The sequence below is a fragment of the Saccoglossus kowalevskii genome, chromosome 8 (genome assembly GCF_978046115.1).
Source record: "Saccoglossus kowalevskii chromosome 8, keSacKowa6.1, whole genome shotgun sequence".
Lineage (NCBI taxonomy): Eukaryota > Metazoa > Hemichordata > Enteropneusta > Harrimaniidae > Saccoglossus > Saccoglossus kowalevskii.
The window spans coordinates 7,795,404-7,860,749 of record NC_140648.1 but is presented as its reverse complement, the minus strand read 5'-3'; the positions used below and the strand labels follow the sequence as shown (position 1 = coordinate 7,860,749).

At 35.8% G+C, this 65,346-nt stretch overlaps 2 protein-coding genes and 2 long non-coding RNA genes across 4 annotated transcripts; all 4 read right to left on the bottom strand.

Annotated features, from left to right (window-relative positions):
* Positions 1 to 4,046: 4,046 nt before the first annotated feature.
* On the bottom strand, positions 4,047 to 10,659 carry LOC100367177 (sulfotransferase 1C4-like). Its single transcript, XM_002739054.4, has 6 exons — positions 10,446 to 10,659; positions 7,317 to 7,573; positions 6,139 to 6,295; positions 5,232 to 5,326; positions 4,896 to 5,085; positions 4,047 to 4,364 (listed from the first exon to the last, which is right to left on the bottom strand). The coding sequence occupies exons 1-6, from the start codon at positions 10,555 to 10,557 to the stop codon at positions 4,249 to 4,251; spliced, it is 927 nt and encodes a 308-aa protein (XP_002739100.1). The 5' UTR covers positions 10,558 to 10,659; the 3' UTR covers positions 4,047 to 4,248.
* On the bottom strand, positions 8,334 to 9,140 carry LOC146739254 (uncharacterized). The gene is made up of 2 exons (XR_014930069.1): positions 9,000 to 9,140; positions 8,334 to 8,506 (listed from the first exon to the last, which is right to left on the bottom strand). It is a non-coding gene; the product is annotated as an uncharacterized LOC146739254 (long non-coding RNA).
* A 4,347-nt stretch (positions 10,660 to 15,006) lies between the features above and the next one.
* Positions 15,007 to 44,218, bottom strand: LOC144360020 (prokineticin receptor 2-like). The gene is made up of 2 exons (XM_085502667.1): positions 43,806 to 44,218; positions 15,007 to 15,607 (listed from the first exon to the last, which is right to left on the bottom strand). The coding sequence occupies exons 1-2, from the start codon at positions 44,216 to 44,218 to the stop codon at positions 15,007 to 15,009; spliced, it is 1,014 nt and encodes a 337-aa protein (XP_085358793.1).
* Positions 40,186 to 41,018, bottom strand: LOC146739253 (uncharacterized). Its single transcript, XR_014930068.1, has 2 exons — positions 40,461 to 41,018; positions 40,186 to 40,352 (listed from the first exon to the last, which is right to left on the bottom strand). It is a non-coding gene; the product is annotated as an uncharacterized LOC146739253 (long non-coding RNA).
* Positions 44,219 to 65,346: the final 21,128 nt, after the last annotated feature.

The following is a 65,346-nucleotide window of genomic DNA, read 5'->3' as shown; positions in this document are numbered from 1 at the left end:
AGACTGCTTCTTAATACAAATAGTAAACCAGCATGTTTTGATAGACCAGGTGACGACATCGTAAATATACGTCTCCATTAAATTAACATAAATTATTATGACAAAAGACGAACCTGAAAGACGGCATATTCTGCTTACCAGTCTAGAGTATAATTGGTGAACTAAACAGCATTTTTGTGTTCTGTTGCCATCGGTCATGAATGTTCGTACCAATGGATGGTTAATATTTTACAGAAGTGATAAAGTGATACAATCCACTGATATACTAGACATGTTGTTTTCTATGCTTTTTTTAATTCGATACACTAGTTTTCTATTTCAGTCCACTCGGCTTAGTTAAGTCCCTGACAAGTTTGATGAGGTCTCAAACACATACATTGACTCATGATGGCGCTTTATAGCAGTACATCTGATATTCGCACGTTACTGTTTCCAGTAAAACTTGGCAGTTCTCTCAGTGTAAAAGAGAAAAAGATTTGAGAGCAAAATGCACTCTATACATTAAAGAAAAAGTCAATATTGAAAAATAATAATAAGTTCATTTCATCAGAAACGGCATATATTATGGTATTTGTGGGTTTCGGGCACAGAGCTGCCGTCAGTTTGTTTCGCCGCCAGCTCATAACCGCGACAGTATGGCTGCCTTAGTTCAACTCAGACGATCAAGTTACTAGTATTTAACGTCATTTATATACAAATTGGTTGTACATGACATAAACAGATTTTTACAGTGCTGTATAAAACTATGATACTAAAATGAAAACGTTGGAGAATTATATCCCCTATATTAAATCAGTGTACACATGCTCCTGATGGAGTCAACATGTACATTTGAAAATGGAAGAAAGAATTCACATGATTGTGACCAGTGTTCATACAACACATTAGTTATATTTTTCAAATGTCCCTTATAAATTATTTCTGATGTGACAAGGGCTACAGAACCTTGCTATCTATTTGAAATTATTGAACTTAACAAAAACAAATGTTTTACCGAGTTCACCTGTGATGGCGCTTTTCACAACATCTGAGTTCCTCTGTGATGACCTTTAACCCCAACCTGCCATCTTTTGTGTGTTTCTAGGAGAGTGATTTTATCAAAATAGTAATCCTTTACATCCCACTTGTTGAACTACTTGTATGAGTTGATAATGTGTTTCTCTTTGTTGACATGTAATTTTTGGAAGTTTATGATCATTCTTTTGTACCTTTTGAGATCGATAAACATTGTTGATGATCTTCCCATTGCTATGTATGGGCTGCCATGTTGCCAAATACTTTTTCTTGTTTTGATATGAATGATATGTATTAGAAACCCCACCTGCCATATTTTGTGTGTTTCTAGGGGTAGCTTCAGCGACGTAGAATTGGTTCATCGACCCACAATTGCAATCTCTGGCGGGTTATTGCATTTTCATGTATGAACACCCAAAATTATATACAACGCAAATCTCGCATGTCCGACTGACCGTCGAGAAGCCCTTCCACAAATGGTGACCCCGACTTGATTGTGGAATTACTGATGATTCAACGATGTTTTTGGTAATAGTTCTCAATGTTGACTGTTGCTGTTTCATATATGTTTGATGTCCAGTTTATGAAGTGCTAAAAACAAGAAAAGGGAAACTTATTTAAGAATCTTCGTTGTGTGCTTGCATTCCCTGGTATTGCCATGACGCAGTGACGCATAACTGAACCCTCGAATATGATTTACTGTGTACAGGAGCGTGGCATGGGTTGAGCATGAGGGGCAGCATGTGATGTGATGATGAATGGAATTAGAGCACGATGCTTATTTGTTACAGAATCTCAGATAACCACTTTTCCAAAAGTTGGACCCTCTTGTTGTCCTCATGTGATAGAGATGTCAATAATTTTGGCGCCACTAACAGTTAATTGACTAATATCATAAAGGATGGTGTTTGTTAATTAGTGATAGCTAGTATCATTTTTGTTTATAATAAATAATGCAAGTTCAAAGTGCAAAGTTATCAATTATATTAATTGTAAGTAGGATAGTAAGATTACATATGTACCATACCAGTAAAAATATTAATATACCATACCATTATTTTTATGAAAATGGGAATAAACCCAAAGTATCCCGTACATATGTTTAATGGGATAAATGTTTGTCTCTGCTAAAGTGTAGCTAAAATGTCAATTTGGTTTGTGTTTGATGTGGTATAGGTGTGCCAATTGTATTGTCCCACAACTACCAGTGTTCTTGATCGTGTTTCTAATAGATTTAATAATAAAGTCTGTACATTATTGAATAAATATATTGTTTGCACTCGTACTCTTTCTGTGTGTGTAATATATGAGTGCATGTACAAATATTATCAACAATTTATCTGCACCACCTATTCCCAGTGCATGCTCTGTACATACACTATGACCCTGTATACACATATATTATGCAAATTATTATTATGCAAATTTAGTTGGAATTTGACTTATTTTTTACAAAAATGTTTCACAACGCCAGTGCACTGTTTTGATCATTGGGTAGATAATTAACGCTCACACGGCTGTGAACGACTTGACGATTATGAAATGTTTCCCCGATAAAGATCTCCCTCTGGAATTTATGTCTTTCGTTTTCATCATTACTTTATCACTTCACAGGATACCAGGAACTATTTTGGTTCAGGCGGTTATGTTTAAAATTGCGTGGCTTATTTTTCTGAAATATTGAATTGTATTTATTAAGTCAATAATGATAAAGGTAAATCAACCTTGACTGAATTCGTAATCTCAGCTCTTAAGTAAGTAAGACAGTATTGTGGGTATGTATTTTTAAAAACAATTAAAACAACAATTTGGCATTTGCTCTTCACACTTTTATGTATATTCCTATGAAAAAACAATTAATTATTTTCTGCTCTTATGACATGTGCACAAGTTTTTGTTTACCCATGGTACAATGTATCATTTCTATTCATGGTTATTAGACATGACTATAACAAGCTGCTCAAGTAGGTGTGACGGACGATTAGCTCTTATTTTTGTCAATTGTAAATACCTGAAGATAAAATGTAAACAAATAAGAAGATTCTCCTAAAATTGGACTGAAATAACGGAAATTCGTATCTTCCATTTATGGCAATGTTTCAAATTATTTTGTTATTACTAACAAGAGATAATCTTATCGAAAGCACAGACTCACAATTGTACTGGTTTCTCCATTTTCGATTTGTTACAACAGTTTCTTAAAGTTTTCTAAATTCAAAATAGAGACTTGGTGAGTAACACTACGGTGTCACCGCTTGTTTTTCTGCTCGTCAAGAATATACGAACTTTAAAGTCGTGTTTTGTTTTTGTAAATTGTGAGAACAAGTTTTAAAATTATTCCCATGATGGAAACAATAACAAGAAAAAAAACACATAATTATACTTCATGGCGCGCTTTGTTTATAATGGCGTATTTTTGACAGATAGAGTAACAGTAGATATGCTATTAGCAAAAACTATAAATTAAAAAGTATTTCTCGGAAATGTCAGATCAAATTGTTTACAGCCATTCATTTTTTTTTTTTAGAAAAATGAGTGTCATATTACCTTAAAATTTAAGTAAAAGATGATATTCATCTAAATATTCCAACAACAAAAAAATACTCCGCACTTAAAAGTGATTTAAAGTGAAGTATAATATGTGATTTGAAGTGAAAAATGGATTGCATATGTTCTTTGTAGTAATATAGATAACAAAAAATCTCCAATTTTGTTATGTTCGATAAATGACTTATACAAATATATTTTTCAAGGCGCTCGCTCCCGGAAGTAGTAATTATTAGTAATTATTGGGGACATCAAACCATCAATTAAGTTGCGATGGGCGACGATGGTGTCATTGACTTAAATCTAAAGTCACATACATGTTGTCCAACTCAAACGCCTACAAAGAAGACGAATATAAAAACTAACATACAGATAAAAGTATCGTTCAATCTACAGTTGCCCAGATCTGCACGTCGCCGTGTTTTCACTTAATAAACCTTCACACATACAGCTGAGGTAATTAAATTCAAAAAAAGAAAAAAAAATATCAAGAAAGCCAATGTTAATAACATGATTTATTGTAATATATTAAATGTGTCTCAGAACTTGTGTCATTTTCATGATATTCAACTATTCAATTAATTATATGTGTACATTCACAGAACAGAAATTGAAATATATCTAAATAAATGTCGGTTAATGCATTATAGTCCTATTATACAGTATATGGTTATAAATGTCGTATAATCAGGACAGTTCAAACTGAAGGTCAATGTCACAATCCTTGGTCCATTCTTTATACAGTTCATTGAAATGCTCGTTGTCGGCGACAGTGAAGTACTCCTTCCATCCTCCAACCTTACCTGTGAATTGATATGTTGTACGTAAAGGAAATAGTTTTTAAAAACATGTCACTGCTAGTAAACGGCGTATGCTCCACTGCATGCTAACAATTTGTATTCAGGAGTTAGCCAGGCAAGCGTACACTGAGTGGCCTGTCAGTTTACACCGCTATAAAAACAGCAAATGTCAACATAGTAAAAATAATGACTGACATTAAATTAGCTATTCTGCTATTTTCGATTGATAACAATCTTTCCCATCATTTCTCGATCGAGTAATACAAACCCGAAATGTGTATTGGCGCCTTTCTCTATACCGCTGTCTCAAAATGTCCTCATTTCTATTTATGTATGTATGTATCTAATTCTATTTTGACTCTCAACAGCGGCGTTCGGTCTAGCAGTGTGGATAACAACTCGATGAATTCTGGCCGAGCGCCACTGTTAAAACTAAATAAAACACGTGGTCACTATGATGATCGATGTATTTGCTAAATGAAATCCAATTCGGAGACGGTAAGAACGTACATTAGTAAAATCGGCATAACCTACCTTTCCTAACGAATGGTGATGATTTTCCGGGGTCAACTTTCAACACATTGGAACAGTATTTGCTTTTAAGGGCCATCGGATTATTCTTCATGCTTTCAAAACAACAATGATGGGCGATTCTATCAACGGCATCGTCATCCAGCTTCGCTTCAAGAAAGCTTGCAATTTTACGAACGTTCCCCGCTAGGTCCTGGTGAAAGAAATTGAAACACAGACTTAAAGGTAGTTCTTTTCTAAGATACTCATTCTTGATCGTAACTACAGAGATTGTTGATTTCCTAACTACAAATCAGTATTAGTCGTGTTTTCGTTTGAAAAAAAATAAAACTTGTTTACCCGCTTCATGTTTTCATAAGTCAAGAATAATACATTACTCTCATGTCTTCGATTCCACCAGTGTAAAACATGATCTTTCCATAGTGTACCGTCATCTGGAGGATATACATAAAGAGTTAAAGCGCGGTAGTCGTCACGCTGCGCATGTGTGAGATATATGGGTCTCATATAAACAAAGAAGGCGACTTTGAATGTTGCGCAGATCAACGAGTACGAAATGAAACGTTTACAAGCTTTAATTAAGCAATTTTCATGTTATTGAAAGGTATCGAAGTCACCGGCGGTAATCAGTGCAAGTCGCGCCCAGGTCAAACCTCATACCTGTGATTTCCATTTGAAGAGCGCATTGGATTGTGGGAAAATCAATGTTTATCAACACAAATGTCGCACATGCGCAGCGCGACGACTACCGCGCTTTAATAATTACATGTAAAGCATATGATAGTTACAGGCTCATAACTCTATAATATTTTATTAAATTGCTGGCTGGGGTATAACATTTTGAATGATAGTTGTATTTTATCTCCCTGCTTAATTTTTGCCGCCTGAGATTGAAGGATGAAATTATCAGTATTTTAATACCATTTCATTCCTTTATTATTATTTTTAAATTCACTTGCGTGAACATCGATAGCACGCACCATACGTGCACTCGAACGCTTTGCGTGCAACTCAGCGAGTTCAGCCTATTTTCTTTTTATAAGTAATGTATATAGATTGCGTGCATAGATTATGCAATACATGATTATATTACTGCATACATACGTGAATGTAATGTAGACTGAACACAATTACAATATGCGGTTATTTTTGATTTTTTACATAAATTCCGTAATATGTATACAAGAAAATGGGCGTCGTGGTGAAAAGTAGGGTTTAACTTTAAGTTAGTAGATGGTGTACTTACAGAGTACAGTTTGTGTACCATTCTTAGCTTTGACGAAATCAGTTAGGAATGTGCTGAAACTTTCGTATGGTTTCTCGTTTACGACAGGCAATTCCTTCTGAACAAAATGAAAGCAAGAAACGGCAACATCTTTCGGATTTCTGGTTACGTAGATAACCTGCAATATATAGTAAAACACAAATTAAGGACTGTTACAGATAGTTTCAGTAATAAATGGCGCCCTCATTCATAAATATAGTGAGTGGTTGGTCAAAATGATGAGTCGCGAGCAGCTATTGGCTAAGCTTGTTGTACATACATTCGAATGTTATAGGAACCATTGGAGCTAAAGGGATATTGGGAGGGTGTAGAAACTAATGTTTGCAATGTCTGCTTGTAAGATGCTCCTTTGTTGTCTTCAGAATGCAGCCTGATGTTTGTTGCTTTCATGGTTGTTCAATAATGGATACAATTTTTGTGGTGGGTGGAAGATGTGATGATTGGTTGAACAGATACGGTTCTAATCAAATTTCGAAATAATGGCTTTGTATTGTTACTGTGGTGGCGGAACAGGGAGGCAGAGGGCGCAGTCGCCCCCTCGAACAATATGCTGGGGCGTCGCCCCTCCAAAATCAAGCTGAAACCCTTTGTGTCATCAAAATTTGCCTGCCAAAATACAGGAAATAGCTTTTCAGAGAGTCTAGATTTCAATTTTTAAGGAGGAGCATGCTCCCGGACCCTCTAGTAAGGTCGCGGCTTGGGCACAAGGTTGGCGAGCAGATCTCGCCCCTTCATACAAAATTTGGTGCCGCCGCCTCTGTGTTATGCTTTTAAAATAAATTGAAATATAAGGATATGGATTGTAAAATATGATGGTGGAATAGTGTATAACAAAGCTGGTTTTCGATATAAATATCAAATAATTTGTATATAGTATAAATCAGGTATAATTGACCTTTTAATGTAATAGCTAGGGCATTTGAGATGGTGTATTTGTATGTGTTTTGTGATAATTTACCAATGAAAGTGTTTTGGCTTATGTGACTGTCAAATCTGCCATGTCATCCCTCTTTCTACTATTGTAACTGGCCTACGTTTTACTTGATGCAACTATGCACATTGGTGACTTTCATTAATTACATCTGTAATTGAATGGTTTAAATTACTATTAGGTAATACACATCATTTAATAAAAATACCTTTGGTTTCTTTTCTTCAATCTGTTTTGGTAAATACTTCGCATGTAGATGACTAGCCATAACTCTGGGTGACTCTGTGGTGTTCAAATCGAAACCTTCTGGTAGACCAAACCCGACAACGAGGCGTTGGAGTTCCGGGTCACTTGACAGGACAAAATCTAAGTATGGTACTCTGACGTCAGATGGCGTGCCTTTAATGATTTCTGTGTCTCCGCCGTTTAACACCAGCGGTACGATTTCTTTCATCCATGTTGTGCCTTTGATGAAATAAAATAATAAAAAATTATTCCGGGATAAGGCAGCTGCAAAACATATATATATATATATGTGATGTAGATTCGTGTACCCAGTACATACCGTGCACCTTTCCCAAACCATGTATTAAAGTCAATACACTGAACGCAAGGGCATGTTATCATTATGTGAGGCCGACACGCAAGTATACGATATCAGTATACGGAATGTTGTCAGCAGCTTCTTTCTCAGTTACCTCTTACAGTTGCCATGACAACACGAGAAACTGATTATCTCTGGTATAGAAGCAATTCAATTATCTACACATGCTACGTTTTCTACATCCTCTCGTCATGCGCCTAATTATCTGCATTCGTGGCAATTACCTAAATGGAGGCAACACGCATGGCTCTGTGCTTTCATTGCCAATACAAAATCAGCTACAACATACTATTGTCGTCAATCTGATTAAAATCTGATGTAGTGTACGGGCTTTAATTATTTTGGCTATAAACTTATTTTAATTTTATTTTTTATTATTTTTGTTATTAATGCCATTTTATTTCATTATTTTACTTTGATTTTGATTTTGTGATTTTTTTTAATTCTGCCCTACTTACATCTGATCCGACGCCTATGTAAGTCCCGTTCAAATCTCGCGTAAGTAACAGCGAATCACAGCCCCCCTTTTATACAGGCTATCGGTTGCTTACTTTTCAGTGTATACGGGCAATCTTTCTGTACATTATATTTTGCCCACTTGAATAAACCATTAATAGAAAATTGCTAGTATATTTTTATTTGCAAAAGAAATTCCACAGCATTTTACAATTTTTGTCATTACATTGAATATTTGTTCACTTCCAACAAATGTGTACACTTCCAGATACATCTTCGCCAGCCAAGGTTCGTTCATTCAGTCATCGCTTCAATTTTACATCACTGAGCATAAGTATCTAGAATGGAAGCAAAAAATAAGTAAATCGTAATGATTAGAACACTGTAAACAGCTATAGTAAACAATGCAAACTGATTTTAAATTGTATAACGGTCACCGGCCCAGGCCACGGCATCGACGCAGAAAATTGGAGCAAACAAATATTTCCTGATCAATTGCGATGTGTTCCAAATAAAAAATATTTTATTCCAGTCCAAATCAGCTCAATTAATTTAATAAAGAGTTATTGTATAATGTACAAAATGTTGATACAATTTGATGAATTTTTACAGCTTCAATACCGTAGACGATTTTGGCCCGATCGTCAACAAAACATCACCCGTCTCCAGGGCAGGCGACTGGAAAAAGACACTGGTGTTCGGTCGAACCGGTGGAAACAAAATCGTCACTCCCAGAATAACTATGCGAAATAGCGATCTAAAGTCGAACCATTCGAGCCACAATATTAACATAAAAATGACTTTCGTTGCATTTGACAATGATAAACTTACCGAAAAGCCGTGTTATTCACGGTCGCTAACGTCGGTATAATCCGCCATTTTATTTGAGTGTGTTTGCCACCTGACTCTGCCCGGTGACGTCATCATGTGCGCTATAGAAGGAGGTCTGTGATTCGTTGACTAAAATCGTCGATAGTGGGTCTCGTTGAAATCTCGTTACATAGGCATCGGCTCAGATGTAGGTAGGGCGGAATTAAAAAAATCATCAAAATCAAAGTAAAATAATTAAATAAAAGGGCATTAATAACAAATATAATGAAAAATAAAATTAAAATAAGTTTATAGCCAAAATAATTAAAGCCCGTACACTACATCAGAATTTAATCAGATTGTATTGTCGTAAAAATACTGTCAATTTTATGAAAATATCACACAGGCCTTATATTCATAGCTGAAAACGCAATAACTCCGTAAATTACTCGTAATTTGTTTGATGTCGTACGAATTAACAAGAACAACTTCGAGGATAATATGAGGTTATTACGAAGATACCTCGAAGTATGCACGAAGACAGCGGTACAGCGGGGGTATCGATCGACGCGCAGCAGTAACAAATGCAAAACATAGAGCAGCGTTAACAAAATTGAGAGTTAGCGCCCATAATTTAGAAATAGAGAAAGGACGATACAAAAAAATCCTTGCAGTGCATTGACCAAAATGAGATTGGAGACGAAATGCACTTTTTACTGGAATGCAAGCTGTATGAAAATGAGAAGACTAAAATGTTGAAGGAAATAAATTTAATACATTGCAACAACACAAATACCAATAAATTGATTACAATGCTAACAAGCAATAACAGCCAAAAAATAACTAAACTAGCGAGCTACATCTATAATTGTTTCAGTGCCAGGGAAAATCATTTCAAAAACCTACATGCTGCAACTAAATAAATTATTTCTTTTTTTTGTTTTCTGTTTTAGCGCTTCCATTTTGCTACTTCCTCTGTTTTTCGTCTTTATTGTCATTTTCTTTTTCTGAGTCAATATCCAAATAAAATACGATTATGCAATAAAGATAAATATGTGCCATGGAGTTGACCACAGTATGCGGACGTGACACTTAAAAACACCTTTGATCGACACGATCAAAACTACGTAAACACTGAATATAAGTGTTCGAATCGGCAATGCATTCATTGTATGGCTCCATAGGACCGCTACATAAATGTATAACATCATAAAATTCTACACACGTTTCGAACGCTCTCTCTGCGTACAATGCGTCTATATTGGCAATATATTATGGTTTCAATATCGCTAACATGCCCGGACAAAGTCATGGTCTAAGAAACACTAGTATATGCCTTAACAGTTCAGACCCTATGTGTGTTAGAAGCGTGAGCCGAGTTCTGAACATCTGTAATAGATATACAATACATATACATGTACGCCATTTACATACATACAGTGACAGTGAAATGTACTATGCACCCACCAGACTTTGGATACGTTACGACAAAAATGTCATCCGTTCGTACTTGAAAGTTCCTAATCTTCTCGACCTGTAGGTCTGTCTTCGAATTGGCGATAGTTTCAGCATCGACCATCGCGAAAACCTGTGCTCTGAACGTGTGATGACTGTCGTCGCTTATCTAGGTCAGCCACGGATTCAAAACGTCTAGTGTGTGGTAACTTGCCTCTGAGTTGATGTGTCTACACCAATTACAGTGACGTAGCTTGTATCGCGAGAAGCACTAAGCAAGGGGTCATTTCGAGAGGTCAACCAGGGATTACTTCCACTATCTTGCTTTTGTTTATTCACAACGAATGGCTCCCATTGTTTGTCCGCCCTATTGAACTGTGACCGAAATGACCTTAGTACGGCGTGACAGTCAGCATGACACCTACCTATAATGACCTTTACAGAAATTATTATAAATATATTTGTATTTTTTTAAAACAGTAAATAGTACAATCGCAGTACTCATACAGATGAGTGATTAACAGAATAATCAGATTAATACACATAGGAACAGAGTCCTAAAGTAAGGGGAGTTATTTTACTAATCCTGCTAAAGTGCCATTGTAAGAGAAAGCGTAATTCATTCTAGGTTCATCGGATCATGGCCACACTGGATTGTTCAGAAACATCCATTATATCAGCATCGATGTATCGACGCAGAAAATGTGTCTAGATGGAAGCAGCTAGGAGCCATTGTTTTGATTCCGAGATCGATATAACGCTTATAACAACGGCATGTTAACGACTTTAGTATGTAGCTAACATATATGAACGCCATGCATGAGGTATAGCAAGATACCGATCAACATTTGTAGTCACTTGATGCTTGTTTAAGCCGTTTGCATACACCCAGTCTACTTTTTGAATGTATATAACGGAGATGGACCGTTAGACAATGGCGTAACGGTCTAACAGAGTAATCGCGGTGATGTCGAGGTTACAGATCTATACAATGTGGTTATTTTTCTTTTACTAATATCTGATTTGTAACCCTTTTCATCCCCTCCGGGGGATGTTGTGTGTTAATAAATAAATAAATAAATTAAATAAATACAAACAGACGTTTAAAAACTAAATATTAAACGACTCCGCCATGGGCTTTGAATCATAGACATATAGTTATTTCTTTTGAAACGATCAGTCAAAATAAAAAAAACGGATTGACAGTACATGCTACATGCATATGTCAAGTGTCACAAACAAGCAGAACATTATAAAACGTCCTAAGATTACCCCCCCCCTCCATTGTACGAGTTTGCTATTATATTACTCGTATACTTTAGTCTGAGAGGCAAATAACCGCATGATATAGTTCATTTATATTCTACACAGCACACTTACTTAACCACTCAATTGAAGGAAAGAATGGATATTAAATCGGTTTCAATATAGCATCCGCTCAAACCACGCTAGAATAGCGTAAACAATGCAGTTCATGAACGCACTCTATTATATTCAATTATCCTAGATCATTGAAATAAATAGCATGTTTTTTTTATTGATCGTTGATTGAGGATTTTAACACCTTCATATCATGTTACGACACGCATGCTTTTACTAAATATACAAATACATTCAACATTCTTATAAATTAAGTTAGCTTAAGTATATTGTTAAATGTATTCCACCTCATGTGTTCAGCCAAGCCTTAATTAACATTAATGAGCAATGACAGCTCGTTTACTAGCTACGACTACAAATACAATCTTGCGCAAAATACGTAATCATTGTTTATGGAGACCTGCAGTGTTTTTTTTTCACAAACAATTTAACCTGGCAAACGGACATCTGCTCGCATATGAACAACGTCATCGTCGCCATGGAGATGTTTCCCGTCTTAGCGGGTTGTAATATAGGAGTTGAAAGAATTGGACTGCAACTGGGAATATTTGTGGCTGTTGCCATGGAGACCGCGCTTGATCATTCATAGATGCGGAACTCGCTATTGACGCAGTGCCATAATTCTTCATAGATGTCTATACTGGGATTACGTTTAATAGATGAAATGGGCATCCTGAGGAAGTTCCACATTTTTGCTGACACCTGAATACAATGGCGTTGGTTTTTGATGTCTGAAACCTCAATTATTATAGCCATGGTTAATAAAATGGTCATAAATTTTAAATTAAATATACATGTAGTGAATACACGATTGGAAATAAGTAAAAAGACAAATACATGTCTATAAAACATGTTTTTTGTGTATAAATATATTCCATTGATAAACAAATCGCCAGTGTTATAGGGTTATAAGATTATACTATTGTTGAAAAAACAATAAAAACAATAATGTTTAAGTTGATATTTTTAGCTACATCAATTCATATTTCAGTTCTAAATCTTTCTTCTATCTCACAAAGGGCGGGTACTATTTTTGCATTTACATCGGGTCGTATCCTACACCATGCACTTCTCAACATCAAAAGAGGAATATCGGCAGATCTTTTCCATCATCTCTTTGTCAGTGTCACTTCTATGAATACACTGATTTGGTGTACACTGGACTTCAAGTCATACATAGACATTACATTTAAAATATTTGTTTAAATCTGTCAGCTATCTGAGATGCACAACATGAAAACAATGTGATCCACAATATTGAAGTTTATATTACTTAAAGAAATTCAATTTGTTTGTACATCTGTGGTTTGCAGTCTAATTTATTCTAGAACACCTCTATCACAAGTTATGTTTAAATCCGATTTTCTGGGATATCAGAAATTCACTGATAATGATTAGATAATCGAAATGCATGTTTTACAAAATTCAACTAATCAGGTTCTTGGATAACCAAAAAGCATATATGAACCAAATATCAATGCAATGTGATGATTATGCTCATTATGCAAATTAAGTAATTATTATGCAAATTAAGTAATTATTATGCAAATTAAGTAATTATTATGCTCGAATTTCAATGCAAAACTAATTAGGTCCTTAGCTTTGTTCTCGGCACTCTTATACCAAGTCTTATTGAAATGCAATAATTGTTTTGTTTTTTTAGATATAGGGTAATTATTACGGAAATTAACAATTATTATTAATACATTTTAACCCAAAACGAATTAGATATGTGTATTGTTCCGGGCACATATGTACCAAGCTTCATTTGAGTTTGTTGGTTAATTCTTAAACAATTGTGTAAAGCTAAAAAGTAAATTATTATGCAAATTAGGCAATTATTATGGATGAATATAAACTTAAAACTAATTATAACGTTGCATTATCCCAGTATTTATGTACCAAGTTTTTTATTGAAATAAATGGTAAGTAGTTGATATTTTAATGGAAAAGCTGACAACTGACTAATTATTATACAAATCAGGTAATTAAGATGCGTAGATGTTAATGTTAAACTAATAAGGTCTGTTACAGAGCATCTAAGAGCTGAATGTCATTGTAAGGTGAAGATTAGTACCTGAGATATCAATACAATAAGAAAGCCGAAATTTGAATAATCATTATGCAAATCATGTAATTACTATCTCATCAGCTTGTATTAAAACATTCCGTATACATTTATGTTGTTGCTGTCACAGATCCAAAAAATGGCCACGCACACGAGAGCACACAATGAATGGTGATGACAATGGGCATACAATTAACTAAGCTATTTTAATTCTCTAAACCTCATCAATATATATTCATACATAGAAATTAACATGAAACTTGTGTACAATAAATTATCACCAATAAATCACATTAATGTACATATAAAAAAAGTCAACTTACTGACTGTTGTAGCTTGCAAGACTCGCCTTGATATTAATTATGCATGCAGAAAATGGCGTAGACAAATTTGAATATTTATTGGTGACCCGTTTCGCTCATGATTGGTTGACCGGTGTATGACGTAGTTTGAGTGACAAGTCTCAGCAGGAACGTCATCGGGCAATTTCCACGTAATGTCGCATGAGGGCGTTACAATATTTATTTTTTCCATAATGCTTGGCTAAAGGAAACCAAACCTTTCGCAAATCAAAGTCGGTTTTATTTTATCAAAACTACTTACACTAGTCTTTCAAATTCACGAGGATTAGATGAAGAGGAAATAATGTGTGGCTGTGGTGGAAACCCATCCTGCGCTACAAGGGTCACGGGCCATCCAGTGAGAGCACCATCAGTGTTTGGAGTGTGCTAATAGCCCGATCGGCGCCCTCGTCAATAGATTCGCTTGAGTGATTGTGATTCTCTCCGGGAGGGCGCAATAACTATTGTCGAGTCCCTTTACACAGACTCTACGTCGACCATGCAAGGCTATGCATATATCTGCCAATACAAATATGTATTAAGACAATAATAATGCTATTCACTTATCGAGTTAACATGTTTCACAACGTGATAATAGTAATATAGGTCAGCACTGTTTTACGTTGAACCTTCCAATTCGAGAATGACTCTTCTGCATGTCTCCAGAGAAAAAAAATATTTTCTTACTGACAACACTTCTATTAGTGTCTAAGTGTAAGATCGACAAACTGTCTGTTAATTCATGGCAGTGATGGTAGGGGTGCTGGCAATTTACCACATGGTGTTAGGACAAGGATCTTCTTCTTAATGTGCGGAGCTTGCGCAGTAAATTCTTATTCAGTCCCACATAAATAATTGTATTGGCCATGCTATTGGCCATTGCTATTGCCTCTACAACATAAAAAATTGTAACACTGTGGACATATGTGTTGTGTATCAGGGGAAAAAAGTCGCGAAATATTGTATAAGCATGAAATGGCATCCAACAGAACACGAATATTATCACAATAATAACAAGCAGACGGGTCATGCGCTTTTGCGATTGTTTGCGCCCTCTTCTGGCAGTATTGGATGGTAGGCGATCTTCAGAAATCCTAGTGCCAATTCTAAGATAACAGAAGCACATGATTGCAATGGGGATGATGAACTCACAAAACAAGATAACCATGTCGTATGCTTTCAACCACACAATATTGTCCTGTGACCAAAACTCGCTACAGTAATAGGAAACGTGAGGGCCATCATTATATAGTTTGATGTCAGTAAACAAAGCCGTGGGTGTTACCACTACAATGGAAATAATCCAGGCACTGACTGTTGCCACTGTTGCAGTACGAATCCTTACATGTGGTGGGCGTGGGCTTGAATGTACTATGGTCATATACCTGATAAAAAATAAAGAGAAAGACGAATATTTCAATGATAAGTGTTGATTATGTTCAACTGTGTAATGTTATAGCGTGGTGGTCGTCGCGCTGCGCATGTGCGACGTTTGTGTTGATGAACGTTGATTTTCCCACAATCCAATGTTCTCTTCAAATGGATATCACAAGTATGATATCACAAATTAACTAATTACAATTTGGAATCGTCTCAGTTTGTACTCGTTGATCCGCGAAACAGTCAAAGTCGCCATCTTTGTTTATATGAGATCCATATATCTCGCGCATGCGTGGCGCGACGACTACCGTCCTTTAATAATATCACATACTGTGCATCTATGTCAATCTGAAAATGTAGCACATTATATTTTATTTAGTGATAATTTCAACATCAGTATATTTATATTTTTGCAACGTATTTTTGTTATAATATTCAGAGTTATGACAATGGATTTATATTGTGTAATAGAAGACCGGCTTTACCAATGACGCTAGTCTAGATTTAAGTTTATTGTGTGGCATACTAGTGTATAACGTAACAAAATCAAAAATACTAATGCTATTCAAATTATTATATCTTTGTTCAAAAATAGCATCTATCAAATGATAATCGACATGCCAAAAGGCTGGACTTTACTGGGTTTGGACTACTTTGGGGCCTTGTCAGGTAAGAGTACAGTAGCCGAAAAAAACTGTTTATTCTTGGCAGGACTACCATAACTGCCAGTAAAATAACCAAGCCCTTGCCACAACATGCTTCTATTAATTTTACACCAAGGCTCGTCTGTTTGGAGTCAAATAAAATTCCAACTTTCAAGGAGTATATTGGTTACAAGATATTAACAAAAATTTAAAAATTAAGTAAATATGCAAATGAGCTTGTTAATTAAATTGAAACTCAATATTGCATAGCACATATCGTGTATTTACAGATCAAGTAAGTCTAACCAACTTTGGTCTCATTTGGACTATTAGTTTACAACAAAAATTAAAAAATCATTAAATACGCAAATGAGCTCGTTAATTAAATTGAAACTCAGTATTGCATAGCATATATCTTATATTGACAAATCAAGTCTCTACCAAGTTTGGTCTGATTTGGACTATTAGTTCACAAGATTTTAACAAGAATTCAAATTAATAATTAAATATGCCAATAAGTTCATTAATTGATTTATGCACCTGTACCAGTGGTCACTCTGTCTGTGTACGAAGTCTCAGCATCTCCCAGATGGACACACACAAAAACCTGGATTTTACAGGATTTTGACATTCAAAATGGCCGTCAGGCAGCCATATTTGATCAAATCAGGGAATAAAATCATGTAAATATGTATACCTCCTCACTGTTTCTTTGTACCTAGTATCATTGAAATCAGTGAATGCATCTCTGAGAAATATCAATGGACAGACAAAAGCCATGATTAACAATCAAAATGGCTTCCAGTCGGCCATATTTGATCATTTTAAAAAAGTAAAACAACGTGCATCTGTATTGGTGGACCATTTGTCTTTGCAACAAGTCTCAACAAAATCGGTCAAGCCATCTCTGAGAAATGACGATGGACACACAAGAACCGAATTTGACTGAATGTTGGCATTAAAAATGGCCGCCTATCGGCCATATTTGTTCGAATCGGAAAATAAATTGACGTGCAAATGTATGTTTGACCACTATTTCTTTGTACCAAGTTTCAAAAAAATCGGTCCATCCATCTCCGAGAAATCACTCCGGACGGACTGGCGAAGACAAAACTACAAGCCCCCTCCCGGACTTTGTCCGGGTGGGGGCTAATAAATGCGACAACTGCCTGGTACTACTGGCCCCTTCTTGAAACGTTGTAAGGGGTTTTGGGAAGTTGTAATACAAACTCGACAGAGCTTTATCAATATTTTTCACTGGAATACTATTGATTGCTGTATATTTTTTCAACATATAAAGTAGAGAAAATGTGTTTTTATTATTCCCATCCGAATGAAATTTTAATATATTTAACCTAATAGGCACAGAATGTAATACTACTTACAGACAAAAGTAATGTTGTTGGAAGTTGTGTCTGTTGGAACGACGACGTGGCAACCATGTGAACTGTCCCAAAATTTTCGAACTGACGAATCACTTTCAACAGAGTACTTCTTCGCAATATAAAAATTAGGAACAAATCTGTCGTTTTGGCCCATTGTTCTTACATGATATTTTTGAAATTGAAATTCTAGTTTACCGTAGATAGTTTACGATACCTGGGAAGTTCGTAATTTGTTATTATTGGCAAATTACTAGTTATGATATAATAAAAAAGAAATGGAATGCAATTATATAATCTGGTATTCTGCACTCATTATTCAGTCTTTCGGTTCTAATGACAATTTGCAATATCTAGAAGACAAACGATATTTTGATGAATGTGGATTAGCACGAGGGATTGGCACAAGAGGACGCCTTCCGATCTGGATGGAACGTTTGTCCGTCGTCCACAGGCCATTTTCGAAGCAAAAACGACCCTTTTACAAATAGATGAAATAATTTCAGCAATTTATTCACAGAATAATCCACAGCAAAACTTAGATACATATGAAATATACAGATTATAAAACTGTGTCTATTGCCAAAAAACCAACTGATCCAGTTTGGCGCTACTCGTTTCTTTACAGGAATGACTTGTACGCGTGATTTCATTGTGTTTAAATTGTCCCATCTCAAACTGCGCATGCACACAGACATTGATTTATCGAAGAGCATATTAATTTTGTAACTTGGCACTGATAACATTTATAAAGTAAAATATCAACGAGCCTTCATGTTCTTTATGAATTTCGTAACTTGCTACGATCAAACAAACTGTTGCCTGATCTCTGTTTAAAAGAGTGTCTCAAAACACCTTTACGGCAGTTTTTAGAACCGGTCAATTTAGAACTACTTTGCATTTTTGCACAATATTGCTGGAAAGACGATTTTTCCATCGCTCATGAATATTGATTCGTGTAAATGAAAGGTGTTTGCTGCTAATTTTGTCATGTAACTCCCCCAGAGAACTAGTGATAGACATCCAGCACATTTATCGTGCCATTTGTTAAAGATATGTATATACTAATCTATAGAGCGCAAGAAAGTATATAAAAAACGCAATCGTAGCCAGAAAACAGTGCAAATGGAAGTTTATATGGACAGTCGGTCATAAGATATATGCATGGCGATGTGAGGGAGCCGGCGCATTCTAATATTCAATTCACATTCTAACTTCTCCAATCTTAGGCATAAATATTTTGTGCATAATGTAAATAACTATTTAGACCAATTGTGTCATAATTATCTAACCCACTTAGCCTATAGCTTGAATTAGTATACTTCCAAACTGAATCTTGCACCAACACAATAGTCTAAAATACTTGGAATTGTCTGATGCATTTAAAACAATCAATAACATACACATATTTTAAGCAAAGTGAAAACACTATCTCTTCAACATTTCATTTGTATTTTTTCTTCATTTGAAGTTTTAGTTGATTAAACTATACAATTATATATATAGGTGTTACGGACCAGAATAATCCTGACTATTATTTAATGCATGTTGAACATTGTCCTATTTCTATATTTAATATTTCCGTTTTTTGGTGAAATAAATTTGATTCATTCATATCCTTGACACTCAAATACAGTAATTGTAACTGAAGTAACGAGATGCAGGTCACCGAACTGGAATGCAATGTTTTTGCTATTTGTACCGTGTCTTTGGCTTTGGCTTCTTCGTCGCCTTGTACGAGGCTGGAACAAACCCATGACATTCACAGTACTTTCGCCAGGACAAGACAAATTGCCCACACCAAGCAGATTGTCATTACATCCATACGGCAGTGTTGAGCCTAATTCAGTGTGATCCAGTAATGTTAAGGTTTAAGATAATGTTTGTTTGAAGCCATTAGAGTGATGGCATTTTTTATATAAAATCGCATCTTCATATTCAAGTTAGAATCCAATGGGCTAATAAATTGGAAATATATACATGTATTGTTTGTTTTTTACTGATGCATGATCTGTGGCCATATACTCTCTCGCTAAGATTTTAAACTCCACTCTTTCGAAAATGACGTGCGACACAAAATACATTCAATGGTATAAACAATATTCTTCGCTTGGCAGGTTATGTTTGAATATACATGTGTGGTATTGTTTGCCTGATGTTTCCTGTGATCTCTTTGCTTCTGACTAGCAAGCTGGCTCATCGTTTTATTCTGTGCTACCTGTATTGTTGCAGCTAAAGTAGTTACTTAAATTCTATCCTTAATTAAGATTTAAATAATTGCGCAGAGCAATAGCAAGATTAAGATGTGCGTGCCATCCCTTAGAAATAGAAAGAGGCAGACATAATAATATCCCTAGGAAGAGCCGTATTTGTCATTTGTGCCTGCAAGAAATTGATGATGAATATCATTTTTTACTAAAATGCACTGCATGGTACACAATCAGGAAAAAGTATCTTCCAAATGAGACACAACCCCCAAATTTGAATACTCTAGTACAAGTATTAAGTTCCTCTAAAAGCCAAATCATTAACTCTTTGGCTCTATTTATTTATAAGTGTTTTTAATCAAAGATCAAATGAGAATAACCTAATAAGCTTGTATGTATATATATATTAATATCCCCATCACATTATTATATAGGGCTTATATTATGTATTGACACACTCTTCATCTATATTTTCATACATATTTTGTAATGTAAATTTAATTCTTGTCAATAATTAATTTGCATGATTGTAATGGGCCGGAGGTCATTATACAATTAATAAAATTATAATTAAATTATAATTAAATAAATTCTGTATTTGTATTTGAAAAAACACGTTATTCAATTACGCGTTTCTCGCGGAATAATGCACAGAACACAAAACTATGAGCATTAATGTCATTTAAATGATAACTATTAAAATGTGTGGATTTTAATAATATTTGACTATAAACTTTCTGGCAAATAGCATATTTATATCTGGATTTCTGATTATTTATGTTATATTCGTATTGTGAACCGTTTTTCTTCAGAAATTATAAAAAACGAAGCCTATTTGAATTAAGTACTTTTAAACTGAAAACAAACAAATCTTTATATCCACTGTGTATTATTATCGTGAATCGGTGGGGTTGTTGTCTGACACTAAAAATGTTATGTGCAAATTTGGCTACAAACAGAACTTAACTTCGTTGATTTTGCAATGGGCATGATGTATAATTCATATGCAAATACCCGGTAACAAGACAATTGAACACACACCTAAGCATCGCCAGATATCCAAGTTCAGGGCCGAGGTTAATTGTAACGAATTTATTCCATGACATTGTCAGACAACATAGTTATGATTGTGTTTTAATTTCACGTATGTTGCATATCATCACAATGAATATTTTATAATTTATTTGAATGTGTTCCTTGAATCTGTGTATACACTGGTCTACATAATAGTTATTTGTAACACTCATTTGTACATTATGAGTCATCCCTGAATATATTCTGTTGTGTGCTTGGTCACGTGGTAACCAGAACTGACACAAGAAGGTGAAAGTACGTTTTGAAAGCTTTATATTTTAAAGAAGTTCGCTGATTCTGTTCTAAACTTTTTGGATTTCGGCATTCTCATGATGTATCCTTGAAAGAAAAAGATGTATAATAATAAGGTTACTACGAGGATACGTCAATATACATTACTGACCAGGTGATCATTTGCCCGATGTTAGGAGAAGAAATTACCCTCTTTGCGCGAGTGCACTAACTCCCATATTCGAGCTGTAATATTTTTATTACATGCCTTTAATAACAAAGAATATAGGGTTTATATCCGAATGTTTAAAGGAAATTCTTAATGGTAAAAAGGTATATATGTTTCATAAGCAGTAAAAAAGTTTTGCATGCAATAGCTTTAGTCGATAAGTTTTGCACTGTGGATGGATATGTTTACGCATCCTGTTAACCGGCTCTCTTGACAACCTGCAGACGATAATGGCTGCAGCAGACGAAATAGATATTATGCAGTGGTTGCGATCGATAGGACAGGGCCAACTTGATAAAATTCTTGGACCAGCACCAGAAAATGAAGTATACGAAGTGGACGGTTTTATAAAAGCAAAGCAAAGTACCGTTAAAACCACCGAACGTGATGTCCGTCGCTGTACCGAGTAGCTAACTCCGGAGAATTGCGGCGCCTCGAAAACATATCACCGATCGAGTTGAATGAGCTTCTGGACAAATTTTTCACCAGCGTAAAGAAGAAGGACGGAGACAAATATGAGCCAGCTTCTCTCACCAACATGAAGTGTAGTTTGGGGCGCCATCACCCACGCATGTTAAATCACGCGAATTCAATCGTATACGGGTTATTGACACTAGCTCAGAATCTAGCCAGAACGCTCATGTATCCGATGTGTATTGTTGTAAAATTGTGTGTGGTTGCAAACTTTTATTAAAAATATTGAATATTAACATCATCATGATTGTCCTTTTTATTTTTTATAAATTCTCTTCAAGCAAACGAAAGTAGTTCCAGGAATTCCTTTGATCATTGGACCTCTCTGTTGCTATTGACGACAGTCCGTACATGGCTCACTGCTCCACAAAAATCTCCGGATGTTCCTATTCTTAAGTGTGTGTTTGATTGGCGGCCGGATGAAGGCATGTAATAAAGTATGCACTCGGACTGTATGTCGTCTTCGTGCATTTTTTGAGGTATCATCGTAATAGTCTCATATTATTCTACAAACTCATTTACAATTTGGCTTACCATTCTACATTTTTCGCGATAAAACATAAAATAAATTGGGATACAGTATGAAAATATTTGTTTATATCCTGAAATTCAACATAATGTATTTATCATTAGATTATTTATTACAAACTAATTTACACTATTGAACTGTGTATAACACTGCTCCGAGACACATATTAAGTGTAATATTACTACTATATTGAAGCAGCCGGTGTATATGGGCCTACGAATAGTGTGGTACTGAATTGGCAGTAGACCGAGTACTTCTGTTATCAATATAACCGCCACAGCAATTATGGCATCACCATACATATATCATTTTAAATACATCGTCGTACGAAAGTTATAAGTCAGCCTTCATCGCTTATGTTAATATGTATTACAAGAATTCTCCTGATCTGCAATGTGGAAACTTTTGGGCTAGGTAGGATAGACAATTACGGTCTTGGCTATTATTGACATTTTATTGTCATGAATGTTAAAATCTATATGGTTGAATCATGTTACAGACCAATTGTAATTTATAATATCTCTGTTAATTATCTATGATTGATGTTTTATTATTATATATCAAATTCATTATTAATTTCGTAGTATCATGTTATGCGTCTTTGTTTGACTATACTGTAACGTTCCGAAGTACGGTATACTGGCTATCTTGTAACCCTGTTTGTAACAGTACTAACATAATGAAAGTGGGGCGTTAGATTTGTACGTGGTTCGAAACGCGATTATCACACCCCATTGGAGCCACGACAGTCACACGAGAATACATCATGCTATCTGAAGCATACCGAGTTTCAACTCAGTGTTAAATGAATGAATTATTTATTTTGAGCATGTCATTGAGTTTCTTTGCCTAAGGTGGGCACGTCCGCTTTCAGTGGCGTGGTACGTTTGCCGAGTTGTGAGTTAGAATTTCGTGTTTATGTTCGTGTATGTGCCTATAATTTCGTTCGAATCTAAAATCATTTAACATAAATCTAATTAAAAGCCGATGTAGGTATAGGTTAAATTTGTTTAATTGTTTATATTTTTATTTTAATTGATGAATATTGTTTTGTTTTACTTATAATGTCTATTATATATCGTATCTCTGTCGCCCTAACTACACCTGACTCAATGCAATAGGAAATCTCGTGTAAATTAGTTTTCAGCAAGTATTGTTGACAAATCACAGAGCGCCTTACAATAAAAATACTGTCGGACTATCGCATGTACGATTTTTGGTGATTCAAGAAGGCAAATTATAAGAAATCTATCGGAGATGGTGATTTGTAGAAGAGTTTAGCCATTTGTACGCAAAACGGTAGCTTTTGTAAGTAATTTGGATTAGAGAACAGAAAGTATTTGAGTTAATTGCGGTGTAAAATTTAGACACATTTTGAAGGCGGTGTTATCGTTCAGTTCATCGTCGGACAGACCGTACCATGAAAGGCACTAACCCGGGCACTGACCGGCGTTTGTAAATAATTCGCTGACTCGTATTCGACGCAATGGCGGTTGGTTCGAATTTGTACTGACATGCCAGTGTATAAACCAACTGATCTAACTATTTTCATATATTATGTATTACATTCTCACACGGATGGCAGGACCAACTTTTAAGTCAATCAGATCGATCTTTCTCGATCTTTCTTGGTATCGCTGTCAACCGGTACTCGCCGATGTAAAGACGTGAGCTGACCTGGTCCAGTCGCCCAAATGACCATGGATATGACTGTTTTCTTTGACTTGTAATTATGTTTCTGATACAACAACAAACAAACATCGCAAGATGCTTCTGAGCCATACAAACAGATGCGGCGGATACAATTAGTTTACAACATTATTTAAATGTATGATATCATTAAATGCAACTTGACTGACAATCACTCACCTCATTTATATGTTTCTTGTGATAATTTTTAGCAAAAACTAAAGATAGTGATTATTGAATTCAGATAACAACGGAACCACCTACAATTCAATCGCATCAATCTGATCTCTATGTCAATGCCACTAATGTCTTTGATAAATAAGAGGAAGAGCGGATGCAAAAGGTGTTACATACGTAAATACTAAAGTTTCAAGCTAATATTGAAACCATTCGCCCAAAGCAATGCACTGCTCGTTTAATGGATCCTAATCTTTAGTGTCATTACGCAGGTTCATTTGCAAGAAAGCCCACAGGAAATGCCTTTGTAAAACCTAAGAGACAGCCTCCAACACTTACACCCATGCAGCATATGTGCAAGAGCTTGTGAATATGACAACTATGACAATATGCCCCCAAAAGCCTGTTTCGGATGAAGATTAAATATAAGACTAAGTAGCTAGGTAACTAGAAGTTTTTACATCACGACATCATTGTCGAGGACGTCACGGACGTTTTTATCAAAGTATACCTTTAAACAAATAATAAATAGTGATGAGATATTCAGCAGATATGAGCAGCTTTTAGCACTGTTAACTTTGATAGCCATCTTATTTATAGACCTTTTATTGTGGGACCTGTATACTAATACAATTATTCCATAGCTAGATTGAGTTGACAATACTGCATGCCAATTAAACGCGATAATTGTGACACTGGAAACAAATGCTGGAACAAGCATTTGGTTATTAACTCATTGATGACAAAACTTTTCACAGCAACATCACAATACAATAAATATGATGAAGAGAAAATATTATATTGATGAAAAAAACATAAGCTTGATACACTACACCGCACGGAATCCAAACTGTTCACAAAATTGCCTTATACATATAAATCCTACAGATAGCAACACACACATAGCAAAAATGGTAGAACATTAAATTCAATTTCGTCAGCTACTGATTTCGAACTGACGTACTGAAAACATTTACCAAGAATTAACCACCCAGAATCCCTTCTGGTATCATAGTCTACTAGATGCTGTTACTATAAGGTGGTAATCGAGAAAATGCAGATAGATGTTGATCGTCATATTCATAAACATCTAGACAAATCTTTCGAGTAGTTGAGTTTCCAATTCGTAAAAATGTAAAAAAAAAGTCGAGAAATGTACAATACATGATACATGACAAGGTGATTAGACACCATGATGGCTGTGGTTCAGCCTAATACATGTCAACCTGTATCTCAGTCAAAGCATTAGTATCCATAGATAAGATCAAAATAAATCATTGTATACTGTCGCGTTTAATATGTATTGCGGGAAAACAAAATTGTATTTGTATAATAAAAGATCATCAAGGAAACGAACCGAAACACAACTTATGAGTCAGTAAGAGAAATACATAAGTCGATGGTTCAAGCCCATTTTTTGGAAGATACCAAGGTACCAACTTTTGGTACTAATGATATGGGGTAACATTAGATATGTCTTTGAGTGTGTATTTCATATATGCGCGCTGGCCAGGTCAATGAGTACTTTTATCATTTGAAGGGGTTAAAGTTGAGCTGTTATTGATAAAATTGTTATTGGTCAAATAATGGAAATGCGCCGATAAATCATCTGCGTTAATACGTTTCTCGTGTTGTCATAGTTAATACACTTTATAATACTTTTATTCGCATGGATGGACGCAGCATTTTCCGCTAATAAAGCACTTCTTAGCAAGGATATCGTACTTGCATTATTATTTATTAGGGGCGCGCACCAGGTGCGTTTCTTCTAAATCCATCATTATATTGATCCGTTATATTGAGATGAAAAAACAGGTTTCCTAATTGGTGTGTAAATTTACAAATGTATACCGGTGAAAACAAGTATATGACTGCACGTGTGTTATATTCATGGAGAGATAATGCTTACATAATTGATAAGCCTGTCATTACACCATTGGAGCATGGGTTCGCGTTTCCGACAGTACCTTCTTCGCGATATTTTCCGATATTGTTGAAACTGCTCTTGGAATTTTAACAACGCAAATACAAGTGTTAGATACGCTAGCTATTTTTTACTCTATTTTTTTTTTCTTGGGTTCTTTATTAAAGGGCCGTGGTCGTCGCGATATACGAGTCCCGTATGGTATTGAAGAAGTTAACGACGGTAATTAGTGCGCGTCATGCCAAGGTCAAAACTCGTAATTGTGATTTCCATTAGAAGGGCGAATTAAAGAGATCATATTGTAATAGCTAGACTGAACTGGCAAGATGGTGGAGGGTATCAGCGTGCACTTCGAGTTCCCGGCAAACAGCTACGTAATGTGACAACCACAGTCTGTGTTCTCTGAAAAATCAACTAAATAGTAAAGTGAATGCGTGTTGATGATGTCCAAGAAAAGTAGCCGCAAGCAAGAGAAGAAAGGAAAGCAAAATGAAGAAAAACCGCCTTCGCCGTCCAGCCATGCTTGTAGTGGTTTGTCAACACCTGGGACGGACAAGTAAGAAACTGAAAGGACAGAATTCCGCTGTTTTCTGAAAGAAACTTTGACTAGAATAGAGAAAAGCCAAGACAAAATAACTGGAAACCAAATTTAGTAAACAAAGCGAGTACAAGAATTAAAGAATGAGAGTATTTGGAAACTATATCACGTGAGCTCAGTGTTGAAGAACAGAAAGTGGTAAAACTGTGTTTAGAAACGGAAAACTGAACATTAACATTTGTTAACCATTGTGGAAAAAGTTACAAAATATTATGGAATGTTGGTATGAAAATATTGTTTTCTTTGACGGTAAAAATCGGTGAAAGTGAGATTCAATGGAAATAATTCTTTCCTATCAAGTGCATATTCGTTTTTCATTTATTTTTTCGCCCTTATACATGTAAATAGAAATGGAAAAGAAAATTGGCTGTCACAAAAGTAATTGATGTCTTTTGTAATGTTAATCTGGGTACAAAATCTGTAATTAGGTAAATGTAAATGTGGCAATCTTGATATGACACAGTGAATTCTTAATTACAGTGCCAGGTCGGTCACTGATTGATAATACAAAATTAGACACAACCATGACATTCAATAACCCGTATTCGTACAGGTGAGATTCGAAATGTTTAATGCTATTAAGTGGTTATTTAGATGCTAAGATACTTGTATATGTGATCTGTGATTGACTACCATAATGAATCGTGTCTGCCAGGTTTTCACAATTTACCGGTTATCAAAGTTACATTAGTATAGTACATAGTTGCGTGGACAGCGAACATGTTAGTTATTTTGAGTCGGGTGGCTTTTTGTTTCATCTTTGATTAGCTAGCAAGAAATTATGCAAGTGCACGAGTTATGTTATCTATTTATTTCTAAATGTCTTTTCTGTTATATCTATTGCCTTGTTAACATGTAATTTTTTTCTCCCTGTTTGTGTTTTGTTTTGTTTTTTAGTCCTGGAGTGGTCCAATAACACAATTATGGTTAACTTGCAGCTGTTGCCACTGAATGTCAGAGACTTGGGCGACTACTGCGTTGGAAGATCTCTGGCGGACAGAATGGGGTAATACATGTTTTTTTAGCTCCGGTCGCAGCAATAGCAGAGGAGTCACTATTTTATTCGAAAACCATATAAAGCTGATGACATGGGGAACTATGTCTTGATAGTTTTGTCAGTTGGTGTCTTTCGTTTTACACTCGTTTCAATTTATGGCCCAAATGAGGACAACCCCCAGTTTTATAAAGAGTTACAAAATGAAATAAATATTATAGGGAATGAGAGTATAATTGCAGTGGGCGACTGGAATTTAGTTAAAAAACCGAGCTCGACACCAAATTTTCAGCATTGATACGACCAAACGTGACGGTATTGAAATACATGTGGTGTATTGGCACCAATTGTCCCACACGCCATGTGGTAACACCACAACTCAAACACACCTGCCGACCACCCGAGGTATTGTAATGAATGATTACGAATTCAAGCCTGACGATCTATTTATAGAAAACGCATGGGGCGTCTCCCTAGCTCAATGGTAATTGTGTTCGCACTCACATAAAACCAAAACACTAAAAAAAACACGTCACAATAATGTTCGGCAATTAGGATAGTATCAATTAGTATTTTCGGAAGAAGTTGCTTTCGACGAATGCTAATGGATTTTGGTAGAGATTATTTTGGGAAAAATTTTGGCATTTTTAACTTTAAAAGGTATAAACAAGTAACTAGAACACTATATTTGAATCCCTTTGCCATAGAATCATTAGTAACTCAAACGTTAATGAGAAATTCTTGATCTTTTTAGGAGGAATTGTCCGTCATACATAAACAAATTAGTTACACTTCATCGAAGATATGGTTCCAGTTGCTATAAAGACAGTAAGGCTTTGAAATATTATACACCATTGCCAGATTTGTTCAATGCCCAATTTGTTACGAGAATGAAGAATAAAATAGAAGCTTATGAATTTGAATAAATTGTTTTTGTCATGAGAAGACATATCAATAGAATAGTGTAGAGTTATAGTAAGAATAAATAATTGCGTCTGTGGTAGAGATTTATTATTCTTATATATACCGTTATATATACCTAAATTTAGAGAATCTCAATTTATCAACTGCAGCCGCAATTTTAAAATTATTGTGAACTCGGCTGGAGAATATACAATGAGCTGACACAGAGTAGATAAAAACAGAACACAGTCAGTGTTGGTGGAGACAATTAAAGATATAGTATGTTTTCTCAACCATATATCTGAGGCATGTTTCAAACAAACCTTATAATTTAGAAGGATCCCGATGGACTCCATGTTGTAAATGTTGTTCAAAAACTATTATTATAGTATTTCTTTGTATACCTTATAATTATTTGTGCCCTTCTAATTAACATATATACGTAAACTTGTGTGAAATATTGTGAATTTTTGACACAAACACAAACAATGCCCAAGTTGCCTGTAATCAACATGCATGTAGCATGTACCTACCCACATGTAAACCACTTTCATTCTAGTAAACATTGTTTGTATACATTGAGAATTTGTGCAGCAAAAAACATGAGTGACCTAGTATATTTGTAACTGTGTATCAACACCATGACATTTGCTGACGCAGATGAACCTTTGTTAACACCATCTACTTAACTTGGTTGTGTGTGTCATCTTATTACTCGACTTGCTAACAATGTCTGTGGCACGGATAGTCAGAGTTGGTGAATACAACATCATGTACACTAGATTATATGTGTTCCCACAACTATGCTGATGGAGGATAATTTTTGTTTATATGAGACAAGCGACCCAAAATAGATTTAGCGTTGACCATTTGAAATTGAGTTTTTATTTTCAGGTATACATACTCCTAATATTTTGTTTACACTTTTATTTTTAATATAGCTGTATGTAATGCCATATGCAGTTTCAAAAAGCATTTTCATTTTCAAATATATTTAAATATAAATAATATATCACAGCTGACCTTTCTGCCCACACAATCACTTTAGTATGGGCCTTATTTGATTAAGAGATATTTCCTGACGTTGGCAACAATAATTCCTTATCTGATTCAGTGATCTGCTCACAATGTATCTACAACTAAATGAAATGCAATCTTGAAATACAAACGGTTCATTGCAGCTTGGTGGTGTGTATATAGATTATAACGAACCCTAAATGTCAAATAACAATCTAATCGTCATCCACCCTTATCGATATTGGCTGTCGACGACTGAATTGGATTATTTATATCTTGGTTGTGCATATACATACACGAATAATGTTATAGATAAACGCATAAATTATTGATCCCGGCGAGTTCCTCTGCACTAAAGATTGACACACTACCTATCGCACCGCGCTAGTCGTTCTAAAAGAGCTCAAAATGACAAATAGAGAAGAACACCGTCGAACTGTGACGAGATTGTTATGAAGAAGAAGAACCTAAAACGTGTCTAAAACTCAGGGTTCAAAACAAACCTACTCAGTTATGAATGCCCTCAGATAAAATTCTGTTCATCAGCAAAAACAACCATTGGGTAAAATCAATGCTTATGCAACATTGATTTTTTTTATGAAAATCACAGTAATGCAGCAACAAAAACATGTGTGGTGTTTGCTATCCCAAGTACTCAATTACTCATTGCATATGTGTGTTTATGTGTATTCAATCGAAGGATTAAGTTTTAGTTCATGATAAATTGTACTGAAATGTGTTCATCAACATACAATATCAAACAAAATATAATATTAAAAACTACATATCTCTAGTATAGTACCCTTAATTAAATGTATGCGATTGTACAGTCTTTTGTTACGAACGGGAATACGAGGTAGTCTGCCGCCACCCTGGCCGCCAATATCCCGCACTCCAGGACGAAACACTAAAGGTCAAACAAAGGCATACAACCAGAATATGTCAAAAAATGCTAATTTAATTATACAATAAGCATAAAACATTAACAGAGGTAATATAAATGACAAACCGGCCAGCAATATATATTACAACAATAACAATAATGATACTGATAATAGACCAGCTCGAAATTGCCTTTCCCATTTAGGTGCAAAACTCGTACTGTGTAGTTTCAGAGAGTACAGTCATTCACAGTAACGTCCACGACGAAATCAGTTCTATGGCTTCAAACAACGAGGCCTCAAGGAATGCAAACTGGACGTGACTGGCCGTAATATTACGCTACTTCCATCCATCCGTGCAAAGAAACGACCAAGATCAGCAAACCACGGTTTCTGGCGAAACAGGTCTTTGAATAACAGCAGGCTGTCTCTCATCTATCAGTCCCACATCCCGAATCGGACAGGTATTATCTTGAGACATGTGCTGGCTGCCACGTCGACACTGCATCGGATCTGACTGCAATGCACTGTAGCTGAATGGAAAAGCACGGCCCTGGCCTGGAGCTGGGTAACAACTGACTCGTGTTCACAAAACAATATTAATTAGCAATGACAATACATGTTGTCTATTCTAATTTTGCAGCTGGGCAAGCCTCACGAGCTAACTGAACATTATCAAAATACATTTATATTACAGCAAAAAGTCTAATATCACAACAATATTCACTACTTGTCCTCATTTTGGCCGAATCAAAACTATTGAATGTTTGAAGTATACATAGCTAATAGTACACAACACATGTTATGTGACGGCAGAGAGAAAAACATATTGTTAGCAGAAAATGGTTACTTATTGGGTCATGAGTTGTAACACCACGCCCATGATTCATATTCCCACATTTAATTCCTATCTAGGATTAAACTTGTCTATATATTTAGTCGATGTGCCAGATACATATCTTCACAACATATCTTGTGCCAGCAATGTGTTTGAGTACTGTCTTCGTGGTTTCCTTTTTACGCAGTAAACCCCCCTTCAGTAAAAACACGTCAAACTCTGAAACAGTGCATATATTTAGTGCTTTTAACATCCTGTAAATGCAGTGTTTTGATTAATCGAGGAGCACTAGGTGAGTTTCAATAGAATTAAATTAACGTTAGAAGTAATTAATTTGATTATTTTTCAAACATAATATCACTCATAATCAACATGCATGATTTCAATATTTACAATTCACTGAATTTAAGATTATTACAAATCACTGATATAATACAAACTGATTACTGACTGAGTAATTACAATCTTTACTTACAATAAAACTACACAATATAAGCTATCAATTTCTTACTTTGGTCCTAAATTACACATTCTAACTAGGGTATGTTTGATAAAAAAAATATATTTACATAAATAACTTTTTGCTACCAGTATTAATTGAGTTGTTTTATATTCTACTGTCCGCCTTCAAACTTGAAACCGACAAATCACGACAGCTTGTTTCTGCTATTAGAAGGTTTTACAGACGATTTCCGTATATATATCACGGGGAAATTCTTTCTGTACTCTCGGGTTCTCCACACTTGCCAGGGAGGGAAACTCGTCTCGTCTCTATATCTCGTCCCCTTGAGGTACGGGATCGGGAAAGTCACTTATACTTTACAGTCAAATAAGGCACACACAACGAAATACGTTTCAACTCTCGTCTTAGTCGATCTTTTGGAGCACTCTATAAGACACAGCGCCCTGGGGAAAAGTCCCCAAGACTCTCACAAGGCTGAACCAAGACTCGCCCAAGACTGGACTGCCTCAAGGCTCGCCCCAGGTCTCTCCAGGACTGGACTCGTCTCTCCAGGACTGCACTCTCTCTATTCTGCGTCTATCGTGCTGTGCTCCCCAAGACCAACTCAAACTCTCTTTATTCATTTTCAAAACTCTAACCAATTACAAAGCAGTAAAAAGACTCTAGGGCGTAACCTTCAATCCTAAAGCCAATCACACTAAGTACTGAATACGTCATATCTTTTGATTAATCGTTCACTACATTAATAACTATGGATACCAACTGTCAGAATCGCGACGGTTATCTGGTAATTAGTTCCAAATCACTGAGCCAAGTTCCGTCCAAAACTTCAAATAGACCTAAACGATGACAGACATAACACAGCAATTCGCTCGTAATCAACTAATTAAGTCGGTCAACAGATACGCAAAAACAAATTCATGACATATATTTGTTTTTTAGAAAAAAACAGGCTGTTATTATGTATTTATTTTACAAATTACTTGTTCAATCTAAACGTGAGATTGTAGGCAACCAAATAACAGACACTACTAACTATTGCGAATTATTAATTTAAAATACAAAGGGTAGATTAACATTTGTAAAACTATATAGGGATATTCTGTTAATATGTGTACATGTATATACAGCGTTAATTGGATGGTTTTTTTTACAATTAGACTGATTTTTGTCTAAGTGTAAAATATAATTTTAATTTAAAATATAGCTATACGTTGAAAAGCACAAAGCTGGGGTTAACATATAAACGTATTTATAACAAATATTATAAAGCCGATCATCAGCTCTTATTCAAATTCGATAGTGATTGACTCAAACACTAAAGATTGTGTACGCCCATAATGCACGCGCATGCCTACATTAGGCGCTTGCTGATTGGATAATGTTGAACTATCTCATGAACAGTACGTACGAGATAGACACGACAAATAGTACACACGAGATGGACGCGACGAACACTACGAACGAAATGGACATGACGAACATTACGTACGAGATTGGCACGAATTTCGCCACTGAACCACTTTCAATTATCCCCAAACAAGGCACATTTACATTCATCTAACGCATATCACATAAGGAGTGCCGGTAATTCAGGAATACTCGCTAATACACAGGCTAGACAAGAAAAATGTTTATTTATAATCACACAAGAAAACGATCTTTATTTACATGTTCCCTCATTGTATACTTTCTGAAACCCTTGTCATATACAAACTTGTTTTTAGTTTTTTTATTCTTTGGTTAAAGTTTTACAGAAACCGGGACTGTAATTGGTATGAATGTTATGCTGTGTGAACGTTAATTATAAATATGCATCAGTAATTGTAATCTTAAGTACGTTCATATTTATATAATATTCATATAATCAGCCTAATTGAAGCGCTTCAGTCGTCACTACAGTGTTTGAATGTCAAGCAGTGTATTTCAAACGTGTTGTATTTGTCGCTATGTATCCCATATCGAACCCGGCACAGTGCTACGAATGTGATGTTTTTAATCACTGGACGTCATATATAACCAACTGACCAATATTTCAATATTACGAAATGTTGGAATAATTGCCAAATTACGGGGAAGGCCAGTCAGGAGTGGCCCTCAACACTATTTTCCAACCTATTAGGATAAGTGTGTCTTTGTCTTATCGTTTTTGTGTGCGTACTTGACGATATTATTTTCTTTCTTCTTAATTAAATGAGACGTAACAACCGGAAATGACAACGAAAAACGTTTTGCGAATATGACGTAAAAATGACGCAGATTATGAGATAATCGAACGCGTTCATAATACCTTCGAACATGATCCTTTGGCGGTTTAACGGATGAGTGCTTTCTTTTGTTTTCGACGTCACATGTGCGGTTTATTGTATAATATGCGTTTTTATGGATTGGTTTAGATTCGCTAAAACAGAAATGCCAACAAAACACGTTTTGCGAATATGACGCAGATTTTCAGAATAATGAGATATTCGAACGCGTTCATAACACCTTCGAACACGAACCTTTGGCGTTTTACCGACGATCGACTTCTTTTGTTCTGATGACCGCCTTATCAGACACAAATAATTTGTTTACGCAGGGTATAATATATTGGCGTATGCAGTCTCGAATATGAATGAGAATCAGTTGCTGAAATACAGAACTGTAATGATCACATTGACTGTCCTGTCCGTTGTTAGCTAACGATCTCATACATATATGGTAAAACCACAGTCAGCTGGCGCACATCTGATATAATAAAATAAATGCGATATTTACTATATGGGGGCCGCCATCTTGAATGACGCATAAAACTAAATAAGAGACAAGTTGTGAAACGCGGTTTTCAGATTCCTACAAATCAGGACAAAAATACCAATCTTTCACAAAAATAAGGTCCGTTGGGGTTATATTAAGCCAACCGATAACCAAAATTCGGCCGAATTCGTCGTTTTTGTGTGGAAAAATCCCTTGCATACAAACACCTAATTACGCGAAGAACATAGAACACTAAGCCGGGGTATTTGAAACCGAAATTGGCATCTAAGCGTTAGGCCGTCGCTGATTGGCTGCTGCGCTGGAATGCCAATTTTTAGTTTGTCTGTACTGTCATGATTTATATTTCAGCCTAACGGTGGTTGCCATGGCATCTACTGATAAGGGTTAAATGACGAGGTCAGTCAGTTTGACAGTGGTTGCCATGACATCTACTGATAAAGGTTAATGACAAGGCCAGATGGCGAGCTAGTCGAAATCAGCCAAAGACATCTTATGAGTCTGCAGTTTTAAAAGATTACAGTACAGTAGCTGTAATCCTAAACCAATCTTGTTTGCGATTCTAACTAATGTGGTATCTTTGTGGAATGTTATTGCAAGACTATTACCCCATAAATATTAGTTAGTGTTGACAATATAGTAGTGGTTTTCTAAATAGCTTGACGATTAATCAATTGATTATGATGTGTAAAACTTTCATGTGATTGGTTGGTTGTTTGAAGGCAAGGCCTTGGAGTCTCTTATACTGATTGTAATTGGTTAAGGAGTGACAAGAAATAAAGAGTGATTTAATGCTGTCTCGGGTGAAAACCAGGGACTTAGCAGAGAATCGTTGGAACATGAATGGAGCTTGTGTGTGTTTCTTGTGAGTCTAGCGTGGAAACGACCGAATCCCGGTTACCTAAGTGAAAGGTTTTTAAACATCAAATTTACCTATCACAGTACCCTCTCGATTTCCGAATTTTTTACCCGCATATCGCTACCATAAGAAATAGCTGGCACAATGATTGCATCAAACAAATTAAATGCACTAACCAATGGCATACCCTATATGTTTCTTACAGTATGTAAATGTGTTGGTTCATTGTAAATCTGTTTTTAGTGGGCGGTAAAATAATATACATATAGTGGAAGTTTAGCAGCGGTCTCAATAGACTTCAATGACTACATCTCCTTTTTATGAAACCACTAAAAATATAGTAAATTTTCTAAGACATCAAAACAAAAAACGTGTAAAAAAATATGTTTGAAAAATATGATTCGTCGCATAGTTTCAGTGCTGAAGCAACACAGTGGGGTAAATTGTTGGCTGCAATGAGCTCTTCGACCTATACAACTTGTGATGATAAATCTTCGTCATTTTTTTAATGATCTGTTGAATCCGTAGCTATACACTATTGTCCAATAACACAGGCTACAAGTACTAATACAATAAGTTGACTATATTTGGCTGATACACTTGCAACAAAAAGTATCTATGCCATTATTTAAAAATACAAAACTAATGAACCAAACTAGGAAAGTTCAGTGTCGTGTTGTGTCAATCCCGTTCGACACTTTACTAACTGAGCGAACACACTCGCACAAGACAAACGGCCCTATTCAGGACCACCGCATCATTCAGAGAATGACTACCAATACATTATTTTTTCAATTTTGTTTTAATATTTAACATCAGCTGCTTAATCTGATAGTTACCTCACTGAGTCAAGTAATTTAAACGATGATATTTTTTGTAATTAATACTGTTTGTTTATTATGTTCTAATCTACGATAATAAATCTATTCACTTCCAAAATTTAGGGGGTTCGACCGAACCCCCCGAACCTCCCCAAACTACGGGCCTGGTATTGGCTTACTTGTCTTGGCAAATACTGCAATTATTCTCTTACGTATACAAACGCACAACCAAGTTTAGAACACGCACAGGAGCCAAGAGTTTCGTCCTCTTGGTGGATTGTCTGCAAACATACACGCGTTTTTGTTTTATGTTACTTGTTCTGTGTTTTAAATAATTTAATTTTCCCGTTTCACACTTAAGGTGGTACCGGTCTGCCTACGGGGTTCAAAGGTGTTTTTGTACTGTTACATGATCGTCTTTTATTTTATTTTGCTCGTAAACCAAAAAGCACAATGCAATATGAAAACTAATAGTGAACAATAATTTAGATTGCTACTTTTGTGAGATACCTTTCGTAAACGACGGTGTTCAAGATGAACACTTTTAAATGTTGCGTGTTCAAGCGTGTGATAGGTATTTTTGATGGTTAAAAACCTTTCACTTAGGTAACCGGGATTCGGTCGTTTCCACGCTAGGCTGACAAAAGACACACACAAGCTTCGTTCATGTTCCCAAAACGATTCTCTGCCAAGTCCCTGGTTTTCACCCGAGACAGCATTAAATCCATCTTTATTTCTTGTCACCCTTTAACCAATTACAATCAGTATAAGAGAATCCAAGGCCTTTCCTTCCAACAAACAACCAATCACATGAAAGTTTTACACATCATAATCAATTAATTACTCGTCAAGCTGTCCAGAGAAAACATTTCTATACATTGTCAACACTAACTAATATTGATGGGGTAATAATCTCGCACTAACATTCCACCAAGATACTACCTTTTTTAAACTCGCAAACAACATTGGTTTAGAATTACAGCTACTGTCTTGTATCTTAAAAACTGCAGAGTCATAAGATGTTTTTGGTTGATTTCGACCAGCTCGCCATCTGGTCTTGTCATTAACCTTTATCAGTATATGTCATGACAACCACTGTCAAACTGACTGAATTATAAATCATGATACAACCCCCTGTTTTACATTCTGCATGTTCTCCGAACATACCGTTCCAATACCAAGGATGTCATCACATTTATATTTCACACGTCAAATACATCAACAATTGTTAAGCAAGTAAAATACACTCTAATATAACAAAATACATAGTTTCAAATGAGTAAATACAATGATTACATATGGTAATTATAATTTCAAATAAAAAGCTATAAATTTAAACACTATACTGTTATGATTCTAAAATACAATAGTTATATATATTTAAATAAAAAGATTATGAGGTTAAATACATTGGTTATATTTTCGAATATCCTACTCTATCAAGGAGAGGTGCCAGCACTTCACTTGCTATCCCAATTATTCAGTATTGGGTTCCCTATCTACTGCATACTAGTAATATCCCTGGGAATCTCGGTATATACTTCAGATAGACCTACCAATAATCTATAATGATTCCCTACCCCTTCCACAGCCATGCACTTACTATCTTTCCACTTTGGTATCTTAACGGCTTTGGGCAAAGGAATTACACGTTCTAAACCATGAAATTTGTATTTTAAATCACCCCATTCGATATTCAACACGGACGAAATTATACCACGTTCAACTGTTAAATTCTCGATCACGGGTCGCTTTGCAAAGGCCAAATGGCTCGGAGACACGTACAGGGTCATAACATTTACCAAGACATACAGCTTGTCATTGGATATCTCTAAAATTAACTTAGTACGGGGCAATTTAGGTGCACGATACATTATAGAGCGATTACGATAACACTTGCACAATCGAATAACCGCCAATATTAATAAGAATCCTGAACACATTAAAATCAGAATTAACGTTTCATTTCGAAGTTGGATCATGGAACTCTTCAAATCTCGCAAGGGGTGGTCCGTAATTAACTCGTCTACTGGCAAATATAACGTTTTAGCCCGGGCCCTGGGAAGGGTTGCAATCAATATGCTCAAAGTTCTCACCTTACAAACTGTATATACTGACAAAATCAGTGACCCTGTGCTTATAATAGCCAGAATGGTTTCAATTATAGTAATAGTTTTGACTTCCAAAAACGGTAAGGCAGGGGTTTCATCCGTAATGTCGCTAAATAATTTGTCTACTTTAGAATAATAAATTGGTTTATTTTTCCTTAATAAATCTGCCGTTCTGTTTAAATCTACCACCAAACGTGCATCAGAACGTACAATTTCCTCGAAATTCCCTCTGTTAATGGTGATGTTAGGGAGTTGTACTCGCCACGGGTTTTCATACATCGATTCCCCCGTAATTTCTGTCAAATCATCTGGGTCATAAAAGGGTATTAAAAATGGCAAATTTACCGGATGCAGAAACGTGGGGGCCTCGTCTTCTGTGCAACTGGTTAACAATGGCGATATATAGAGATTGTCGGAATTTATAGCGCATCCACAGGGCAATTTAATTATACACATTGTACAACCTTCAATAGGCTCAGGGCTTTTATCCCCGCATGCTATTAACCATTTAGTATCATTGCTATTTACCAAAATATTCCCCTGTCCGATTTCGAGAATCTTAGGGTCGTATACTGGGTTGAGTATTAAATCTATTTTACATGTGTTATGAATTTCCTCTTTATTATCATAGAACAAGGCCTTCGTACACGACGACTTACGCATATTTATCATGGTAATCACAGAGGGACAATCTTTTACTGTCAGACCAGTACAAGACGAAATTTGGTCTGCACTCATTTCAATGTAGTAAGTTTCATCTTCATTAACCCCAAAATACTCTGCAACTGACGTTACCTTCGTGCGCCCGTTCTTTGCTGTATTATTGTCGAAATGCTGAGGTTTATCACCTAAATCATAAGGGAGGGGCATAGGCATGACTATCACTTTATACACTTCGAATATGTCGTTTTTTTATAGTAATGGGGATTCCAACCTTTATGTACACATTATTGTCTGTACGCCGAAATGTCACTCTCGCATTATGGTAATAATAATTCAAATTCGTGTATGCTATATCAAAATTAGGATATTTCTTTCGTAGCTTCTTTCGCACTGCCCTTAAAGCATCCCCTAACACTCTCGGTCCTACCAACTGCAAAGGTAACCTTTCTTGTAATAACACGTCAATCGAACTCACCCTACGTTGTGTCTCCCTTTCAAGTAACTGTAACGCTTGTAGGCGTTGAATAGCATATCGAAACATTAAATGTGTGGATCGCCGTTCATAATTTAATTCTTTTTCTAACGCCTCTTGATTTAGTTCCATTCTGTTCAAGCGCTTTCTCCATTGCGATAAATCAGATACGATCGAATAAATGGCCTCATGATTTTCCTTAATCCCATTCAGAGCATTCCCTATTCTTTTATTCGTTGTGAAAACATATGAGTTTAAATCTTCTTCGTACGCAACAATTTGATCTGTCATAACCTCGGTGGAACTTTCCAATGCCGCTACATGCCGTCTCAAAATATTTACGTCGTTCGACGTGGCCGTTCCGAATAAAGATTTCGATACCTTCCCTACAAAGTCTAATAATCCCCTTTTCTGCCGTTCATTTCCCAAATTCTTTTTCTCTATCTTTGGAAATAACACACGAATCGCTCGTTCATCTCTCGAAATATGATACATATAGAACTTATTCTGTTGTTCGACTAACTTCAAAGTTTCCCCGTATTCCTCACAAAACTTCGGAATGAGTTGAACTGTTTCGTTCGAACATAATGACTCATTCACACTCATCATAGGAATATCTAAATAAGGTATTGCGAATGTATGATGCCAGTACGTTAGGCTGTTATCGATGTTTGCTACCCGTTCAAACAATACTCCATAATTGGGGCGCAGAACATAATCTCTCATCTGCACAGACGGTTTCCATCGTACGACCAGTAATACACTAATAAATATCAACGCTATTCTCATCTTGACATCAATTTCTCGGGAGACGCACTATAAATTAGTAATGAAATGAAAAGAAAGGGGTATGACACATGATAAATGGAAAATTCGTGGCCAATTCTCAATTTGCGTGGTCGAATGGTAGAATTAAGTACCCACCTAAAGCGTTTCCTATGTTCTCATCAAATTGTCCATGGCGTCACCGCCCGGCGTCTTCATGAAAGTGTGACCCCCAACACCAAACCCGTACGTAGCTATAGTGCGGACATAACACTTCCATGTAATTTAAACTTAGGCTTTATCATGGATTCTTTCCACGCTCCTTGAGAAATGATCTCGTATGAATGAATTCGTTAAGTATTATCGTTAGTAATGGATGATGTGCGTCCCAGGGTCTAAATAACACTCGTCTTGTCACACACTAATCTCTTTTTAATATACTTCTAAACCATTAATCAACTTTTCCCGCCTTCTTTTATTCGCTCTTGTCGATCCCATAAGGGGTATCGGATGGTCTTCTAAAAATAATCTCGCCTGTTCGTTTAAATTCTCATAACATTCCCAAGAATTTTGATCTTTTGGGTACCCCACCCATTTAATAAGATACTCTTTTCTACCGTTCCTTAGCCTACCCTTAATAATCTTTTCGATACCAAAATATCCGCTATTCTTACTATTCATCTCTGTGTCTCTGGGCATACATACAATTCAATACCACAAAAAAAAACGGTAAAAAAAAGATAGAAAAGCAAGCAATACATTACATTACATTACTGAGCAATAGGATTAGGGTTCTGGAAAAGAGTTCAACGTCCTTATTGAGTTACACAGTGTCAGTTACAGTGTCCAGCGAGCAGTTCTCTAAGCAATACACAGATAGCTAAAGTTCTAATTCAAAGTCTATATAGCGTCTTCTTCTCTTGTCGTCGCGTTAGTCCGGGTCGTTCTTTGTCATCTTCTTGTCTTTAATGTCGCTCAATTCTAAATTATACAGTCCTATCCGGTACTGGTCCTTCCGAAGGGGTTCTGAGGTCTTCATCTCTTCTGCGTCGTTCATCGGTGCCATACTGTTAACGGTGTTAGTCGTCAAGCGCGGTTTCTGAGTCATCTCTGCCATGGAGCTGGTTAGTTCGGTTCGCAAGAAAGACACACCTTCGCCATTTCACTTTTCTTCACAGGATGTCAATGTGCGTAAGACGCAATGCCCAGGGTTATCCACCACGTGTGATAGGTATTTTTGATGGTTAAAAACCTTTCACTTAGGTAACCGGGATTCGGTCGTTTCCACGCTAGGCTGACAAAAGACACACACAAGCTTCGTTCATGTTCCCAAAACGATTCTCTGCCAAGTCCCTGGTTTTCACCCGAGACAGCATTAAATCCATCTTTATTTCTTGTCACCCCTTAACCAATTACAATCAGTATAAGAGACTCCAAGGCCTTTCCTTCCAACAAACAACCAATTACATGAAAGTTTTACACATCATAATCAATTAATTACTCGTCAAGCTGTCCAGAGAAAACATTTCTATACATTGTCAACACTAACTAATATTGATGGGGTAATAATCTCGCACTAACATTCCACCAAGATACTACCTTTTTTAAACTCGCAAACAACATTGGTTTAGAATTACAGCTACTGTCTTGTATCTTAAAAACTGCAGAGTCATAAGATGTTTTTGGTTGATTTCGACCAGCTCGCCATCTGGTCTTGTCATTAACCTTTATCAGTATATGTCATGACAACCACTGTCAAACTGACTGAAATATAAATCATGATACATAACTGCTAACTTCAAGTTACTGGTGTGCAAGTTCATTCAACCACTGGATTATACTACAGAACATGTATTCAGATGACATGTTCGTTAAAGAACAACAACAATTTGGACCGAATGACTTTCAGATTTTTAAAGAAAAAAACGGTAATTGGAAGTTACATGTAAACATGAAGATATTGTAGTTTTGTAATTGACAAAACGCGTGGATGAGTGTTATTGATATAGCCAGGGTCGACAGTTGTGTACTGCATTATCATTTGCAGCAGCCTTCATTCATTATGTGTGGTTTGGTACGATAACTGATTTAACTCAAATTCATTCATTTACAAGACAAGATATTTGCCGACACCCCTCACATGATCTTAGTTACCAAAAACAAAATTATAGAACAATTTATAGAAGAATTTAACAGGGAAATTTGTTTCAATCCGTGTTACTGTACTTTATAAGAACAATAATATTTTAGATCACATTTTAGATTTTGAGAGACAACACAGGGCAAAGAATCGGGCCTGTGCATTTATATCAATAACAAATGAGGGGACATTATTATTTTCAAAAGACATACGATTGTTATTACTTTTTACGAGATATGTATATCTTTTATAAAACTTTATACACAAACTCATCCTATTAATAATAAATTGTGATTTGATGTGATTTTTATTGTAGTATGTTATTATTACTGTACAATAGAGGAAAGCGCTTGATTGCGAAATGTATCAATACTTTCCAAAACGTATTTCGGGTGCAGATAATGTGTATGTTACTTTATGTGTTTTTAAGGCTTACACATGTTTGAGCATGTAGTCTAACATATAACAAGTTTCTCTCTCTCTCTCTCTCTCTCTCTCTCTCTCTCTCTCTCTCTCTCTCTCTCTCTCTCTCTCTCTTGATCTTTTGACGGCAAAACATTTCAGATAAGAGTGAACTTTGGTCAGCGTCTAAAATGAGACGGGGGGCGCGTTTTAGTAGTTTCTAAATTTGAATAAGGTTAGACATGCTCGTGTTGCCACAAACCACACAACTGTTGTCAATACTGGAGTTAAACATAAAATGGTACAAAAGCACTTTTACGTTTAGACTTGTACTAAATGTTATGCAAAATCCCAGTACGCCTGGATAGCCTTTTGCAAAATTGCTCAATGTAGAAAGGGATGCATCGTCAAGATAGATTTTTCAGGGAATTATTTATTGTAAAGGAACTTATTTTTGTTGGGTTGATGGCCATACGATTAATCCTTGTCCATTGGGAGATCTTTATTAGTGGTGGTATTAATATAATTTATATTACTGTCAGTCGAGGTTAACGTTTGGTATACTTCATTGGATGAGAGATCAATAATAAAGATTGAAAATAATAACGGACCTAATATAGAACATCGGGACGTATTGAGTCTAGAAACATAAGCCTCAAGCTACCGGTACTAAAGCAAATTGTGATATTACTAATTGGTTATGTATAGTACTATCACATAATGATACTGCAAAAGGGTTAATTATTCACTGGGTTTTAATTTTGCTTATTTCGCTGACTGGAAAATGCGCTAAATTAAAACCCAGTGAATATGTAAAATTTAGCATAGAACACATTATCTAAATGATAAAACCGTGAATTTAAAAACCCACTGAATATGCCTGAAATGGTAAATCAGTGAAATTTAAACCCAGTGAAAATTAGTCATTTTACAGTAACAATGATAAGAATGCGTATGCTCACCGATCAATGGCTATTACCAGCAGTGAATTAGTGGACACGTACAGAGACACTAGTTTGAGGTAGGCTGTGGTGATGCACATATTTTTACCGAAAGGCCAGTTCTTTTGTATATAGTATATGGCATTGAACGGCGCACATAACACGGTGACGAGAAAATCAGAAGCAGTGAGGTTAGCAATCAGCATGTTTGGTACAGTTCTCATATTTCGGAATTTCAGTAATATAATAACCAGTACACCAATACCAATACCACATATCAGAAAATTTAGCGAGTATACCAGACATACTATAACTTTCGTCGCAGGATGGATGTCATTGAAGTAAGCACTGTAGTCATCGTTTTCATAGTTAAAAGCAGTATTATTGTATACGAAATCTAATGATTGTGAAAAGTTAACTGTAAAGTCGTCCATATTGGGCTGGTCACGGTGACGAATGGGCTGCCGCAATCGTTGTTTGTTTCAATTCACTGTCATTGTTCATACGAGACCATCAGGAAACCAAATAAGTCACCAAAACACGTGTGTCGTCTTCCAAAGCAAAACATGTATGTGTCACGGATATCCGAGCTTTATATCGCTATTCACTGTTGATTTGCGCCCGCTATGGACGACACTGACATGAATAAATGCATGGGCCATAGTTCATACATAGTTTTTTCCATTTATATTTGGAAAACTGCAACGCCGTCGTGACTTGGTCATACGATCCCACACAACAGCTGAAATTTACCCAACTTTGTCACATAGGTCTTGAATTGTACATTGCTACTCGATATTTGCCTGCCGTCCCTGAATTACAGCGCTAAAGACGTACATGAAACAATCGTTATTTAAAAAAAAAACTTGCAAACAGTGGCGGCGGCAGAGGGGGCGGTCACCCCTCGGAAAAAATGTTGGGTGGGCCCTAAAATATCTCAGATCTCGCCCCTTCGAGCAAAATTCCGTGCCATCGCATCTGCCAAATGTGTGTGCGGTTTTAATTTCGCGAATCGCACAATAATTATTTATTTCTGTATTCGTAGGCGTCTAAACCAATAATGACGAAAAGTTATGAAGTTGCTCTCAACAGAGTATATTTCGCCGACTTTCAACTACACGTATACAGATTTTAAGAAAAGGTGTCAAGTTAAAGCTTATGTAATACTCTACAATAACATGTAATTATGTATGTAAAAATTCAATAAATGATATTTATTTAGTTTAGTTTAGAATATATTAAACTTTTTTGACACTCGTTTTTTTACACTCGTTACATCAATTATTTTTTATTTAATCCCGAATGACAGATTTAGATCTTTGCAATTATAATATGTCGAACTTATTGTTTGCATTGTGATTTTTAATATTTATTTCTCGGAAAAAAAGAAAGATATATATTATACGGAAGCATGTTAAATCCATGCCAAAAAACTAAACAACCCACCTAATATCCGATCAAAATTGAATAATTCATCAATGACATTTCTCTACTTATCTATACCAACTGTTACGCTATACAGGTCTGCTTGCTAATTTACTGACATGAACCAGTGTCACATCTATTCTGTCGATCTGTGAAATTCTTTTCCAATTCCACTCGTTTGGACTGTTCAAAAAATTTGATGGTACACATGCTAAAAATCTTAAGTGCCTTTCGTTTTGTGAGAAACGGATTTTGATAACTCATAAATAGTCACATTTTGGCTTTTATAGTTTCTTTAGAGTAAAAATTCAAAATGTCGTCATCAAAGGAACAATATTCAGTGGTCTGGACCATAATAGTGACTCGGTCATTAATTGATTCAATAATATAACCTATAGGAACACTATATTTGAAGGATGCTGAGTCGAATGTTCATTGAGGGAACGTTTATAAAAATGTTCACCTAATATTGGAAACAAGGTTTTTGATGTTAATTGCATGATTTGATAACGATATTTCCGTGTATTCTTGCACGGCGACAATGATTCATATACCATTCACGCAGTTAATGCTATCTGAGGTGTGTCATAACTATGCCGTGGCGAGATTTAACCTGCACATATATGTATTTCATTATAACATGTTTCTTACGGTTGTATATATTGACTTTTTGATTATCGTCTTTTAGTTAAAATGGATGAACTTGTACAAGAATGCTTGTACAAGTTTCTAGTATTTTTCCGAGTATTTTTAGACTACTGAGTATCAGAATATACCACAGCTTTTTAGATTTAAACAATGTCTTGGTATATGTGCCGCTGTTCGTTAGCTTCGGATTACTGGCATGGTGCTCGTCATTGGCGGTAAAAGAATGTTAAATGTTATGTTAAGTTTTACCAGTATCTCAAAACCTCACATATGTAGAACATCAATCCAAAGCAGTTCTAAGTGTTTTAAAACGCCTAATATGGGGTTGGGAATATACATATTAATGTTTGTCTGTGAATAGTGATTTGTTAGTACAACACAGCAAAGAACGCAGGAAAAACGTAACTAAACTGTTTGTTGAACTAGTTGAACTATTTGCCACCTACAGAGGACATTGGGACATCGTTTTAATGACTCCTAATCATGTATGCGAAAGGAAAAAATGGGTGATCGCCCAATTTCAGGTGGGTTTAATAAATGGAGAGGTTAAAGTTTGCTTCTCAAAAAATGTATTGTATCAAAATCTATTTTGTAATAGACGTCACTGGTATTGTAATGTGGAATCCGAATCTGAAATAATCATAAATTATTGTAATAATTTTTGACATGTTATTCTTTTAGTTCCATATCAAAATATAGCTGCTTAAAATCGAACAATTTTTTATAAAAATATGCCGAATAATATAAGCATGTAACATTAATACATATTATATGCACAAAAGTGGTCAATAATATATAGTGTATAAATTAACATAAGTGAACTATGTGAAAAGTTAGCAAAATTTATATAATGTTCGTTATTCTTCTGGTAGCTTTGAACATATGAAATCCAAGATGGCATCCAAGACACACGTATAACATATACATACTCGTATGTCTATTCATATATATATATGCATATATATATGCAATATAGGTTAAAGTGTTGTTGCCACATATACAAACTAAATGTTGTATAAAATGAGCTACATAGTGTATGTGGTTACCATACACACAATTTCAGTAATATACACCGTTTTTATCGACATATATTGCGCCCATTATCCAAAACAATGTGTGGCAAAATGTCTTTTCAAATTTTGCAGACATGTGCTCGTGTTGTCCTTTAATAGATATAAATAGATGTAAAAATTCTTCATGGTTGCAGGTGTTGTCTCTTCATGGGTGAGAGTGTTGTTGTAGGCTGCCATGTACCCTATGCCACCCACACTAATTAACACGCATCATGTTCTTTGCACTGTTTAATGTTATCATCGTAAACACAGTGTACCTTGCCATTACATTGATTTGAAGTGTAACAAGTGTAACAAGACAATCTAACGTGTTGTCAATCTGCAAAGTGAACATCGAACACTTCTTTGTTGAGCCTTACATTATTCTAGGTTGATTAGAAGCGTGTGCTCGGTGCTTTGAATACATGCATTAGAATCTCTTCCCACAGCTGGATTTTTTGTCTGTATTTTCGAACAACAAAACACACAAGGGCTGCTGTGTTTTACTAATCTGTCGATTGTGTCAACACTTCCATATTACGTTGAAGAAGACCATTGTTGCGGATGTCAACCAAAGTGCGACAGCAACGATCATTTCCCTTGATCAAATCTGAATATATTTTTGCTGTTTTGTATGTTAGATACACATCGTGCAAACCTTAGGTCCCAAGTGATCCAAAAGTTTCACACCCCATCAACTATCCGTTGGTGTTATCTTAGTGAAATACGGATAGAGTTTCAGATAATCATGTTGTGCTATCTGTTTCCTACTCTTTCGGAAATACAATACTACATTTAGAGCTTCTCTAACTGTTGTGGGGGAGTATACAAGATGATGCCTCTTTGTTAGTTATGGGTGAAATGTCAATACTATCTTATATCTACTTCGAAGAACTGAGAATGAAGACAAATGACTTTGCCATCATAGAAATTATGAAATAGGATAGCGAGAAATTGATCTGCTTTTTATTACAATCGGAAACCCGCTCGGGGAATGGTATGTAAGTTAACGATCTTTACTCTTCTGGCCCTGACATAGATCTAAAAAGTGTGATTGTGTGATTCAGGTATTTGGTTGGCCAAACATTCAGTCTTGGTACTAGTCATAGCAATGGCATGTCACGCCTGTACGAAGTATTCAGACGAATGTGCGACAGGTACTAGTCCAGCTGGCAAAAGTTGAGTCACAGTGCCTGTTTAAATGGATTTGATCACTGAAGTCTGTTGTTTAGGGGTGAGTATCAATCTAGCCCTATAGTTGAGAGAATCTATAAAACTTTATTCAGGATTATTATGTGACAATTAATTGTCTGAATGCTCTCCAAACGCAGTATGTTATATACTCATTACAAATCACTTGACTTAAGATCTAACCTCTGAAAAAGTCATTCAAAATACGGGGGGAACTGAATATGTCATTTTGATATAATTAAGAATACATTAATTACTGAAATCTATTTATTATGATTTTGCAAATTTGTTCGAAGATGTGTTTAATTACATGACAGTACGATTAAAATGTCTGCTGATGAGATAGATTAGATAACTAATATTGTAAGTTTTAATTCAGTTATCCAGCATTGTATCGCATATGATAAATGAGTGTTTGAAAACAATTCCTTAGGAACTAACTTCATTGATAGTAATTGGATGCGTATATATATATATATATATATATATATATATATATATATATATATATATATATATATATATATATATATATATATATATATATATATATATATATACTAGCTTGGTTGTGAAACAATACTATTGTGCTGGTGCTTGCTGATGTATACGCCGCGTTTGTAAGAAAGCAGTAATCCATGGATCTATTTAGTTATCAAAACATCTGTCATATGCCGAGCATGTCTTCGGATTATACACTTAATTTAGCTGAAATGTACGGTATTCAAGATAACGTAGATTCCTGCAATGTTACATCGTCTCTAAATCATAGATTGTGACCATTTTCTAAAGATCGTCGAAGAATTAACTTGTTTTAAACTCAACTATTAATTGATTCGGCAAACTTTAAATATGCGTAGTTATATCACTTTGATAACGCGTTAATATTAAAGTGTGGTGGGTTTAGCATATGACCCTAGCATTAACAACATCAGCGAAGAATTGCGTCAGCCTCAGTCGTTTAATTTGTTGGACAGCATGTATATGTAGTAGTATGTCACTAAATGTTGCCAAAAAATGTAATATACCTTAATTGTTTAATGTTAGTAAATAAACATGTTATAAAAAACACTCAATTCTTGAATGAGCAATGACATAACTTATGTTATAATTTATGTTATACATGTTCAGTTGAGAGCAGACTAACATATTAGATAAAATAGCACAGGGAGTCAGACAGTTGCACTTAAGACATTAGGTTGCATCAAAGTTTAATAGTGAAACATAATTTCACAAATTATGTTATTTATGAACATTCTTAATATATAGATTGCGTGATTCAGGTGTTAAGCTGGCCATACATTCAGTCTTGGTGCTAGTCATAGCAATGGCATATCACGCCTGTACAAATCTTACTTGCCAAACTCGACCTTGTGCTGTTGGGGGGGGGGTACCTTTGCAATGGCTCACCAGCTATCTTGCCCCTAGGAGTCAATTTGTTGGCATTCACAACATTCAATCAACAAATTTGTCAATATTAGAAATTGCTCAGTTACTTCAGCCTAGGGGGGTCGGCAGATTCCATTTTGCCAGCTGTAAATCTCAGTTGACCCACCCCCTATCAAATAAAAAAAAGTTGGTGACCCCCCCCCAGCATTATATTTTAAAACATGCTGACCCCCCCCCCCAAAAAAAAAAAACATTAACAGTTGTGGCTCTGACTTGATTACAAAATGTATTATATGTGCATTGAAAATATCATGGTTTGCCATAATTTTGACATAATTTTTAGTGTTTGCATTTAATAGACCTTGGGAGGGGAGGGGAAGCATAAAGCAAAAAAATGACTACAGAAAAGGCTGCAGGAAGGAGGGAAATCTATGCTGCTAAAGATAGTAAATAAAAGCAAAGCTGTGGAGTACTCACTCAATAAACGCCCTTATAAGATAGGAAAAGAGGATTTGAATCTAGGCGGTTTGAACTCTTTGAAAACTAAGTTGGATTAAAAATATCTTTCATATCTTATAGCTTTACACCCGAAGCACAGTCTGTGCTTATGAAAACAAAGGAAACTTTGATTTTTGCTTAAATTTGTGTTGGATTTCGGTTATTTTGCATATTAAAAATTTAAAAAAACAAAAAAACATATTTATTTATTTTTTCATCATTTATTTTAATTTATATATCAGCATTTTTTCCAAATTTAACTTTTTTGATTTGCTGAACAAAAACTGTCACTGTTCTTTGTACTAATTGCTGTGTTGTCTTTCCGTCTCCTGTTAGAATTGGATAAATCCAGTAAATATCTTATACAATGGTGACTTCAGACTTTAAATAAAATAATCTGATATCAGCAGCACATGGACTTGGGATGTGTTTAAAAATGTATAATTGGGGTTCTAGCCGCATTGCATAATCTGTTAGTTATTTGGCAACTTTAACCTCAAAATATTTAGCCTATAACATTTTTTGCATCAACAAATTTATAGGCAATATAGGTAATAGTTATTATTAAGAACACATTTGTACGATTAACTTTTTTATCTTTTGTTAATTTTTAAAAATATATGCATGAGCGCGTGTGTGAATTCTGTAAAACATGGTGACCCCCCTATTCATGATATCAAAAACAGGGTAACCCCCCTACTGATCCACCGACCCCCCTAGGCCGAAGTAACTGACCAATCCCTTATGTGGAGTCCCACAGGGTTCCACATTATGACCAAATTTATTTTCCTTAAACTTCCTATATCTATTTATTATTAGAATACTTGCTTTTAGTGATATATATGCACCCTCAACATCCCAACTCATATCAGGAATATACAATGTAGGATTACTTTAAAAAAGGAATACAAAATTACCTACAAGCTAGTTACACATAATTCCCAACTTAAAAATAGATAAAATATAATATTTTATTAAATTGCATTCCTTGCACTTCCAGTTTTTTTACTGTCTCACTACTATTCTTATTTTCTATGTATGTTAAAGAGAACGTAACGCTCTGTTAATATCTTGTGATTTGTTAATATGTGATTTACAGCACAAGGGCTGGACTCGAATAGTAGCTAATCGCTACTATTTTCGACCCCTATTCTATTTGTATATTTTTGGACATTCACATAAAATCTTCGCCCCATGGTCAAAAAAAGCTGCCACCGCCTCTGACATATATTCAGCTTCACCTGTATTTTGAATGTCTTTTTCAGAATAAAGAAGTAAGTTTCCAGTATTGTGACAGTAACATGTAATTTTAAGGGTATTACGTAACATCTGACATCGGGATAGCTGCGCTACCCCCTACAATTGGTTTCTATAAGCCTTAACTGTCATGTTACTATAGTTAAGCTAGTATATACTTTGCGTGGTCGCCATATACTATATAACAAGATACTATGTCTAGATCAAAGCATTTTATCAGCTGTAGTCAAAGTGGCGGATCTAGGGGGGTTATTGGGGTCCAGACCCCCCCGTTGAAAAATGTATTCAATTTGTTTTTGTATAATTTAAAAAATCATTAACTTAGTCTGACGATTTTTAAGTTTGGACCCCCATAAAAAATCCTGTATCCGCCCCTGGGTCATTGCAGTAAAGGTTAGATCTTAACTGAGTTAAGTGATTTGTAATGAGTATATAAAATATTGCATTCTGGGAGCATTCAGACATTTAATTATGTCACATAACAATCCTAAGACCCAAATAAAGTTTTATAGATTCTCTTAACTATAGGGCTAGATTGATACTCACTCCTAAACAACAGACTTCAGTGATGTTTACTGCTATTATTTACGACTGTTTTGATAAAAATCTGATCAAATCCAAACAGTGACTCCAGCTGGAGTAGTACCTGTCGCGCATGTGTCTGAATACTTCGTTTGTATGTTTTTGGCGTGATATGCCATTGCTATGACTAGTACCAAGACTGAATGTATGGCCAGCTTAACACCTGAATCACGCAATCACAAATGTTGGATCTATGTCAGGGTCTGAACAGTAAAGATCGTTAACACATACCATTCCCCCGAGGAATTCCAGTTTAAAAAATATTGTCGTGTGCAGTGTCTATGATTAGAACAACCAGGATTATACAAAGCAGATAATTTTCTCGCTATCATATTTCATAATTTTTATGATGGAAAAGTCATTTGTCTTCATTCTCAATTTTTCGAAGTAGAAACAAGATAGTGTTGACATTTCAACCGTGACTAACAAAGAGGCATCATCTAGGATGCTCCCACAACGACAAGAGAAGTTCGTGATGTACAGGGGCGTCGATCATTGGGTGGGGGGTGGGGGGGAAACACTCTCCCCCCCACTTTCGGAAGTGTGGGGGACACAATATCAACTGTCCCCCCACTTTCCAGACTTACCCAAATATCAATAATAGGCTTATATCAAAGCCTGCGTTGTGTAAGGCCTTTGGTTCTGTGTACATCCCTCCTCGGGGTTACACACCTATATTCCGACACCCCTATGTTCCGACATCCCTATATTCCGACACCCCTATGTTCCGACATCCCTATATTCCGACACCCCTATGTTCCGACATTTCTATATTCCGACAACCCTATATTCCGACACCCCTATGTTCCGACATCCCTATATTCCAACACCCCTATGTTCCGACATCCCTATATTCCGACACCCCTATGTTCCGACATCCCTATATTCCGACACCCCTATGTTCCGACATTTCTATATTCCGACAACCCTATATTCCGACAACCCTATGCTGAGATGCTAATAGGTTCTGACAGCTACGAAATTTTAGAAACGTTTTTGACGTTTCACTGAGTTTTTATCTCTTTACTATAAGAAAAAATATCGTTATTCTTCTTCAAATATTATTCTATGCTCACCTTTTGTAACACAATGTTACATTTCTTTACATTAAAACATAACTATGCCGGATTATAATACTTGCCACTCTTCTGGCCATGGGCTTTCATGGAGGTGTTTTTGTAATCATCGTCGGCAATATTCTCAGACGCGATGTATCCTATCAAGCTTCAGACGCAAAATATTTTTTTTTTAATTATTGCCAAACGTTCAGATCAACAATTAACTATGTACCTGACAGTCTTCATGTGGGCCCCTGGCAACTTGTACTCGGGGAGACCTAAATTACATTGTTTTGTACTTTTATGTTCGACGATCATCCAATAAATTCTGAGCCGGCCAGAATGTGCCATATTTTCAACGTAAATATGTACGCCAGTGGTCGGAAGCCAAAATTGGATAAATACCCCTTCCCATGGTAGAACAAAGCAACATGTTTTTTCTCTGTTCAGCGTGATCAGTCTAGTTACAGAATACTGACTGTACAATTAAAATTAAGACATGGCTGCCAAATTTACATGCCATAAAATAGACAGAAATATGGGAATTAATTTGGTCAATTTTGGCTGTAGAATCTGAGCCGTTTTGCCCCCGAAAATCAGGGTAAATATGTTAGCTTTAAAAAATTATACACAGCGTCAAATAAAAAGGGAGTTTTATGGGATCAACCTTATACAAAGATATAATTACGTAATTGCCTGTCACATATTAAATAGGAATACCTCAGACAAACACCATCATGTTATATATCAAATTAAAGCTATATTGGTGTAGCGTACAAGTATTAAGTTGGATATTACATCGTATAATCCATTACTTATTGACATTATGAATTCATAAACTTTATTATACGTTATTCAAAATCATCAAATGGCATTTTCTGGGCAAATCCTGTCTATGATAAAATGAATTATTCATGACATATTCATGTATTTGAAAATAAGTCTTTTTATGCTTTCTCAATATTTTATTTATTTATTTATTTATTTATTTATTTATTTATTTATTTATTTATTTATTTATTTATTTATTTATTTATTTATTTATTTATTTATTTATTTATTTATTTATTTATTGTAGCAAAGAAGTTTGAGTAATTTACACAAACGTAAATTACAAAATCGACGACTGCACAATGGAGCGAATAGGAGGTTTCAAATACATCTGTAGAACACGAAGGATATTGACAAAGAAATAATGTAAAGTATAAATACGGGATATACATGTTTTGGCAGATATAAGGATAAGTATTTAAATTGTGTATACCAACTGTAATTTATGAGTGATTTATCAGAACAGTGCAATGGAACAAGGAAGAATAGAATAGAATAGTGCTTTCTGACTTCCTTAGGGAAATCTGTCTAATATGGACCTTAACCTTGAACGATGAATTATACATCAAATTTGCAGGTAGTATAATGTGTGCAATATCCTCGCATTAGAGGAAGCCGGCCTACTGTAATTTGAATTATCGGACAAATACTAGTATCTGATAATTCTCGATGTTTTAGATTGATATTAGGCAGGGTCTACAGCTGGGTGGTGGTTTAATTTTTTTAAACATGGAATTCTCTGAGACCTATCAATGTCTTAGATTGATAGGAAAACGTATAACGTGTGGAGGTAAACAAGTAATGTTGGCCGAAAACACACAATATAGGAATGGAAAGAGATAGTGTGAAACCTTTGTATTTTTTGGCAATCTCAAAAACTTATGCAAACACTACGGAATGCTAAATGAAGTGCCTATTCATCTCTCGCATAATAAATAAATAAATGATTTAATTAATATGTAGATAAACTTGGAAAGGTGCTACCGGATGTAAACGGCAACCTTGCAATTCCGCGACTGATGAATATCGAAGTACAACTTTCATAAAAAAGGTAAAATAATTCTCCGATAATTATCGATCTAAAACTTCGATAGTTAGGCAATCGGAGGATTTAAGGTTGAATCCAACAGACACGGACATTGTCAAATAATTGTCGAAGTATTAGAATGATACAATGGGCAACATTGTTTGATAATTCTCTGATAATTATCCGATAACATTATGCAAGATCCTGCCTTCACGGACTTTCGAGCATCATGGCCGGACTGCACTACAGTTGGATTTCCAGTATTAACCCACAGGACATCCTGGTTATATCAAAGTAGTAAAAGGTCACGCACGGCTAGTCAGATTAAGTTTGACACAAGTATACTGTGTGTCGGAACATAGGGGTGTCGGAACATAGTGGTGTCGGAACATAGAGATGTCGGAACATAGGGCAGTCCCCCCTTCTCAGACACCCCCCTGTTCGCGCAAGCGCGGACATTGACCGCTTACACGGACACAAAAGTGTCCCCCTCACTTTTCAGAATGGATCGACGCCCCTGGTGATGTAGTATTGTATTTCCGATAGAGTAGGAAACAGATAGCACAACATGATTATCTGAAACTAGATCCGTATGTAAGAAATGATAATTTCCCAAAGATAACACCAACGGATTTTCAATCGGGTGTGAAACTTTTGGATCACTCGGCACCTTAGGTTTGCATGATGTGAATCTGACAAACAGCCGAAATATATTCAGATTTGATCAAAGGCAAGGAAAGTTGCTATTGCACTTTGGTTGACATCCGCAACAATGGTTTTCACCAACGTAATATGGAAGTATTGATACAATCGACAGATTAGAAATACACAGCAGCCCTTGTGTGTTTTGTTGTTCAAAAATACAGACATACATTCACTAGTCCAGGGGGTGGGGTGTACGAATGCATGTATTCAAAGCATAAGCTTCTAATCAACCTCGAAAAATCACACCTACTTCAAACACAGTGTATAATCTTCCTTGTAAGGCAATGAGGAAGTGGGTAACTGTATAAAATATAATTTTAAACACAAATCTGCACACATTATCAGTACACAATAAAAGTAAAGTGTTGTTGACGGTAACATTTCTGTAAGCACTCCTTTCGTTGTTCAATGCAATTTGACCAACGCCTATAACGCTACGGGGTTTAATATAGTTAATTACATGACATATTACACCAATAATATTTATGATCATTTCAGACTTGGATTCTACCTTAGATTAGCAGTAACGTCATTCATTACATAATAGATTTAGACACAGTCATTATTTTGGCGGGAAAATGACGTCATTGTAAACCCTGTTTTCAACCCCACCTGAAGTTTGGCGGTAACCCACTTTTCGATTACATGATAAGTAGTCATAAAAAACAATGTCTCATTGTCCTCTCTTGGTGGCAACTAGCTAAATCTGAAGCCGGTCTAATTGTTCAACAAATAGTTTAATTTGCCTTTAGTTTAATTTAATTGTAATTTGTTACTTTGTACTATTAAATCACTATCACAGTCAAACGTAACATACATAGATTAGATTGACAAAAAAATGATAAAATGACCAATGATATTTCTCGTAAAATATTCAACCGAATGATTGTCAATGTTTGTTTATGAGAGTGCTTTTAACTGCTTTCATATTTGTGATAAGAACAGACTATAGAAAGAGTACAATTAAAATGGCTTTCTAACAGGGATTGATATTGAGTCCGTGATTTCAAATAATGTCACACTAAGGTAAGATATATATTGAGAAGTAAAGTATATCTTCAATATATATTAACGTCACACCTGTCACTTTTTTTTATTATAACTAGTTCATTTCATAATGTAATAAATCAGCTAGCGCAATGTGTTACGGTTGGGGTACCAATAATTTGACGGGTGTTACTAAAATGTTATATTTTGGTGATAATGTCATCATCGTTATTTTGCATCAGTATTTTAAAATTCGTAATTTTTATCACTCGTTGCATCAGAATCGTCAACAACAGAGTATACAGAAAATATGCTATCATTTAAACTGCCCCAAAGATAAACATTATGCAAATTTCCACAAAACGGCAGTTGTAGTTATGTGTGTGTTAGCGTTTAAAACACACATTTGAGCAGCGTCTTTCCAAATTGTTGAACTTTTGAAAAGCTGGGATAATGTAACAAGGTCTAAAGTAACCATTTTATCAATTTTTAAAAAATCAAGAGAAAAAGGAAAATTACCCTTCTCACTACCTTAATTTATCTAACCCTGTGCATACCAATATATATTATTGCAGAACATCAACTTTGGACTGGATTGCATTGACGCGAATTCCAATTTTCAGCACATCATTCTCCATCACTGTTGACTTACTAAGTAGTGGTTCACCATCCTCTATTATGACCATAATCTCTTTCCATCGCCTGCTTCAATTTCGATACTGAAACATCCTGCTACTTGTAGTGACTCACTCAATGTGTATGGGAATAGTTCCTTTGTGCACTTTTGTGATTCGCACACTATCTTTTGCTTTTTCAACTTTTCCCACAGTTCACAGTTCTTTTTCCACAATCTTTATTTCTATTCCTCCTACTTTCACTGTTTTTTTTGGTGGGGGTCGGTCTATCACATTCTGTCCTATCATAAATACATAAATATCAGTGTCTGGCGCTTGTTCAATCTCTACATGATATACATGCTTACCTCGTCCTTTCTTGACACGTGCGCAACATGTGTGACATTTCTTTGCAAAGTTGCACGTTTTCCCCTGAGCTGGACAAGATTCATTTATACCATAATATCCTTGGTTACTACACGTATAACATTCACCTTTTTACATTTTACATTCACCTGTTTTCTTCGGAAACTACGGACTCTACATTCTGTTTCATATTTTCGAACTGTTTTTCAACTGTTTCATATGTTGCTGCTATCTTGAATGTTAATAAATATTAATGTTAATAAATCGCTAATAGATTGGTCTCAGTATATTAGAATTACATTACCCAATAACTGGGTCTCTTATTTGATTGTTTAACTTTGCCCCATATTCACACCTTGTAATGTATTGCACTCGAACTACAGCAGTAAGAAAGACACCTGAACGCAAGATGGCTGCTGTGTGTAACTCTCTTTATTTATTAGGCATGCGCGCAGTAGCACGACAATAACAGCTCTGATTTACAACACTATCTCTTCCTAAATAGAAGGCTGTTATAATAGGAATGTCAGAGCTATTAATATATTGTAGACTTGTAGTGCTCATCAGAAGAATCTGGAACAGGTTTTGGATGGTTAGGTTGTGTGACACCAAATTCAGCGTTATTTAAGTCGGTGTTACATGCCCGAATATGTTTCATGTGAATCAATTTTGTTCCATTGCTATCTACCTTATAGATTAAGGTACCGCTGAACAATAGTACCAGGAACCCATTTCCTATCACCATCTCTCCGAAATTTCTTTACATACACCCTTTCCCCCACCATAAATTGACGCATTTTTACTCCTGATTTATCATGATATTGAACCTGTTTTTCATTTACGGTCTGTTCGAGATCAGGTTTTAAGAGGGTAAATCTGGTACGAATTTCCCTTTTTAAGAATAGGAGGCTGGAGTTTGACCAGTAAATGAATGAGGTGTAGACCTTTATATTAGAAGAACTGCAGCTAATTGGTGAGATAAACTCAAAGAACTTTTGCTGGGGTCTAACACTTTCTTAGTCAAGATTTGTACACTTCTCTCTGCTGCTCTGTTGGATGCAGGATGGTAAACAGGTACCAAATGATGTTGAATACCCCCTGGGTGAATACCATTGTTTTTCATAAATGTTTCAAATTCATCTGATACCAACTGAAGTCCGTTATCCGAACACTACGCCTAATTTCTCTATAGTCTCGGCTGAAGTGGTAGTTGTCATTGGTATTGCATCGATCAACTTAGAATACGAATCATATATATATAGTAGATATTTACCATTTTCCGCCGAGCAAATCAAGATTCATAAACGTGGACGTGAACAGAAGGTGTTCAAACGTGAACAGAAGGTAGGTGAGTCTATTACTAATTATGCGGTGGCATTGAAACAGTTGAGTAGCAAATGTCAATTTGGTGATTTTCCTCAAATCAGCACTCCGAGATCAATTAGTTTGTGGTCTCAGTAATTAAGTTCAGAAAGAATTTCTAACCAAGAAGTTCTTGACTTTCAAACAGACATGTGAGATTGCTGTTGCCGCTTAAAGCGGTTCCGATGTTTCCGAAAATGTGCTGTTCAGAGAAACATGTCCATGAAGTAACCTGTACTACCAGTGACAGAGACGAAACAAGTTTATGTCACAATGCAGAAAAAGAGGTTTGTGAATGATTGTATGGAGAGGAAAATTGTGTGAAGCCCAGAACAAAAGTTGACTTCAGCTGGTACAGGTGTTGGGCAAGTGAAAAATTGGGAATGTAAAGTCTGGCTACAGAGAGAATACATGGTATTATGCGTGTTAGAAGCAAGCTAGTTGTCCGACAAATTGAAGAACAATTGAAATCAACTGAAAAAGAAATTAAAGGGGCCATCAAAGAAAATAGTACCATTACTCAACCACAGTTCATGATCCCCAGAATGCCAAATGCAACTGGCTGCTACAACTGTGGTAAATATGGTCACATGGCTAGAGACTGCACAGCATCCAAGGCAGAGTTCAAATGTTAAAACTGCAACCAACCAGTCACAGAACAAGAGACTTCCACAGAATGCTGTTAACTGCACAAATCCATCATCTGCACGAAATTTACACAAGTTTCTATGATGAGTATCTCAGTCAGCAGCCCATCCACCTCACAAACGAACTTGTGTGTGCTAATGATTTCCTTGTTCCCTTACTAGGTTTCCTCAAAGTAATGTTTTTGGTGATGATCAAGAAACCATTATTCCAGCTCACAATTTGCCCGCCAATTAGTATAACAGAAAAGGACCTGCTCTTTTTCCTAGAAGACCACTTTATAAGGGTAACAGGAATGGAATGGAATACACTCAATGTTAATATCGTTACGAGGCACAGATAGCAATCTGCTGTACATCATCAGTTGAAATGACATCATCTGATCCACCCACTCTTAAGATCACTCTTCAGTAGATAACACCTCTGCAAAAAAATAAAAAAATAAGATTTTGGCAAATGTAACTACTAGTATATTGCTTACAGCAGACGCCGCTCAAATTTCAACCCCACCACGAACGTTGAAGGGCTGTCATCCGGGTACTTTGGGAACGCCCTCTATCGAATTTCGTGAGAAAAATAGTAACTCGGAAATAATTGAACATGACTGGCCAGAGATGGTTTGCAGCTCTGACTTCATTTAATTACACTTTGAAATACAAACCTGGGATACATAATGGTGATGCAGATGGCCTGTCATACATATTGATGAAGTAATATAATGGCGACATGCATGTTCATCCACAGCCATGGCTTGTTTGAAAGTATTACAATTGGAGGACCCTGAGATAGGAAGGTTGTATCAGTACCATCAGAATAAAGCACCTCCTTTTTTAGATGACAGAAAAGAACAATCATAAATGTTTGTCTTGGACTGAGGGAGTCTTCAAAAGTCCTTCGTTGTGAATGGAGTGGAAAATTGTACTATCAGTTGGTACTGCCCTCCAGATATCATGGAACTGCACTCAAATAGGTCCATGGTGATGTTGGACACTTTGGGAAAGATCAAACGTACTTCTGACTTGTTGAGAGCTTTTTCACTTGTTTCTCAATTACCATTTAACAGATTTTAATAAAATTTAATCTGGGTTAATAAGCAGAAATTATTAGTCTTGATTGAAATCGTTGCATCTTATTGACCCATTTGGATATTAATTTGATCAAATTTAAGGCTTCTTAACTTTTCTTTCGACAAATATATTTCAGTTAAACTTGTTACATAGATGCTCTGGGATGATGGGCAGACCTGATTAGTTTTGGGTTGAAATCACTGAATACTAATGACCTAATTTGCATATTAATTGCCTTTTTTTTTATTGTCCACCAATAAATCAACCACTCATTATGATTTCAATGATACATAGATTCTGAGATAAGCAATAAACATGCTCAGTTTAAGGTTAAATTTTGTACTTGCTAATTGCCTAATTTGCCTAAATAACTTACCTATAGTTTCACGTGTCTCCCTTAATATGCATAGTAATGTTTTCTTTTAAATTCTGTCTTTCTGATTGTTTGTATTACATATTGGCGACATTTTGTTTCCAAAACATATTGATGATTTTATATTGTAATATGTTTTTAATTAATTTGTATAGTTTTTATGATCAGCTCAAATATGGCAGACGAGAGGCCATTTTGTTTTTTGAAAAGGTGGCATCTTGGACATCCTATGTCATTTTCATTCAAATTTGGTAAATACATTTTACATGTTAGGATACGTGTCAATAACAATTTGTTTTACCTCGTACAGGTGACCATCTTGCTTTTCGGCCTATTTTATCTCCAAGACCATTTTCATTCATAATTGGCTCATACATCATACATGTTGAAATATATGTCCTTGTCGGTTTGTTTCATAATCAGATTATTGCGGTACCTTGGACATGCTTTGTAATTTTTTTTTGTTCAAATTTGATACATTATACATGTTGAGATGCAAGTCTGTAAAAGTTTGTTTTGAGATTAGACTTAAAATGGCCAACTGGCAGCCATAATGTTCTATTGAAAATGTATCATTGACATTTTTTTTTGCTATGATACCTATGTACAGTCTTATATTTTTGTCACATTCATTTTAATATACGCCCATGTTTATTTGTATGCATATCATCCAAGGGTTGAATTAAATGTCAACAAGTCATTGTCAATGACACGTCCCCGTTCCGTTCATATTTGAGTGACATATACATTCAAAGCAGATCATGACCGAAATGCACCTGCATATGTACAACACATTGTGCTAAATCTGAACAAAATCCATCCATGCATGACTGAGATCCGGTTCTGGAATTGTGAAAATATGTGATTTTGATGCATTTTCGGCCATAAAATGGCCATCATTCCGCTATTGTTAAGCAGATCATGAAACAAATGCACATATCTATTTGTGACATGATGTACCATGTGTGTGTGAAGTTTGAACTTGATCAATCCAGACATGTCTTGGATACGGATCCAGAACTGAATTCTTTAACAAAATGGCCGCCAGTCGGCCATTTTGAACTTGATCCGAAAAAAAAAAAGACGTGCATCAAGGTCCTATTATGTTTAATGTATGTACCAAATTTGAACAAAATCCATCCATGCATAACTGAGATACGGGTCCGGAATGGTGAAAATGTGCGATTTCAATGCATTTTCGGCCTTAAAGCGGCCCCCATTTGGCTATCGTTAATGAGATCATGAAACAAATGCACATACATATTTGTGACATGATGTACCTTGTGTGTGTGAAGTTTGAACTTGATCAATCCAGACATGTCTCGGATACGGATCCAGAACTGAATTCTTTAAAACAAAATGGCCGCCAGTCGGCTATTTCGAACTTGATCCGAAAAAAAAAATGACGTGCATCAAGGTCCTATTATGTTTAATGTATGTACCAAATTTGAATGAAATCCGTCCATGCATAACTGAGATCCGGGTCCGGAATGGTGAAAATGTGCGATTTCAATGCATTTTCGGCCTTAAAGCGGCCGCCATTTGGCTATCGTTAATGAGATCATGAAACAAATGCACATACATATTTGTGACATGATGTACCTTGTGTGTGTGAAGTTTGAACTCGATCAATCCAAGCATGTCTCAGATACGGATCCAGAACTGAATTCTTTAAAACAAAATGGCCGCCAGTCGGCCATTTCGAACCCGATCCAAAAAAAAATGACGTGCATCAAGGTCCTATTATGTTTAATGTATGTACCAAATTTGAACAAAATCCGTCCATGCATAACTGAGATACGGGTCCGGAATGGTGAAAATGTGCGATTTTGATGCATTTTCGGCCTTAAAATGGCCGCTATTCGGCTATCGTTAATGAGATCATGAAACAAATGCACATACATATTTGTGACATGATGTACCTTGTGTGTGTGAAGTTTGAACTTGATCAATCCAGACATGTCTCGGATACGGATCCAGAACTGAATTCTTTAAAACAAAATGGCCACCAGTCGGCTATTTCGAACTTGATCCGAAAAAAAAAATGACGTGCATCAAGGTCCTATTATGTTTAATGTATGTACCAAATTTGAATGAAATCCGTCCATGCATAACTGAGATCCGGGTCCGGAATGGTGAAAATGTGCGATTTCAATGCATTTTCGGCCTTAAAGCGGCCGCCATTTGGCTATCGTTAATGAGATCATGAAACAAATGCACATACATATTTGTGACATGATGTACCTTGTGTGTGTGAAGTTTGAACTCGATCAATCCAAGCATGTCTCAGATACGGATCCAGAACTGAATTCTTTAAAACAAAATGGCCGCCAGTCGGCCATTTCGAACCCGATCCAAAAAAAAAAAGACGTGCATCAAGGTCCTATTATGTTTAATGTATGTACCAAATTTGAACAAAATCCGTCCATGCATAACTGAGATACGGGTCCGGAATGGTGAAAATGTGCGATTTTGATGCATTTTCGGCCTTAAAATGGCCGCTATTCGGCTATCGTTAATGAGATCATGAAACAATTGCACATACATATTTGTGACATGATGTACCTTGTTTGTGTGAAGTTTGAACTTGATCAATCCAGACATGTCTCGGATACGGATCCAGAACTGAATTCTTTAAAACAAAATGGCCACCAGTCGGCTATTTCGAACTTGATCCGAAAAAAAAAATGACGTGCATCAAGGTCCTATTATGTTTAATGTATGTACCAAATTTGAATGAAATCCGTCCATGCATAACTGAGATCCGGGTCCGGAATGGTGAAAATGTGCGATTTCAATGCATTTTCGGCCTTAAAGCGGCCGCCATTTGGCTATCGTTAATGAGATCATGAAACAAATGCACATACATATTTGTGACATGATGTACCTTGTGTGTGTGAAGTTTGAACTCGATCAATCCAAGCATGTCTCAGATACGGATCCAGAACTGAATTCTTTAAAACAAAATGGCCGCCAGTCGGCCATTTCGAACCCGATCCAAAAAAAAAATGACGTGCATCAAGGTCCTATTATGTTTAATGTATGTACCAAATTTGAACAAAATCCGTCCATGCATAACTGAGATCCGGGTCCGGAATGGTGAAAATGTGCGATTTTGATGCATTTTCGGCCTTAAAATGGCCGCTATTCGGCTATCGTTAATCGGATCATGAAAAAAATGCATGTGCATATGTCCCATATAAGGTGTGATGTATGAGTGAAGTTTGAACTTAATCGGTCCATGCATGTTCGAGATACAGGTGATCACGGACGCACGGACGCACGGACGCACACAGGGCAAAACATAAGTCCCTGTTTTCGGACTGCGTCCGAACGGGGACTAAAAAATAAAAAAAATTAATAAATATTAAAAAAATGAACATAAGCGAGTCTGGTTGCAAAGGATTTCATGAATGGCTTGTAAAAGAAATTAAGACTGTGTGAGTAAACTTTACAACAGACACTCCTAGTATATTCTCAAAGACAAAATATACTTTTAAATACGTACGTTATTTTAGCTGGAATTAATTTTAGCTGAAATGCATTATGGCTGTTTTGTGAGACACTTGTAAAACAGAAAATTCTTTACTGATCACCGTTTCAGAGAAAATAAATTCCAAGTGAGAACGCACTATACAGTATGTTAGTCGCGTGCCTTGGTTTCATTAAATTGTATAGTGCCTTAATTGTTAGAACGTGCCATCATGCAACACCATAACAGTTCAGCTGGCACACGCAATAAGCGAGACATAACTGAGAAATAGCAAATATAAAGTTTGTGACTATGTATCAGATTACAAATTTCATAATATGGATTTTATAAATAAGATTTTTGTTGATACTAGATTAGTCTTTCATTCAAATTATGAAGGTCGACCCAAGGTTTTCAAGAAGTCATCGAAAATAGCTTTACCAAAAATATTTTCTAAAAATTAAGCATTGAAGATATCACCAAATTAACAAATCTGACAGGTCCACTCAAGGTACCTACATAGCAAGTATCAAAGCAACGGGTTAAATAACATTTTTTTTGTCTTATTTACAGTGAGACAACGGCAAATCAGAGCACAAAGCTTTAAAAAATGGCTGGCCTTGTGTAAATTTGAATTTGTCCCTCCATCTGTGTATGAACTCATTCATTCAATACAATTACTCCCTCCTATATCCACACAAGAGTGGAATTATTTATGAGTATACGTCTTCATACTTTGGAACCTTGTTCACGCAATATCAGAGGCCATATTAATAATAATATACAGCTTTTTCATTCGGTGTCGCCAAGACGCATTTTGCGATATAAAGTAGTAATCTTGCCATGGGAACACAACAATTCTGATTTGTATCATTGACAATTACACAAATTTCAGTACAAAGCATAACCAGATTTTCAGAATAATCCAACAATCTCACAACAGTTCACTGGTAATGCCAGTCAAGAAGAATCAGTTTAATTAAAAAAAGTTTGTGACAAACATTCATAAGAAT

Bases quoted from the DNA above. Each gene is read 5' to 3' on its own strand.
- LOC144360020 (XM_085502667.1), bottom strand. From the start codon at position 44,218: ATGGACGACTTTACAGTTAACTTTTCACAATCATTAGATTTCGTATAC. The intron at 15,608-43,805 runs GTGAGCATACGC...ATTTTTTATCAG, and splicing joins CTGGTAATAGCCATTGATCG to GTATATGACCATAGTACATT.
- LOC100367177 (XM_002739054.4), bottom strand. From the start codon at position 10,557: ATGGTCGATGCTGAAACTATCGCCAATTCGAAGACAGACCTACAGGTC. The intron at 6,296-7,316 runs GTATTTTTATTA...TATATATTGCAG, and splicing joins TTGAAGAAAAGAAACCAAAG to GTTATCTACGTAACCAGAAA. The intron at 5,086-5,231 runs GTAAACAAGTTT...TTCTTTCACCAG, and splicing joins CTTATGAAAACATGAAGCGG to GACCTAGCGGGGAACGTTCG.